Source organism: Cygnus atratus, chromosome 5, assembly GCF_013377495.2.
Source record: "Cygnus atratus isolate AKBS03 ecotype Queensland, Australia chromosome 5, CAtr_DNAZoo_HiC_assembly, whole genome shotgun sequence".
Lineage (NCBI taxonomy): Eukaryota > Metazoa > Chordata > Aves > Anseriformes > Anatidae > Cygnus > Cygnus atratus.
This window is the reverse complement of record NC_066366.1, coordinates 48,960,121-49,031,539: the sequence shown is the minus strand read 5'-3', so window position 1 is coordinate 49,031,539 and position 71,419 is coordinate 48,960,121. Positions and strand designations below refer to the sequence as shown.

Here is a 71,419-nt window from a genome sequence, read left to right as displayed (position 1 = left end):
AGCTATACATCTGCATGGCCTTCCACTGCCTCTTATGTACCAAGTCCTCCCTGCTGGCAGCCACACAGGAACTCTTTGCCGCAGTTTCCCCATCTGTACTTTGGGTCAAAAGCATTTCTTTGTTTGGTGAGAATTATATCACTGACTGCCAGAAATAACATTTAAGAACTAATACTTAAATCAGAACAAGCTTTAATACAAACAATCTTTTAAACATCCAAATAAAATTAGGCAGAAGTTTATATATACATACATATGTGATTAGCACGGGGTTAGAAGGTGACATGCATTGCCAGAGGCTTCATATTTTAGAGGAAATTCCAGTCTCCGGAGGGTTCTTTGCCATATGATACATAATTACTGTTACAGCCTGAGGGCAGTAAACATCCTCCACATGCTTCACGTGGATGTGGCAGAGAAATTTTTTTTTATCATCTGACATATGCAGGACAATAACAGAAGTTCTCAACCAACCAAGATGGAGAAGACAGAAGAGAAATATTACCAGCATAGATGTTGGATCTGTGTTTCTGCAGCACAGCTGTAACTCTAACTCTCTGAGTATCAATTAAAAATGCAGTGGGTCCAAATTACCCTCAAGCAAGGCACAGCCCAGGAAAATAACATTTCAGTCATGAGGTTTCAGTTCCAGCCTACTTCTGCCTTTCAAAATAATTCAACTTAAAAGTACTCACCAAGTTAACGTCACAGAGATTTTGTATTTCTCCCAAATGCCCAAAAATAAAGACAGCAGAACACAGGTTTGGGCCAAAGGCTCAGAACGGGTGTATTTGTTGATCCTTATGTAGCCTGATCAGAGTCAAGTAAAAGGACAACAAAACATGTACATACACCATCAGGACAGCTTAGGATGTCCTTTTTTTATTAGGAAAAAAAAAAATCAGCTGCATTGCTCAGCACTGCACGTTCCCAGAGTACTCAAGCCATACAGAAAACCTGAGAACAAAGATTTCAGTCAGACATATTATTATTGAGAAAGAATAATAGCAGAGATGGACCAACTGTTTATGCTCATCTGATCAATCACCAGTGGCTGAAAATTAATTTTCTTGTTTGCACTGGTTTTCATCCAATCTCTCTGTTTGTACCTGTACAGAGAGCTGTTACTGTTGAAAGAACAGAAAACTCAATAGTTTAAAGTACATTTTATTGGTTTTGCTAGTATCTGAATATTTGATAACTTCTAAAAAGACAACTTCAAAAATTAATCTGATGAGGCTGGAACTCTAGTTATTTCTTCTTGTGCTTGCTTCTTTATTGTCCAACTCCTCATGACTCAGAGGAAACACATAGAAAACAAACCCTTACTACTTCATCTAACGGTCTACAGTCAACAACTAAACTCGACTTAGGAACTTGGAATGAAGACATGAAGAAGTCAAAAAATCACCCCCCCAAAAAAACAGACAAAGTCTCAGGTTGCACAAGACCACATCCTCACCAGGCTTGGCTTCACAGCTGATCAAATAGACATGAAGCTGATACCATATCAGCCTACACTGCTGAGTTTCCCAGAAAGTCTTCACAGTGATTTATATCCTCATAAGGCTACAGGCAGGTTTGTTTGCCCAGAGAAGAAAACAACTACATCTGTTTTCTCTGCAGGAGGAACTGATTCAGTTTAAATCTTACACACACACAGAGCCTTTTCTTGAACCCAAGTGCACCTCTATGGGTGATTTTGAGTAAATGTTATAATCCATCAAGCTAATTAAGTAGAGGTATTTCCTAGTCTAGCTATGGCAAAAGTAGCTTATTAGTGGACCTTTTCTGCTTTATTTTCCAGGACTGCTGGTCATACAAGAAAAATCTGCCTTTCTCCATGAGGAGACAATTGTTCAGATAGTGACCAGAGTATTGAAATGCATCATTAATAGCAGTGTCTTTTTAGGATTAAGAGGAGCACAAGCTTTTGACTTTTGTAAAAGATTGTGTTAAGATTAGCACAGGAAGAAGACCCTGGAGGGAACTCTGAAAATGCAGTTAACGTCTCTGCAAAATTTTGTCTCAGATCTGTTAACTCAGAGCACCTACCCCAGTGTAACATGCAAAGTTAAAGGATACAACACATGCAGATTTCACCTTTCTAGCCTTCATCTTGTAAACCTAGGGTCAATCACAAGGAAATCAAATTTGATATTTTGACCCAAGGGCTAAATCCAAAGGGGAACAGATGAGTCAATTAGTCAGCACCAGACAGACTGCACAGTCGTGGGTAGGCTGTTGGGGGCTCCCCAGGTAATGCCACTGAGCAGTAGAAAGTGGAGCTGACTTCACTGGAAATGGGCAAATCAAGCAAAGAGCCGTCTGAACCTAGCCAACACGGAAGGTTAAGAAGAAGAATACGTAGTTATGTTTGGTCAAAAATGTCAGCTGTGAGCCCATTTCTGAGATTTGCTGTTTAAAGCCAGAAAGAAACAGGTCCCTCTAAGTGGTTAGATAATTTCATATCACCACTTTTGGCTGATTTGGAGTGAGGACTTGAACTCAATGACGCAAGCCCGCATGATCTCTTTTAAGTCTGTAGCTTTGCTACATGCCAAAGACACTTTAGGAAATTCTAGTCCCTAGAAAACAGAATTCTTTTTTTGCCAAATAATTTCCCTGCCTTATTAGCCCTTGAACCAAAGACTTACTTCAGTGGCCCAAGAGAGAAAAAGGAAGTATAACTCTTTGGCTTGCTGAGCAGACTCATTGCACAGGTGGATGAGGGGATGTCCCAGATCCTGATCCCTGCTCCAAGGCAAGGCAGAAAGCCAAAGCAGCACACAGCCAATAGAGCAGAGAGGTAAGAATTTGACTCTGTTTAAGAAGAGGAGGGGACTGGGTGTATGCTGTGGGCAAAGACTCCAGCCACAAGAGGATAAACGTTGGCAGAAATCTGTTCTGTAGTTGTATTTTGTATGTGCTCCAAGGATGCTGCCTCTGGTGGGTTGGCCTTGGCCAACAGTCAAACTCCCACCCAGCTGCTCACCCAGCTCTCTCCCCATACCCCAGTGGGAAGGAGGAGGAAATAGAGAGAGAAACAGAGACTAAAAAACAAGAACAATAAAGCTCATGGGATGAGATAAAAACAGGGGGATCACTTACCAGTTTAACTTCATATGTTGGCAGTTAAAATAGATATTTAATTACTGATTCAGGTAGCAAGAAACAAGGAGGTAGACTTTAAGCCAGCACCTTTTCTACTCACTGTCCCATTACCAACTTCTCTGCTGCACTCCAGGCTCTTGTCCCCACCTGGAGCAGTGCCAGGGATCTCTCTGCTGCTCTTTCCTTCTCCCATTTTTCCCCTGCCAGATCTGGCATGGGTTCTCCGCAGGCAGCTGTGGAGATCTGCTCCGGCACCAGAAGCGCCTCCTTGCCATCTTGGTGTCCTCTCTGCTGGTTCTCATTCTTTTTGTCCTCTACTCCTTTCTGTGGCATTTTCTGCCCTTTCTTAAATAAGTTATCACAGACCTGTGACCAGCTTGGCTGAAGGGCTCACCTGTGTCATACAGTGGGTCCAGTGTGGAGCCAGCTGGAACAATTTGTGTCCAACATGGCGGAAACCCAGACATCTACTCATGGAGCCACCTCTGCAGCCCCCACAGTACAAAACCCTTGCCACCTACACCCAATACACCACCACAGCAATCCTCTGAGCAATCTGTATGGGCTGCCATGAAGAAAATTAACTCCATCCCAGTACAGCCTGTCACTTAAACACAGCAGTTTTCCTGCGTAGCCCTAGCAAAAATAATTTTTTGAAGGCTTCTGCAGAACATCTTAGTAACAGAAACCTCCAAGGTTAAGAAGGAAATTAGCAAGGAGAGGAAAGAGAGATGCACCCCACTCCTTCAGGTTGGAGTTGGGCACCAAAATTCTGCCTCGCTCCTCTTGGGGTCTTGGCCCCCTATTGCTCTGTAGATGCAGTGCTTAGTTGTTAGTGGATGTTCGTATAAATACAAACAATATAAAATGCCAGACACTGCTGTTTGCTAGCCCAGCAGGGTAGGGGGTTCTTGAAGGTGAGGCACAAAGTTTGGGCAGTGTCTGCATTATATGAATAACCCTGATGTCCTATGGAAAGGTCAGCTTGTTACAGTATTTTCTGTCTTCTTTCTGGGGCTCGAAAAGCTTTGTAGTTATTAGCAAATCGAGTTCCCTTAAGAGGAAGGATGTGAATGTGCAAAATTCTAACTAAAAATGAAATTTAATTCTTCTTTGCAAGTGAGATGGAAAGCTATTACTTTCCGTGCTCCTGGAGGATACATTTCTGAAGAGGAGATAATTTTCTGAATTGTCTGAAAGGCTTGCAAATAAATTACTCAGTTTCAGGTTTCATTATAGTCTTGAGGTTCAGTAGGAAGTTGCTAAAATATTTGAGCAATGCTGATGAAACAGTTGAGTGAACCTAGAAGAATTCAGATTCTGAATGAAAGTCACAAACATTATTCTCATTCAGCTTTCACGAAACAAGCAAAATAATGGCAACGGCTTTTGCTTTGATATTATGGTCCACATTCAGAGGGAATGAACTGCGGCATCAATGAAGAGAGCAAGGCACATCTGACGAGCGATTTGCTGACCCGACTGCTGGGCTGAGTGGAAACCCTTTTAGAGTCAGCTGACAGATGATACTCAACACATGAGTACAAGGCTGTCTCTTATGGCCCTTCCCATTTAGTTTCCTTTGGAGGAATCCTACATGCAATGCAAAAGAAAGGACAAACGGGCCATTACAAAACAAGAACAAGAAAAGGGTTGCTCACCGTGTGGGCAAACACACATTCCCCCAGCTGTAATCTGGTGCTTCCCATCATTCAATCTTCTCTGCAAATGTGATCACCCACAGTGCCATTTTGCAGACAAGGAAATAGAGTCACTGAGGTTAAATCAGTTACAGATGGATCTTCAGTGCTGCCCAGCACTGTAGGGGTAAAGCCAGGAATAAAGAATTAGCATTCAGTGATCTGCTGACAGGGCCCAAATCTGCATTCATTAGTTGATAAGAAATCTCCATTATTTTCAACTATTAGAGCCTAAGGCTAATGGCTTACTACAGAAAATGTCAGATTTATGCCTCCTGGTGAGTCACATGAAATGGATGCACTGGGGTGGGTACAGGTTGTGATCTACAGATGTCGTGCCTGGCTTATTTGCAAGACCTGTCAGCTGAGATTTGCTGCTAGCTCCCCACAAGGCAGGCAGGCACACGCACCCAGTTCCTGCTGGTATTGCCAGGGCCCAGCACATGAGCTACTGGCTTCAGGAGCTGGTTTCAAAACATTGCAAATCTGAAGCAGTAGGCTATTTTTTCCCTTCTACATCTATTGCACCATTTATGTTTAGGTTCCAAAAATAACAACAGAAAACAGTGGCAACTTGTTGCTAGTGAGTAACTGCAGTTGTAAGGAGCACAAACCACTGAATTTACAGAGCAATAAGTACTTTCCATCTTCTGTTTCTGTGAGGAAGAAGACTTGCAGACTTGCATGAGGGAAAATTATCAAAAATAATTATCAGAAATAACTTCTGCTGCATTTAATTTTGGCACCAAATACAATTAAAAAAAAAAGTCAAAACATGCTCAGGCTGTCAACGTTCCCCAGAAGCCTTGGCACGAAGAGGAAAGCCATTTATTCAAGTGTAGCTCTCTACCTACTTTGTGTAGCACGTACTTTGCTTCACTAAGATCTAAAGATCTTTTAGACACCTAAAATAGAGCATATGAATCATGCAACTCTTGCTAGACTGCAGACTGGAGACGTGGACCAGCAGCACAAATCTCATCCCAACAGGCAATGGCTGCTCCAGCTTTGCCTTCAGGACATCACCTCTCAGCTGCACTGGCTAAACCTCTGCTTGGCTAAACCTCAAGACTGCTTTTCTCTTGGCCCAGAGAAGAGCCTTTTGCCAGTGCCTCTGTGCTCCAGGTGGCTCTTCCCCTTTTGTCCTAAACACCAGGAGCTCCCTCAGCTCCAGGTCTGACACAAGACCCAGTGTGCAGCTCCATCACCTGCCCTTTCCCAGCAGAGGTACCTGGCTCCAAACCCCCAGCCTCTGCCTACATCCGTAGTGCTCTATAGGAGCAGGACCAAGACTGAGGCCAGGAAACCCAGAGTGGATCACACCCACACTGCACAGACTTGGCCTTGCATCTCCTCTGGGGCCAAGTCGATGTTTTGTGGTCTTACATTATTGGGACAGGGAATGGTGTTTAATTCAAAATGTCTGAAACCATGGGATTTAAATACACCCTGTCAGCAGAGTGATAATTTTAGAGCAAATGTGTGTGAAATGTTTGCCATGCGGCACGGTGTAAGAGCATACAGGAGAGTTTGAGGAAGCAAGGCTTGCTGGAGCACATCAGAGGGCTGAGGAGGGAGCCAGATGCTGTGCAGCATTTTCCACCCTGCCTGCTATGGATGGTCTCGGGGGAATCATCTTCCCTTAGTCACACAGGCTGCCAGCTGGCATAGCCCAACCATGGCAGGGAGGAATTAAGTGATATGGATAATTACTATCCAGTGCTTAAGCTCACTACTGAATGCTGTTTTATTTAGCTATTTTATTTGGACACAGCGCCTCATACTCAAACACTTTCCCTGAAACAGACTGTATGTGTATCAGCAAAAGATGGACTAACCCTAAAAGTGTAGATAATCTTGTTACCCAAAGAGCCCAAAGCTCACAGGTATTTTTGCCCTTAATTTCTCCCTCCCTTAATTTCCTATCAGCAAAATTAGGGTAATAGGAAATCTTCGTCAGCTGGAGATGGGGCAATCAGTTCACTGGAGTCCACAGAGCATGGAGAGGGCAATAAGCACCAGGCAAAAGCTTGCCCGGAAGACAGTTCTGCTTTCAGAGGGAACTTGAAGAGATGACAGGAAATAAGGCTGCAAACCCTACTGTGAATAACAAGAGCAGCCTCCAGCTTATGAAGTGTGTCCTGTGCTCTGTGATGCTGTTTTTAACTCCAGTATGGATGCATAAACGGCATGAGGCAGTAACCTGAATTCAACCCATCACACTTCAGACGTAACTGAGTCAAACAAGGTAGGAGCTCTGCCACTCCTGAATTCTACTGTTAAAGAAAGGAATGAGGCCCACCTTTGTAAGATCCACTTAAAACCTCTGTTAGGTTAGTTACCTACAGTGGAAAAGGACTTATCTAGAACTAAAGGGTTGATTTTGCATCTAAAACGATCTTTTAAGGTTGTTTTCCTGAGAAGGGTCTTGTCTGAATGATGCAGAGCCAGGAGCATGCCAGACATGAATGTGCTGGCACATATGGTCCTACAAAAGAAACACATTTTGTCCAGGCAAGACATGAAAAGCAATCAGAGAACAGCAAATGAGTTTCTCACACAGCCCCATTTTCCATAATCTGAAAAGCAATTGCAGGCAAGCAGGGCATTTGCAAAACCCAGCACTTTCTCTGTGATATAAAAAAGAAGTTGCTGAATAGAGTTTGCAGAAAGTTTTGAGCAGGCCTTTACTTAAGAACAGGCCTACCTCAAAGCAGAGCTAAGTAGGTTGCTCTGTTGCAGGTCGTCACAGATTTCTTCACCTGGTGTCGCTTTTAAAAAGGCCAACAGAGGGTACTGCTATTAACAGTGCATAATATATGTGGATGTTCCCTGTCATCTTTTTGATGTTGTTCTTACTGAAAGATTTCTGGAAAACAACAGAAATCTTTTCAGAGGCCCTCTCTGCTGAACTGGGGCACTGAGCAGCTAATGGCTGAGAGAACAATCAGCAAGGTAGAACAGAGTTTTGGGTGCAGTGGATTTTTAGATTTTCCTTTTTCACTTTTTTTAATGCCCTCAGCAGATGTGATAGATTAATGAAATGATTTACAACAAGACGATGGGGGAAGAGGACTAAAACAGTTGCTTTAATTATCATAAATAATTCATCATTTTCTAGGAAAAATATCAAGCTACTAAATTTGTTCCTGAATATTCAGAAGTGTGTTTTAGGGTGCCTGGCGAAGGATCTGCTCACCTATTCAAAGATCAGCCGCAGAAATTGTCCTTGTCTGAAATCAGCGATGCAAGACCTTCATCACCAATGACCTCACAATTCAACAAAGACTGGATTGTTTTTCTAAAGACCATGAGTTAAATGTGGCCTTTCACTTTAAGTCATATATTTGATGAAAACACAAACATTAATATAAATTCCTTACTAAGGAGAGAAGCTGGCCTCATGGCTCTCTTACCAGATCCTCTAGACTGGATCCTGGCTCTCAAAGTAGTACCTTTGTGCAGCTCCAGCAACACAAGGAAGCCATAAACCTCTGCCAAGAAGCAGATACACATGTCTCTGCATGGAAAAATCTCCAGGTAATGTTGAGAAGTGAGATAAACTCTTAACGCTGCTAATGCCCAGGTTACAAGCCCTGTAGGGAAAAAATGCTTGCAGAAGAGCCCTTGGGGAAGATCTAACCAGCGTAAATGGGCTTCTGAGAGCAATCATGAGCCAGGCCAAGTCAGAGCAGCACTGAGGCTGCTCTCACACTTGCCAGAACTTCAACACTCTGAGAGTCACAAAAGCTGTGGTAGGCCACATTTATGCATGTTAGAGTTCTCTATCAAGTAATACTCAGCCTCAGCTGATGTCTGGGCCTTGGGTTTTCATCCTCCAAGTCAGACTGCTTCCTTACCTTTATAGATACAGCACTCATGGCGCTAGTGATGTACAGCACAGGAGAGGTGCTTCAGTAATGTGCAAAGCTGCCGAACGCCAGAAACTACCAAGACAAAAATACTGTGTGAAAGACCAGCAGCCTTCGGAAGTGTTGGAAGAAGGCTGCTTGCTGCAGTCTGCATCCAGCCCAATATTAGGGCTCAGACCAGCTGGTGTGCTGAGTACAAGGGCTGAAGCTGACCAGAACTTTTCCTTCAAAACGTTTTGAACAGACAGTATGTTTCAGCCAAATACTTCTCTGGGTAAATCTTGGCTGTTTTGAAATATTTTTTTTCCCTTGGAAAGACAAAATCTAGATAAACTTGGCTAAAGTGAAAAAAAAAAAAGACAGTTTCCAGAAGTTCAGTTGCTGAGAATGAAGAAAAAAAAAAAAAAAAGTGATTTTTATAAATTTTATTTTTAATTAGCATTTTTCATGAAGGGAGAGAGATTCTCACCATGCCTAAGTTGGCATACACTTATCCAGCAGCCTTCTGGTCCTGTTCTCCCCACTACAGCCCCTCTTTCTGTGACTAAGATTGTCACATAAACCTGTGGAGAGTAGAGACCAGTAAGAGACTAAGTGGGTGTTTCATCTGAGAAGACATGACAAAAAATAATACTGAAAATAGCAATAATAATGAGAAAATAAAGAAAAGCACTCACTGTGGTCAAAATTTCCTACATGCCTTTGTTATCAAGAGTCACCATGCTAAACTTTCCTAGGCTGTATATCTATTTGCAGCGAAAAACACCGCAGCTCCCCAGGTTCCTGGTGCATATATGCAACTTCCATTTCTGTAATTACCATTTTCAGGATCTGTGAAGGCATACTGGCACAGCTTTATCTCTCACAAGTGTAAGTACAAGGAAGATCTATTTTTTTTAACCAAGGATTCAAACAGTGAAACCTCCATGAAAGAGAAAGGATTTCAAAACTTGCAGCAGTTTAAAATATGCAGAAAGTTAAAAAGCGCCAATGGTGCTAAATATTATTCAGATGACAAAACTTAATCAGAGCAACTTACATGGTCTGGAAAACTATACTGTGAGTATAGAAGAGCGATACACTCAAATGCAACGTGACCTTTTTACCTACGTTTCACATGGATGAACGAACAGATAGCTTACGAAACATCACACAGATCTCATGATCTTTCAAGTGGTCAGGCTCTCTTTCAGCATGATCTACAATATCACATCCTGACTGAGGTCAGGTCCCCATGGGCATGCCCTCCCTTGCTCTCTCTTTAGTAAAGCCTCTTCCATCCAATACCAAACTGGGAGAGAAAAAGTGATGGCTTTCTCAGTGGCACCAGTGAAGAGGAAAAATGGTTGCTCATGACCTGGGTCCTGAAAACTTAAGCAAGATCAATCCCACAAGGCATGCCCTGTCCCTCAGGAGCAGAGCTGCTGCTGAAAGACATGCAGGGTAGCAGTTTGTTCCTGTTGCAAGCAGTATGAATTAGATTCATGATACTGGAGAGTCCCCCCCAGAGATACTGACGAAGGATAAAGCTCTAAAACAGTAACATTTAGTACTACCCTCCCCACAGAGCTCACTACACAAGGTCCAAGTGTAAAGCTTATCCCAGAACGTATCACTGATCAGTTTTTCCACAAGATTTTATCACCCTCACTTTCCAAAATCTGCATTTTTGATGGCGAAAGCCACAACAGAACAAAGAGTGGGGAAAAAAACAAAAGCATCCTTTTCTGCCACTTAGAATATAACTGTTTTTGAATGCGTTTTCACTTAATTCTTACACTCTGAATTCTGTACAACTAGCAGAATTACCTAGCTTAGCATTGGGAAGGTGCTGTATCAGGTTGCAAAGTGTTATCAAATCCAGTCAATAGTGACAGTGGGATGAAACTCGGCAGTTCCCAACTCACAGCAGCAACGTGTCAACTGGAAATAACCAGCAAAGATCAAAAAGTATTCAGGGTGTCGAGGTTCCAGTTAAAGATGTTGAGGCACAGCTGTGACATGGCCTACAAAGCTCTATACAGCCACTCAGAACACAACTGAAAAAAGGTACCTAGCAAGCAAAGTCTTGCAGGGCTTTGGGGCACTGAAACCGATTTCCTTTACTTTATCATGTGAGAATCAAGAGGCCATCCTGTGACTTGCGAGCCATGACACGCCACCCATCACTGCAAAACAGAAAAAAAAAAGAAAAAAATCAGAGCAACAAAAATCTGGCAATCTGTGTGTTTGAAAGCAATTGCTCGCATGTCAGAGGGGACGCACACTCAGGACAGACTTGGCAAAGCAGAAGTATTGCAATTACTGTTGTAGCCCCAAGACTACACACTTCTCAGTTACCACTATTACTGATAAACATTTTGACAGCTCTTCAGTATGATACCTTTCAAAGGTGAGACCATGAGCCCCTGTGATAAATATCAGATCACCCAGAGCTCACAGGAGCAGAGTCAGCAAGTTTGTAGACCTGCTTCTGGACTTGGTGACAGTGATGGCAAAGCAGAGAGATTCCAGCAGCTGATTTCCACAAGCACAAGAGAAGTCCCCTGGGAGACCTGTGCTGTGAACATTGCTCTAGCCTCCTTCCTCTTCTCTCCTCTTCTAGTGGAGGGAACAAGGTGGAATAGAGTTTAAAATAAAAACAAAAAACAATCAGGCAGATAAAACTGGATCGAGAGTGGAGGCTGCTGATGAGAATCTACCAATGGCAAAGAGATGCCTTAAAACTCTTTTAAAATACCTATTAAAGAGGAGGGGAGGAGACTAGCACAGAGAAGTAGAAGGAAGTTTGAGGTGTGAAAAGGTACGTCTGTGTATTTATGTAGATTATATTAGCAGGATCTAAAAAGAAAGAGCAGAAGCTGGAAATTCCTGCACACTTTTCAGAAGATCACACATTCCCCAACATTGTGCTGTGCACAAGGTTTTGACACCTTTGGCAACTCCAGCAGCAAAGAAGTTTGCCATAAGTACTGGAAACTGCTGAGGATCCAGTCAAACTGAAAGCAAATGACAGCTGGTTTTCTTATTAAACATTATGTAAAACTTAAACATATAGGTCTGCCATGTTAAATCCTCCTTCAGGTTCTTGGCTACATGTGTAAGCCTAAAGCAGCTTTTGCTGGAAGCAAATGAAGCTAGCAAATCTATCCTTCAACTACATCCAAAAGCTAAGGCACTAATGAGGCTCTAGCAGATGCTGCAATCGGCTTCAGCAATTGTCTGGATGCTTGGTCCCTCTTCTGCTCAGGACGGTTTTTTGGACATAGTGAATTGGGAAAAAGGCATCAGGAAAATCTCAAGGGACTTGTCTGCAGCAGTGTAAGCTTTCTGAAGGAAGAGCCCTGGTGCACAGGAGCCACAGCAAGGCAGAGGGGCTTCGGATGGCTCCCATTACCCAGGTCTAGAACAGACAGAGGGGGAAGGAGTAGTGATGCCAGGCACTTAGAGGGGTGAAAACAGCCCTGGGAAACCCACACCAGTGCATGGGAAGAAGGTACGGGGAACGTCCCAGCTCCTTCAGAGTAACAGGAAAACATGGAGAGGTCAAAGCCAGGCCACAAGGGAGGGAATAGTGATGGAGTTTCCACACATTCATAAGGAAAGTGAAGTCCCAGTCACCTACTGGAAGCAGCAGGGAGGAGAGCCCAGGCCCTTCTTGGTGAATAACCGTGAAGGGACAGGCCAACCTGTCCCAGACAACCTACAGGAAGCCTGCAGGGCCTCGAGTCATTCCCTCAAGAACAAGGAAGATCTCACCCCTAACTCCTCCTTTGCTACAACGTTTATTCAAAGTCATGAACACAGGTGGCAGAGGAAGAACAGAACCTCGCTCTCCTCATTTGAAATCCCCATCTTAAACCATAAGAGTAAGAATACTAATTTGCGTACTTTTCATCCATAGATCTCAAAATACTTTGCAGAAAGAAGATAAGCACTTATTCCCAGTTTACACACACAGGCACAAAGGAGAGGCAAGTGACTCTCCTAAGGTCACAGAGCAAGTGAGGAAACAGGAGGAAAGCTCTGTTTCAGGACCACCATGCCTCCTTCCTACTCAGCCAAGGAGGAGGTGAGAACCAAGGAACAGACACACATACCCCTTCCACTTCTACAGCATGTTTTCTTGCCCTTCTGCATATCGGAAGTAACCAAATATGGCAACAGCGGAGCCAAATTAAGCATAAATTGGTTTTGATATCAAGGATACACCTTTTACAGAGAACTCATATTACCACTTTGCTGAGCAAATATTTGGATGGAGTGAAACCAATTGGCAATTGTCATGTGTTATTTGCAAGTGAATACACCAGATCTTTCACTGCACTGAGAAAACAAATAATCAGACCCCAAAATTCATGTACTTTCCCTTTAGAAAGAGCCACATTGTGTTGTTACATCAGCAATTGAAATATGACAGGGTGCTTGTGTTTATACTCAGAGAAGTCATATACAGATTCCATCTGTTCAACATTTGGAGCAAATTTGCAGTGATTACTCAGGCTGAAAATTGCTTTGGAGTTTTGTCTGCTGTTGCTTCATTTGAAATAAATCACTGATGTGGTACCTCACTCCTGAGCACGCTGACATGCATGTCAAAGCGAGAAGACAGCAGCTGAACTTTGGCTGTTCTGATTTTCAAGACAGTCAGGTGTTGACACTCACAGGGTGTTTTACTTATAGGCTTTAGAGAAACCCAGGAAGAGCTGAAGCTGCTGCTGAAGTGAGGAATTAATTTCCTGAAGCTTTGTCTCTTCCAACGAAGACTCGTTCTGCGTCGAAAAGTCCCTCTCATGCCACGGGCTCTGGGGCCAGAGTTGCTGATAGCGAACATCTCTCAGCACCACGGAGCTGCAGCTGCACTGCCAAAAGTGGTTGCCCAGTGGTCTGATAAAAGTCTCGTTTAAACTGAGGTGCAGATGATTCCCAGCCACTTGTGCAGATCGGGTCCAGGCTTACGTCCAAGCTTTGATGCAATAACCTCTTTCTGAACCAGACATAGACAGGACTCTGGTTCTCAATAATCTCAAGGAGAATTAAGGAATTTTGGAGCTTGCTCCAGTTTTGCTGATTGGGCTCTAAATCACAGCGACAGCGAGACTGAATTTCCAAGTTGGTCCCTGATACAGCCAAAGAGGAAACCACAAAGGAGAAAAATGAACTTCAGTCATTCAAATGTAGTTGAACATACTCAGCTGCAACTTCAGGGAGAAATCAGAGGAAGAATTTAACTGATTGGATCCTGAGCCAGAAACAACTATTAAAATGCCAGATGTCCAACAGTAGTCACAAATAATAAGGGTTGAACTCTACATCATTATTATCCTATCCTTCAAAATCCTTGACTAATGGGAGGTTTTTTAGGTGAAGGTAGGCTGTTCTTCCACCGGCCTGCTTCCCTTATGGGATCAAGTGGAGTAAAGCAAGATGACGAGCTACCCCAGCTAACAAATTGGTAAGATGAGAGAGTGAAAGCATGTGTTGCTCTGAGAATCGAGCTAACTCTGTGGGTGGCAAAGAGATGGGAAATGGGTTGGAGGGAGTCGGTATGCATTACCAACCCTTGGTCCTCTGCAAAACTTGTTGACAATGGTACTGCAGCCAGGCAGCTTTGGAAGCTGAACAGCTTGGCTGGTAGAAAAACCTGTTCTCTGGCCACCCACGCCATGGAAACCAGCACGCAGTTGGCTTCAGATGGATGAAAGGTTATTGCTATGGATGAAACACGCTCAACAATTAAGGGTAAAGTGGCAAAGTTAGGCATCAGCTGAGCCCTAGCTAACACCCAATGACTGCAGCATGATCTGTGAGACGCTGACACCACGACACCATCTGTGCATGATTTATGCTGAACAGACTGCATATAGAAACAGATGGGAGGTGTCAGCTTTGATCAGAATTGTTATGCCGGTGATTCCGCAGCACATTATATAGCCCAGAGCCTTACTTTCCCACGTACTTTGATAAAGAGCAAGGGATTTCATAGGAGCTCCATGTTACTCAGGGAATTATTCTTGCTAAATCCTTACAGGGCTGAATCCTAAGGTTCTGCAGCTGTGATGGATCTCTGTTATTGTACCTGATCCTCAAGAAGGTCGGTCACTTTGTCAAGTCCTATGTTCCTAAAATAAGCTTCCACAATATCTTTTTTGGGGCTAGCTCTCAAGGCCAAATTGGAAACTTACTGAGACTGTGTTCAAGTTAGTTTGAAGCGAACCTCAGACACCACTGTTCTTTAGCACTGCCACACTTGCTATTTTAAGTCTCAACATTAGGGCATCATCCTTTGTCTTTTCTTGAATTCATGTAAAAGTTAGCATTAAGTTTTCGTGACTGTGGGAAAAGCTCATAAATGTGATTCAGATTCCAAATAACAAATGCCAGTTGGAAGGGACCTCTGGCCATTTGGGCTAGTCTCTCACTTGAAGGCCATTTCTAACACCGGCGCCGTTCGGCTGTGGCTTTGTATAGCTGAGGCTTGAAAATCTCCAAATTCAGAGATCGCACAGCCTCCCTGGGCAGCATGTTCACAAACTGAAATGCAGATATAAAAGAATCCAAACCAAGTACTTGACAAGCCTGACTTACGATTTTTGACATGAACACCTAACGTGGATACCTTTAAGAAGATTCTTCTAGTATAGATAACAGAACACAAGGCCAATTTTCTATGGACTTGTACTGAAATAACACAGTGGGAATCAGACTTCTACCATGCAAATTAAAGGACACAATGCTACCTTCTATAGCACCATTCAGTCAAATCCTGACCTGTCCAATACATTTTCTTAGGCCACACAGTTGTTAGGAGACACGCCAATAAATATTAGATCAAAATAGAAAAAAAGAGATTGCTACATAGGAAGACAACTGTTAAAATCTAAACTAAACAAAAACTTGAGTATTGTTTTTGTTCAAGTGCAGGGACTTTCTAATATTTCCAGTTCACTAAAAACCTGTTTCATTTGGAAAGCCGCTGTTATGAGAGACTGTCAGTCAGTTCTCAGAAGCCTGGCAGTTGTTTTGTTCTTACCTGATTATCCAGAAGCATTCTCCAAGCCGGAATGTGTTTAAAACTAATCTCATTTAAACAGCAGTTAACTCTGTCCTGAAATAAATGGGGCACAAAACTACTGTGAGAAACCACAGCAGTGGGTGGTAGAGCACAACGGCCCGTCATTGCTTCCCAAGTTTAAATGGGTGAAATTAAGGCACAAGTCTCACTGAGAACAGAAGCCCCTGTGTGCCCACACGCACTTACAAACCTGGGGTAGTTCTACCACAGCCAGTGACACCGAACACGGGTAACGTGAGTGCAAGAGTGGGAGAAGCCCTCTTGCCTTGCATCCACTGATCACGACGCATGGAACCAAACAGTCCTCATGGATAAAGTGTAACCTCCTGGACCTCATTTTCCAAATCTATAAGAATTAAAACCTCTGCACTTGTGTAAACCAGCATTCCCCAGCATCAAGGGACACAAGTCTGCTTCCCTCAGCAGGGCATTGAGGCTCACTGTATTTTTAAGCATTAACGTATGTGCCAGACCCTCAAAGCAGAGGTGAGAAAAATGACAAAATTATGGACCATGCTGCATGGAAAACTCTCGCCACCCTTCCCATGAAGCAGGGGAGTCCTGTCAGTGCTTCTCCAGGGCACGGGCAGCAGGACCACTGGTGAGTAGCTGCAGATCCTCACCTCCACTGGTAAAGCAGATGCACTCATCGTTGATTAGCTATGTAGCACCTGCCAGGTTCAAGAATAAAAGGCAGCAGATGGCACAGCAAGAGTCTTTACAGAAACAAAACAACAAATTTTTATTTTTTCCTGAAACTAACAAGGTTTCCTGAAACTATAACAAAATAGAGCCTTGCACAGCTCAGAGCAGACGCATTTTTTCTCAGATGCTGCAGTGGGAATTGCCTGCACTGTTGGGAGCTACAGACATGGGGCCGCACGCCATCCACTGCTCAGTGCCATGCTTGCAGGGTACCAGCGGACAAAGGTTTGTTCCAGGGGCTGTTTGCATTTACTATACAGAGAAGAGTGGATTAAGCAGCCACCAGGTTTAGGCTGAAGAAATCTTTCATAAACTCCCTCAGACCCGTTAGAAAAGTATTAACAATTCCCAAACTCTGTTGGCTTCCCACAGTCTGCGTTGCCTCACCAGACTGGCGTTATCAGAACTGATCCTGAAAATCGCCTGGCAGGTCACTCGCTTTGACCCACCAGGACAACATCCAATTTTGCACAGCAAAGACTCAGAGCCCCGGCTGGACCCAAGGTGTGCAGATGCAGCAGGAGCAGGGTTCTTTCAGGGAGAATGCTTGGTGGTGCTGGCTGGGAGCTTCTGTCTCCGTAGTCACCACAGAAAATGGTGTCCAGCTGGGGACAGAGCCATGGAAAGCAGCCACTGGCAAGAAGTTTCCCACGTGTTTAGAGGGAGGGAGGCTGTGGCATTTGGACAGTTGCCCTCCCTTTCTGCTGCTTCTGTGCATGGTGCCACAGCTGAATTTCTTTTCCTTCTGCACAGGTTGTGCTGATGGGCTTGGAGTAGAGTCACTGTTCAGTGCTCTCAAGATAGCTGGGTGTGCACACTTGTGGTAGCGCACCCAGCTTGTGATGGGGGAACAAGGCACCCGCCATTCCTCCAGCATCACCCAGTTCCCCCAGTTCAGCTTCACTGGTATATTGGAATACATATACATTGGTATACAGAAGTCACACAGTCCCTGGACACCTACACAACGATAGCCAGCATTAGATGGTGAGAGCTTTTTCCAGCCTCATCTGCACTTGTTGAGCATCTTGCAGTCGGGTCAGCAGAGCAGGAACCCGACAGGGAACATTCTCACACTTGGCCAAGTTTTGGACTAGAGGGGAAATGCTTTCATTTGTTAACTTTCCCTTAAAATAATGCGAACGATCTGTTCTGGGAACACCCACCCAGTGAAAATCCCTCCGGAGGCTGCCTGCCAAAGCCTGTGAAAATCCCTTCTGGGAGCCTTGTCCGCTATTTCAGACACAGCCTGTTCATAGGAACATAAATCTGCTGTCCTCACTGATGAAGATTATTCGAGCTGGATTTAACGTGCCTAGGCACATCTTTCTTAAGTTGGCTCAGACAACCACCTGCTACTTCACGTGCGCGTGTTGCTCGGTACGCGTCTCTCACTAGCACCGCGCCTCCTGTTGATAGTGGCTGCAGGGGCTGTGGTGCTCTTACCTCTTCCCTGCTGCCCAGCACAGCCCACGCGCATCGCTGGTGCTGACGAAGCAGCCGCTGCTCTCCAATCCCCCCTGAGTGCTTTACCTTGGGATTCTCTCCAGCTGCAGCATTATTCCAACTTGTCAAAGGCAGGGCAGAGAACACCTATCATTTAGGAAATAAAGTAAAAAACAGAGTATGGCATAACTCCCTAAAAACATAATAGGTATGACACCCATGGAAATAACATCTGTAGAAAGTTGTGAGTTTACAAGATGGTGGGTTCCATTTGCTAAACCTGTCTGGAAGTCCATATCAGCAAGAAAATGTCTCCTGTGTTTTACTAGAAGGCCAAAACCATCCAGGAGGAGAATTCCGGATTTTATAGGATGTCCTCTCCATTATTGCAATTGTATTGGGACAGCAGAAAGAAGGCATAAGCAGGAATAAACTCTTACTTCAGCACTTTTCCTGCTGGCACTTATTGAATTGTTTAAAACCAAAAGAAACCCCACATTTTTGGGACACCAAAACATTGGCACACAGAGACCTTTGTAAGACTTGGCATAAAACAACGCTGTTTTCATCCATACCCATGTAAGAGTGCTGCATATTGCCAGAGACTTAAAGCTCACTGCCATCTAAACACGCTGCTGGCACCAACTCCACCTGCTGGAAACAACCTAACACCCCAACCAATTTCACATTCTGTGACTATAGTTTCTTTATTAGGGAATTTAACTTTGCGAATAGCCTTGGTGATTTCGCAGTATGGCCCCAGAATCAACCAGTTCCTGGTGCTTTAATCTTAAATTGTAAATCTTTCTGAATGAACTTGATCATTGCTCTGGTGCAAGGGTTTAACTGTCAGTGCTGTTTATAATTCTTCCCTGTACCCATGTACATCAGAAAAAGTAGAAAAAATGGCAAAAATAGAAAGTTTATAAAAAAACAAAGAGCATAGGATAATTTTAAAGACAAGATCAATTCATACTGCCTTAATCTACCTAATTTGACATAAAGTAGGTGAAATAATTGCAACAAACAATTATTTGTATCTCTCAGGCCAAGGCTCCTGAATTACACTATAAGCGTTGAGGATTTGTTCACGTTCACATTCCCCTGCTAAGGGGAGATCAGATACCCACACTATCGTTACCTTATGGCAAGCACTAAGCACACAGAATTTCACATGGTCCTTCCAGTTTCAAATCCACCATTTACAAGACAGGAGGTTGAGCTGAAACAGGCTTTCCCAAGATATTCAGGTTCATTTGAAATTCTACCCAGTGGGAAAACTGCCCTGTCAACTGCTATTGCACTCAATTGTTAATTACCTTCACTGTTAACGTTTTGCATCTTACCTCCAGTGTAATTTCATTTCCAAGAGATGATGGGCTATTATCATCCCTTCGGCTGCCAAGCCAAGCACACTTTATTAGTAGAAGTGTCACAATGTGGATGTTTATCAGCTGAATAAATTATCACTTAACCTTTCCTTTAAGCTAGCCATATTTTTATCACTCTTGCTTTTCTGTTATTCCAATTGATAAAGAGGAAGAATGGATATGGCTGAAATCTAAACAAGTCAATAGCAGAGTCAAGCATGCCCTGCAGGATTCTTGATACTCAAGACCTCTGTCACTAACATTGCTTTCTTCTAAGTACAATCTGACATTTCTGCTTCTCTCCCAGTGCTATTTAACACCAGCACAACAAGCTGGTATATGATCAGAAGTCCAAGCACACTAGGGGCTAGATTCTGGATGAATATACGTTTTATAAAAAACAGTATTTTAAATATTGTTAAATAGCTAGGAAACAGATTGCTCTAGACGAACAAGAAGGTATTTGTGATTTAAAGGGTACTAAATGGTCATTATAAGCTTTGCTGCATATTATGGTCAAATCAAAATCAGTTATTTGTAGAAAAAATTCTTTGATTCACTAATCTGAGAATCAAATGCAACATCAGGGTTTTTTTGAATTACCCGGAGTGCTGAATGCCCAATTTTCTAGGCCTCCTATCACACATTTCCTGTTACCAAATGCATTCAACCATTGGAAGTATTAGGAAAAGAGCTAATTTTACTTTTTATTCTGAGCTTTTCAAAATAAACTAAATGAACATTCAATGCTCAAAGACAAAGCAGACACAGGAAAATTCATATAATGCTGTGTTAGTTCATGATTTTTTTTTTCCCCAAAATTATTCAGTGATTTGGTTTTGTTAGCATATTTTTTTTCTTCCCCAGTAGACAGATTAAGCTTGTACTTCCTGAAGACAACAGCAAAACACTTTCATTAGCGTTCTGTATGATTCACCGTCTTTCTCATGGCTATATACCGCTGCGGTAGCTATGATGATCTAACAACAGCAGAGGTAAAGCCTGATGGTAAAAGCAGAGTCTTATTTATGTATTTATAAATGCATGTATTTATATATTTACATAAATATTATATTTAAACAAATATTATACGTAAGCTATATACATACACACATACTCCTGCCCTGCCAGAAAAGGCCAGCATCTTGATCAGAATGAGTCATGCTCTACACATTGAATTTTTATCTTGTTCATACAATACCCACTAAATCTGCCTCAAACAACGTATGAGGGTACAAGAACAAGAACTCATAGAAAAGACTGAAGTATGTATTGTTGTACCTGAACATCAGATCAAGTTCCTTCATACCATGAAGAAGTGGTTTTGTAGTCCATTTTCCAAGTTACGTTTATCAACATTATATACTGGCTAAATAGAAAAGGTCTAAGTAATATTTCAAACAGCTGCTTTTTGCCAGGCAATACACTCAGTGAGTTTTAAGTTTATTTATGGACCAATCAGAAAGTATATGCTCACTTCTTCAAGAATTCCTGAAAAATCCCTCAAACAAACAATAAAGAACAGAAAGTGACACATTTGCATTTTCCCACTCCCATTTTCTGAGGTAACCGGCCTGATAATAAGCTGCCATTACATGTTAATAAAACACAGGTTACATAATTCACGATCCAGCAAGGACTTAGCAGGATAAAACCAGATACTAATGATGGTTTGTCTGGGATTAATGGTAAGCATTGGATTAGTTGAGGGCTTCTTGGTATCTGCATTTCCCATCTCTCAACAAAAACTCCAACTGCAAAGGGCTAGTGCCACCTTTAGATGAAAATTAGTATTAGATCTCTCAACAAAATTATCTTCCATTCCCTGGACAGTTTTTCAATGCCTTTCTGATTAGATATTTTGTCACACTTTCAGAATGATTAGGAAGATTTAATCAGGTAAGCTTTCTTCTTTCTCTGTCACCTTCCTTTCTCTTTTTGCCTCCTATTCAACTGTGATTTTTAAGCAATAAAGACAGGAGTCCTTCCCTCTTCTCAGTGCTCATATCTTACCTCATCTCTTTGGATTTATCCTTAGAAACTTATATGAAAGTGTCTTATTAATCATCATGACATTTGATTAAGGCCCATTTTGTAAGTTATTTCCACAAAGCTGTTAAGCTAACTTTGAATCTTTCTTTGACTTTTTTTCCTTTTCCAGTACTTTACTTTTTTTCCAGTCTAGCCTTATTTTACCTTGCTACAGCTAGCCAGAGATGTTAATATCTTCATCAGTCATCAGACTTGCAGCACCTAATTCCTCTATCAAGGAAGGACATCATTTTGAAAGATGGTATCCAAATGTGGTATGCTGGGTCTGGCTGGAATGGAGTTAACTTCCCTCATAGCAAACCATAGGGTGCCATGCTTGGAGTTTTGACTAAGATGTGTGTGTGCTCAGCTGTCGGCCAGCAACAACCCACCACATGAGGATCTGGGGAACCTCTGTCTCGAAATAGGCACATGGAAGCATGGAGCGTCTTATTTCTTAAGGCAAAATGGGATAGCGTTACCGACAATCAAGTCTACATTCATGTTTAGCATTAACAAAGAGTGGAGACTGCAAGCTAAATTCCCAGAGAGAAGCAAATGATAGCATTTGCTAATTGGCTTTGGTTTTCCATCTCTGTGTGGGTTTTATAATTACATGTAAGCTTCATTTGATTTCAAGGGCTCTGCATTTATTCCTAACAGTAGCACTTGCCAGTTTTTATTGGATGATTCCCTGGAGACCTTGCACTAGAAAAAAAAATGTGATCAACCAAACACTTCACTTTATATGTTCAGGCATATTTCTACAGCAAAATGAAACAGATGCCAATCTACCACACATACAGCCAAGTGACAACTTGAGAAAGACAGTCTGCAGTGAGTCAAATCAAAAGAAGGGACTTTTATTGATGATTTCCCAATGCAACCAATTAAGTCCACTCTCCGCACACTGTGCGGCCTTGTTTTTCAATTTTTTATGATTTCTTTTTTTTTTCCTAACAATTTCCCTTACCCAAGGGGTAAATGGACAAGCTTTTGCTTTCAGCTGAGGAAATGCTCTGACATCAATGCCCCTGTATGCCATTGAAGGTTTTAAAGCTTCTGATTTCAGAGCCAAGGAAAGTTTGACTTTTTTTGGTCACTTTTTTTCCCCTCTCTTCAATCCCCTACCATTTTAAAAGGAAATCGAGGCTCATTAAAAAAAGTTTTATACACATCAACACATAATTGAGGTGCAATCAGCTCACTAATACTACACGAGCCATCACATAATAACGTATCAGGAAAAGGGCTCACACTCTCATTGAACGTACTCACCAAACTTAATTTTAATTCCCTACTGTGGCAGTAGGAATCAGGGACAACAGTTATACTCCAACCTTACTGTAACTCACACATGTTGGTCCCCAGCAAATGATCTACACTTTCACTCTAAGGTTTGAAAACTTGCTCCATCAGAAGGAATACCTGATTAGAAATTGTTGTAGCAAAAAGAAGGCAAGCAAAGAAATTGTGAGAAAAAAGTCCATTCAGATACTAACCACAACATGGAATAAAAATACACTTGTATCCCATCACTATAACCACCAGGCTGATTTTCACAATCTTTCTTCTTCTTGTAATCAGCATAAACAATTATGTTTATGTTGCAACACGAAATGGGTGATTTGTACAGGCCATTTACAATGGCCATGACTAGATGATTTAATACACTCTAAAAATTCATTGTTTCTCCATATTTTCTCTCCCTGTCTGACTGCTATTCTTCCCCTTTCTTCTTGGGAACACTAGGGCTGATGTATCTACTTGACTAACAGAAAAGATAAAGGAGGAATTTTGTTCGGACCAGGATGCATGTATACCAGCATAGGCAGCACCATCCCACACTTCAGCCTCCCTGCAGGATGAAGTCCCCCCTGCACATTTTCTGGCTTTCCAGCAGCCAGATTAATGCCTTCCACCCCCATAAACACACTCTTCCCTCTATCCCCAACCCCAGGAAAATATTAGGTCTTTGTCCAACAGGTTTAATAATGGCTCATATACCAAACATATGACAATACCAAAGAAAAGCGTCAGTATCATGAAAGATGCAAGAGATGCACAGCTAACATACTTCCACATTTAAGAATAAAAAAAGTAATGCAATTCTAACCAGTCAGCGAGGCACACCATAATACAGAGAACTCCCACCAGCCCAAAGATCTGGTCATACAGAAATGCAGGTAGATCCCTCACATCCAAGGCTCTGAACAAAAGATGAAAAGGAGATTTTTCTTTTGCAACTCCTATCAGAAACCCTGTGTCTACCAACCTTGGGTGTTCACTCCAGGCTTCCAGCCCTTTGTCCTAGTCAGGACCCAGCTGATCTCCGCCAGAACCTCTCCATATGCCTCCACCCCGGAGCACACAGTGCCCTGCGGTGCTCAGCTCAACAAGAGCAAGTAGAAGTCACGCCTGACACAGTAAAGATGTTTGTTCCACATATGGTTGCAGCTCACGCTTTGTTAGTATCTGTTCCTAAATGACAAGTTTCTCTGTTGCTCTTGATGTTAGTTGGCTCCTGCCTGCCTAACCATACCGCAAGTAACACAGCTAAATTAAGAGCAGTTTGTTTTCAAGAAATTCCATGTTCCATCCGATTTATTTATCTGGGTAAAAATCATATACCACATACACCTCTTGAAGGTTTCATACCAAATATGCTGCTTGATGGGAGCCATAACGTTGCTAAACATAAACTGCAGATGCTATTTTAGACATGGACACACGCCTCTAATTCAGCACCTCACTCAGGTCAGTGGGCCTTGAGAGGGTTTCCTCCACAGGGCTGAGGGGACACAGAGGCCTAGCTCAAGGAGCTTGTCTTAATTTGATTTATTGCCAGTTAACACCTTCTGACCACTGACCTGAGTATTGGGAAAAGTCAAATCAAAGAGCATACTCACATAAACAGCTCTTCCTTCCTCTTCTCTTACAACCAGGGCCATTTGCACTCAGCCCTTCCCAGCTCACCCTGTGAGGTGCAGGGCAGCGCAGCTGGTCACGGTGGTGTGGCAGCGGATTCACCCACAACTCTTTCCTTCCTCCTGCTTTTCCATTGCCTCTCTGCATCTGCGTGTCCTCACCTTTGGTTTCTCAGAGCCGGTGGCTGCCACCAGCATGGGACAGGGAATGGCTGCCACCCACTGGGCACCCCACTCAAAGCCACTGAAACCCCATGCACTGCCAGGTCTCTGCCAGAGCCCAGCTGCTGGAGCAGGACAAGCTGCTCTGCATCTCACAGCTGAAAATTGTTACAGCTAAACTCCTACTATTACTGGTAGTACTACTAATAATAATCAATATTAAAAAGGGAATCTCAACCTACCCTTGCTCTTACATCACTGGATAAGTCAAAATACTGAAGTAATGTTGAAGCAGAATAGCACTTCAGCAGTCTTTGACACAAGAGTGTGGAAAATCCTCTAATTATTCCCGATTTGTTTCTCTTCTAGATTTGGGATATTATAGGGATATTATATTTTCTCCTGCAAATTTCCATTTGTTTTAGCATACATACCAAAAACGGGTTGCTATTGCTATGAAAATTATTTCAGTCCAATTCCTTTTTGTGGATTCTTTTGTTTGTTTTACACAAACTGCTAAGGAATTCATGCTTTCAAAACATACATATTGAAAGCAAATCAACATTTTCCACAGGAAGTTTCAAATATCTGTATAAAGGGGAGTTAAAAAGGAAAAATTACACCCTTTTAAGTGAGGTATCAGAAGTGAAAGTTTTTAAGCTACTTGAAGACTGTAAAGGAAGACAGTTTGTTCTAACACGGAATGCAATTTCAACCACAAAAATATCATTTCTTCAGATTACGCGCCTTCTAGAAAATAGACTTTATTCTGGTCACAGAGACACATACATCTTGCTTTTCCAAAGAAGCTTCTTTATGAATACATGGAGATACATCACTCATGCACTGCTTTGTCTTTCAAGGCTCCAGTCTCAGTCCACAGCTGGAACAGCGCACACACCCAAGCCTACGAGCACAGGCTTTGCATTGCAGTGCTGTACGTACCACAGTGCAGAGGTGGAAAAGAAGCCTGTACCTGGTGAAACAGACACAACAGACAAGACACCACAACCACGTTACATACAGCCGAATGAGTCGATGACTGGTGTTCAGTAACACTAGCCATATTACATTTTGTTTCAGGTCAGCTATAGAGTGGGTATTGGAACTGTCCTTTCAGAAAGTAACTAATAGGACATACAGAAAGATACCAAAAGAACACATTTGTTCTTCACGTTGCATGAAATCATAGCCAGAATAAAAGTCAAAGAAAACTCAGTATTTTGTTTAGGCATTGCACAGTTTCAGCTGATTGCACCACATTAACTTCACTTTAGGTAACTGGTGATATAAAGGTCTAGTCATTTGAACTGTTAAAACCAGCAGCTAACTGTTTTGTGCTATTGTAGCACATATTTACTTAATCTCACTTTTAAAAAACTGATAAGTACTAGAAAGGTTGCACAGATCATGCCAACAAAGCTTCAGGAATATTAAATCAATCTGCCTTTAAAGTTGAGCTTCTAAAAATAACCTCACTATACAAATCACTTGTCTCCTTAAAGATCTTTAAATAATACTCATTATGCTGACATGCACATCTACCTTCAGTAAGCTGAAATTAAGTTCCAGCATATAGTTTTTCATTATGTACAGACAGAAATTTAAAAAAAAATGTTAACAGAAAAGGTGTATGAATGTCTTCAAACAAACACAAAATAATTGCCAGTATTTTATTTGAAGCAGTGACTTGAACATGCAGTCATTTGTATTGGAATTTCTTTTTAAATATAGGAAAGGAGAGATGTTTGCACAGAAATTCTCTAATTTCATCTGACTGCAGCAAGAGAAATTACTTTTCATCTCCAACTACAATGTCTTCTACAACATTCTTTAGCGATGTGGCTAATAGTAACTAGCAAAGAGAATTCTGAAATAAATTATTTCTACAGCTACTGGATATGACAGAGTACTCAAAAATCTGTAACATCCTTGATGTTTTATCATTCAAGACAGAGAATGAAAATTCCACATTATTGCCAGGAATGCAGTGTTCTGAAAAGACTGTTGGTTTTAGCAATTCTGAATGTCATTTCATCAGAAGTAAGATAGAATAGTTTTTTTTTCCCTCAGTTATGTTTTTCTAGGAGTAAAATTCATGGTTCAAACATGGCACAACACAATCTTTCACGACTTCTATGGAAGAGATTTTCTGACTAGATCATTGGGATGTTTATTTCATGATTTACACTAGTTTTATCAGACAAGGTTAAGGAATAAGCAGCAATGCAGAGTCATACGACCTCCATTAGCCTAAGAGATCCCATTGGAGTGAAGAATTCAAATCCAGTACAGCCACGTCACATACAGGCATTCACACATCCCTGAAGAACAGCAACTTCTCTCTCATTCAGCAGTCAGTACCCTACAAGTTTAGGGAGATAACCACAAGCCCTCCGAGCTATCGAGTCTATACATCCTAATTTACATCTGATTTCAGAACTGCCATTTCCACAAGCTGAAAAGCCTAGTAAAGCAGAAACAACAAAGCATCATTTGTTGAGTAAAAAACTTTACAGAAGTCTTGGGTAGCTGCTCAGCTTCCTGCAAATATCCACTGAGGTGCCTGACAAAATCAGAATATATGGGCTTGTAAACTGGGATATAAAAAAAAATAAAGCATACTGCTTTAATATACTCTTCTCTCAACTTAGTCCCTCTACTATACAAAAGCATTTAAGACCACCACCCATCCATTGTATCCCACCAGTGAACACACACTCCTAAAGGGGGAGAAATGTGCAAAGATCGCAGGAGACCTGGTGCAAGAAACCCAGTGGATACAGAGCAAAGATCTCAGGTTCTCATGTTCTGAAACACACTCTCCAGTTTCTATAGGTAGCATAGGAACACTAGGCTCCTATTCAACTAAATGACATACCTGTGTTAGTAAAAGAGTAATTTCTCTTCTCCCAAGCACTGTAGCAGATCAAAGAGTAGAAGACTTGTACAAATGCAACACAGAAAACTCTCTGTGCTGGAGGAGATAATTACACTGTTACAAACATAAATCACAAATAGAGTAAATCTGATGATCCAGAAAATAATTCTTTTGCACATTCTACATAAGCATAATTAGACAATCAAACTGGAATCTGCCCATCTTCAGCAGTTCCCTCTTTTCCCTCATGTCTTCCTTGAAGCACACCATTCTGCTGGTGCAGACTTGTCCAACCATACTAGACATTAAAGATGCCTTGCTCAGCAGTTCTTACCTGTTCACGCAGAGTCATGGGCTAGTCACCACCTTCAGGGCTATGAATTAGCTAGGCAATGACAAAAGAGATCTTGGAATCACAGACAAGCAGCTCACTTGACAGTTTTCCAAATAACATAACCAGCACTGTACTTTAGAGTTCTCATCAGTGACAGAAAGGAAATCAAAGCTCTGTGCTGTAAGATGTGTGCTGCAGTGATAATAGGAGAGAGATTTTACATTTGCACAAACATAAGTATACAGCAGACTTCCAAAGTGCAATACCCATGTATCTACCCTTTTAGAGTTTCAATACACAGAAAATACAGCAGAACACTTCCAAGAAGAAATTAATGTTTACAGAAGCATACATTAAAGAAATCAGTATTGTTTTTAACAAATTTAGAAAGCTGAAGGATTTTCAAAAAAGGCTGATCATCATCATGAAAAGTCACTCAATATGAGGAATTTTTTTCAGTATTTTTCAGTACTTAGGAACTCAACTATACATGAAATCTGGAATTAAGGGGAATTTTTAATCACACTGCAAGTGATTGAACAACCTAATGAATTACTAAGTGACAGAATGCTATTATCAAGAGTTAATGAAAAAAGCATCTGCAGCAGATACGGGAGTAAATATCTTAGTCCAACAAATCACACAGTTGCTTAATCAAAAATTGACTGACTAATGCTTTGATCAGTGACAGTGAATGGAGCGTCACATATATTAAACATTCATGAATGGACAAGAAATTAGTGCCTTGTAACTTCTCATTGTTGGTGCCAACCCAGTATCAGTTGGTAATGCGTAGGTTGCCAAGAACACCCAGGATTTGCCTTCAGTGCTCTTTATCATTTGTATTCACCAATATCAGGCATCATTCCAGCTTCTCTGACCATAAGACTGTACAAAAATCAGATTTGCAACCTGATGCCCCTAATCCTGCCCTTACCTATAATCTAAACTATAAATCAAATTAAGCCAAACCACCCAGCTCAGTACATTTCACAAACCATTTGCAGCCATCAAACCTGGACCTGCAGACCCTGCATTTTAATTCATGAATAAGTCTAACTCTTTCTGACGTTGGTTATAATTCTAACCTAATCTTATCTTGAAGGAAAACATATACACCATTCTTGTCTCCTGACCTGACAGGCTCGCAGAAACTGAAAGATCTGCCAGTAAAAGTCTCTCCTCCCAAATCTTAAACCCATGCCTAATTTATAGATAAGAATTGGCAAGATATTCATAACCCTCTCAAGGAAAGCAGAACATCATCTCCCTTGAAAAGTCATTAGTTTTGGACATTCTTCCTTACCTTCTACACTGTCTAGGGCTCTTTGTTCACTCCATCTATAACCTACTTCCAAACCAAGAACACCAAGGCAGATATTGTTCCCCAGTCTCAAGGAGATGCTTAGTTTCTTTAAGCTGCTCAACTTTAAGGAAAAACTATTCCCCCAGTAGCTAGGAGGCTTATTTCAAAACCATTTCAAAATTGTTAGAGCACACGTTCTGACAGCCAAAGAAAAATTCCATTCACAGATCAAAGAAATAACTATATAATTTGGAAGCTATTTCTTTCTTAAAAAACAATTGGCTGAATAGTCTTGCAAATGTAGGAGTAAAATTACCAGAAGTGTGAAGCACTCAAGTTGTGTACTGTTAGATATACGATTATTAACTCTTGTATATACAGCTTACATGGTGCTGCCTCTAGCTGTTTCTGATATCATACACACAAGCATTAAAGAAATAAGTTTGAATTTTGTGTTAAAAACAATTATGTAAATTACTCATTTCTGTATAAGAGCTTAAAGGCACTTTTATATATAATTAGCAGCAAGACCACTAGTCAAATATTCAATCTTTCTGATGGCTGCCTCGAACACAAAGCTGACCATTTGCTTCACTATATAGTCTAATACCTCAATTACCAATGCAGTCAGATTTATTTATTTTTTTAAGCTAGCTTTTTACAGCGATTCCTCATAGACATAGAACTTGCAATTAGTACCACAGATCTTGACTGAGCAAAGACAACGCACAATATTAAAGGAAATAAGGTCATTAATTTATGATGGCATTATGTAAAAAGCAATCAAATTATAATTAAGTTGTTAAAACAGTGCAAACGGGCTGCACAGAATGAACAAACAAGTATAGTTTCAGAGCATGAGGCTGCCATTCTGATATTTTACAGTTATTGGGTTGGGGAGGTATGGACTATACATGATTTCTACTTTTTCCAGTATAGCATTTTGTTTTCTTTGCTCTGACCAAGAACCAGAAGAATTTAACACAAGCTGACATTTCAGCAGTCCCCTCCTCCCAGGGACAAAGCAGTAGCCTATGGGCACATCGTAACTCAGAGCACATTTCAAAAACATCGAGAACTAATGAAAACAGTACCAGAAGTAATTAAAATGCCATTTCATACAAGAACAAAAGTAGTATTTTGACACTTCTGGAAGAGAAATGAGAACTATGAAAAGTCGCTACGAATTTCTTTGATAAACACGATGTTAACTGCTGAAGTCATCGATTCACAAACACAAAAGCTGAACTGAAGAACTGTTGCCATCAACTCCCCAGGAAGCAGATTAGGATCATGGCTTGCAAAACCAGAGTGGTTTTTGACTCTAACAAACTAAATTTAGACCCAGTTACATAAAAAATACTAATAGCCTTAACACTTTTAATCAGCATAAGAGGTTTAGAGATACACAAATGATTTAAAGTCTGTTGACTAGTTTTACACTGCATTTGCAATATTGTGCATTAGTAAAATCAGGGAGATTATGAAAGAAATACTGAAGCATAACAAAATTACATAAAACATGAAAAGCTGGCTATACAGAGTGACTCCAAACTTTGATACTAACAGAAATTTTACCAGGATACATCAAAACCAGAATTTCTCTATAGATTCCTGCAGCACAGAGGCTAGCCTAAGCAGGTAATGCAATGCAAGTACCTACTAGGTTCACAAAGTAGACTGGACTCTCTTGAAATGCACTATTAACTCTTGTGATCCTACACAGGGCAAAAAATGAAATGCCTATTATCTCTGTGCCGTTGCACACTGCCAATCGATCCGTGGCTAGCACAACAGCACAAAGTGATCTGGCGGACTTTCAAGTGCCAAGCCTGGCATGGTGACGGGCAATATGCTCTGCCAGCTGTGGCAAAATGGCAAAAAAAAAAATAATTCCCCACTGATTTTTACGAAATTGTTCATTATTATGGCTTGCATAGCACCTGCCAATAATGTATCAAGTATTGATCACATCATGCTCGGGGTTCCCCTTCCCCCAGCAGCTTAACACATTCCTTGGAAACAGGAGAAGATGCCAATATTGTCCTAATAAAAATAATTACTTGGATAAACTACAATCGTTGCCCCAGGCATGTGATAAAATTGCAAAATAGGTGGCAATATTGTCATATGTCCTACCTCCCACTTTTTTGAGAGAATCTACATCACGAAGACATTTTCAGGTTCACATCCTGAAGCATCTGTAACAGACCAGTTAGCTAGACTGTTTTTTTTTTTTTTTAAACTTGAATAGCTTTTTGTACAATGTCATCAGAAAGTGACCCTTAAAAGCTTGTTTCTACCCCTGCATCCTAACCAATAGAGAAATGAAACAGGTGACAATTACTGAGTGCTAGGGACGACCAAGTTCTACCTACATTCAATTTCTTTCAAAAATCCTTCAAAATCCTTTGTGCAATTTTTCTAAACCATTTGAGTATTACTAAAGATAACAAGAAATTACCCACCCTTCTTCAGAATTATTTCTGAGAAACACTGCAAGTAACACTGAGATGAGCATGCTATAGAGCTTATCTGGTTGGTTTAGAAGGGGGAAAGAAGAGATCAACTTTGAAGCAATTACTGTGAAATATTTTTCAAGGAAAGTATTATTGCTGATACCTGACTAGGAACTCCTGCAGCTGATTGTTCTTCCTACTAAACTAGAGACATCATGAGAGGAAGCAGCAGTTTCTGCAGATTAGAATAACTGCAATGGCATTCCATAAAACTACAACTTTAAACAAACCCTAATAAAAAAATAGCTTTCAGCTATCAAACATTTTTTCTTAGCAGGAACTCATTTTCAGTGACTTAAGGTGGCTCTCACTAGATCATGTTTTTGTTCTGATTTACATAGCTATAAACCAGTCAAGGATGGCATTGTGCTGGGTGCCACAATTTTATGGTTTAGAACTGGTGAGACAACTACTCCAGGCTCCTCGCAGAAAGGCCAACTGAGTTAAATGACAACTCTGAGAAGGTACCGACGAAGACATCATCCACGAGAAACTGAACGCTCCAAGAGCTCTCACTTAATATCTGTGTTTTAAAGTTGTCTTTGTAATTGACACCTGAAATATTTCTATAAAACTGATTAGCCACAAAGAGAATAATTGTGGTCGTATCTAAAAAAACATCCTTTCCACATTGGAGATGGAATAGTTACTTTGCTGCAAAAGTTATGCCATCGCTATTTGACAATAAATATAAGGCTTTCTTTACTTCATCTTAAGTATCAGCGAGGGCACCATAGCCACATTACCACATGAGAAACCCTCCCCTTTGATTTCCTTCTGTAATTCTCCAAAGCCAATTTTAGGGTACTGATGTCAACCTTGGGCTGTGTTGCACAGAAACGTGTTTTTTGTTGTTGTTTTGTTTTTGTGTTTTAACTGAAACTACCATCTTTCCAAATTTGTTTAGAACTCCCTCGGAAATACCTTTTGGAGAGGTTTGCAGCACTTCAGAAAACCTGCACTGAAAATGAGTAATATCTGAGAAAACAAGTATACTATTGAAATCAACTATGTGCTCATTATTAAAATTTGTGAATACCAGCCTGCAGTGACAGACTATACTTTTTGGCAGATGCTTAGCTCATTATCATTCAGCTGCTGAACCACAGATCCAGCTTGCATCACCTAAGAGGATTATACAACAACAGGCAGGTTATTACTGCTTACAGCTCAAATGCTGAACTAGCTTCTTCATAACGTTTTGAGCTTCTACGGATCCTTCTTTTCAAGGAAAGGAAAACAGATCCATGGCTTATTGGAAGTTCCACTCAGAAATGCTGTAATTTATTTTACTTTGTATCACAGTGGTAATATATAACCTATCAAGGAGAATATAATTTATAGCGCACTGCATGAAACAATATAGTTCTCTCATACCTCCCATATTTATCAAACTTTCACATTCTATCTACAGGTAAGAAAAAATACTTGTCAATTAACAGATATTTAGAATATTGCTTCTCTATTTTCCTTCTATATTAAGCAAGTATTTCAGAGCTCAAAAGTATGTCATTTTTTTAAGACTAGTACTGCTCACATTGACTTAGCTATCTATCTTGTTCTGTATTTACAGCAAAAAAGGCATGCGACAGCAAGTTGCTTTTACCAAGTGAATATTACTGACGCATGTTTTGCTCCTTGAGTCATAACAATCAGAAGGTCTCAGAGGATAAGTTCTAAAACTATTTGAAATATTTTTAAAAATAAAGTGTTTTAAAAAATAAATTTCAACGCATATGGAACTACCATCAGTTCCTTACACAGTTTTCAGAGCAAGACCTAAAATCCTGTTTACTGGATAGCCGACCTGTTGATCATCTTCATCACCACCGCCTTTTTAAAGCTACAAAAACATGTAACAGCCATGAAACAGAATACTGTGCATTTTTTTCAGATCATTACAATAAAATTTCTTTTGCTGAAGTCTCTGAAAGTTTTAGTGGTTGCAGCGTTTTCCCCCAGCAACACACTCCACTTTCCCAACTGAAATACTAATACGTGGCGTGCCTTATTATAGCAATCTTGATTCTGCAAAATGTGTTTTGGGATAGAACCATCTACAACAATTACATGGGGGGAGGGAATGGGGTTGTAGGGCATCTCCTTGCTTGTTTATTCCAAAATAAGCAGTGCTTGACTGCAATTAAAAGGTGGTACAGGAACAGGAAGAAGAGCATATAAAAGTTAAGATTTACCCACAAATACTACATAATTTAATGGTGGGGTACAACAAGTGTCAGGCTTTCCTGTGTGTCAGCACAGCTTTGGAATCTGAATTATTCAAGACCCTTGGAAGGAAGTATTTTTTAAATGGTCATAAGTACCAAAGCTAGGTTTGACTTGAAGTTAATATTCTTGCCCTCGAGCACAAGAGAGAAACGTAAGGAATAGTACTCCCTATTAAATTGTAGCTGTTATGGAGAAAATGCAGAAGTCAAAAACAAAGCTTACAGCCCATAGCAGCACCAACATTTTTTGGATGTGAGCGGAAATGAATCTCATTTCAGATACAAGCAAGAACCAGACTGGTAACTGAAAATTAGACAGAGAAGTTCAATTCTTGTTTAAAACAAATAACAGTTTAAAACAACAAAATAATAATAATCTATCAGAAAGCTGACAGCAGACTAGGTAGCATTCACATGAATTTGTTCTGGTTCCACAGTGCTAACAAGTAAGGAATGTGTAGCCAAGGCACACACCTGCCTCACAGCGTGGCTGCAGCCTGTGATGTTACTACAGATGTCCTGTACTCCACTTCCTCCCTCTCACCAGCCCACAAATCCAGCCTTCCTGTCCCAGAGCTCAGACAACTACTGTTGCCCTGCGCATCAGCTTCCTAGGTCTCATTTCATGCCAGACTATTTCAAGCAGAATAGACTAATGAAGTAAAATTAGCTGCTTTGTTCATACTTGAGCTTTATTCTTTAGTGATGACACTACTTTGTCCTTTAACAGGACACACGGGGATTTAGTAATTGATAACATGAACATTTGTTAAACTTAACTGAATTTGAAACAATAAGTTATGAAAAAAAGATAGAAAGTTTCGTGATCGTGCTGTCTTGTCTTTGCCTCTTTCTTAAGAACAGCATATTTTTAATTTGATTTCCTAAAGGCTTTAAAATTTTATTTCGATATTCCATACCGCCCTTATGTGATCTCTGCCCTCCCCAAGCCTCCAAGTTAAAAGTTCTAAGGCCAATACAATTATGTAAAAGGGAATGCACTTTATAAAAGTTCATTAGTATCAACAACAGTAATACAATAGTATTCACCAGCAAGCACCCAGTATCATATAGATTTACACAGTACTGCGCCAAAACAGCTACAAAACCAGAGCATTTCTAAGAAGTTCTGGTTGTCAATGTAATAGAAAATAAACCTTTTTTTATATGCTGTTGCCAAAGAAGCGTTGAGCTGTTTAGTCATTAGTAGCCAAGATTTTTGCATGTAACAAAACACATTCTCATTTTGCATTACATTTTCCAGTGTTTTACGTTTTTTGTATCTAGTTCTAGCAGCTTAGTTGATTCTTTTTTTTAATTTGTTTTGTTAAGCATGGACTTCAATTTCAAGTTACTATTTTAAACAGTATAAATCATCTGTAGATCAGACAAACTATTAGTCAAAAATGAATTGCAAGGTAAATTCTTACCATTAATAGCCCACGGGGCTATTTTTTTTTTTGCCACTTTGTCAAAAGATTTTATTTAAACATATACACAGAGAGCACATATGACTGCCGTTTTATGTAAAAACAAGTAGGCAACCCTCCACTGCCAAAACTGGTGGTTCACAGATGGGAGAAAATGGAATTAAAGGAACTCTCAAGAGGCCATTTGTATGCATAAATTAATTTCTGAGAAATTAAGCCACAAAAATTGTACTCATCTTCACCTAAAAAGTAAGGACAATTTCCAGCATCAACAGCTACAATAAATCCCGTTGTCAAAACGTGCAATAGTATGAAACGTGGCACAAAAGCATTAAATACATCCCATGAACTCAGATCTCCAGATAAAGGATCTTCTTGAACTTGGTTCACGGCACTCTGAACAAACAGCGATGCATAGATAAAGACTTTAGTCTTTGAAAGTATTAAAATCAGAACTCAAAAGATTTTATACTTGGCATAACTCTGCAAAGCGAGAAATTACAAATTCAATAAGTTTGTACAGAAGTTACTCTGAAGCACACAATCACTAGATTTTAAGCTGCCTCACAATTTTCTCCAGTCTTCTTAATGTACCTGTTCAAAGCAATTTTTTGATCCTGCAGATTAATACTTCATATAGAATATGAAATGCTGTACTGGAACAAACAAGTAAGAGCAGACAGCAACAACATTAAGATACGGCCAGATGAACACTGGGGGAACATTTAGGTAGTCAACTTTAAGTGGGCTATTAAAAACGTAACTAAACTCCATTTAAAACAAATAAAAAAAAAAGGACTCAAGCCTCTTCCAAAAAGGACAAAAACCACTTCCATATTTAATCTTATTTTAGAATAGAAGAATGACTTTGTACTCTTTGGCAGGGAATCTATCAAACCATAACACGTCCTGTCAATGTGAACCTTTCCTGAGAAACAGTTCATAGCCATAAATTCATTTATAATGTGTTACGTAGGAGATGGCAAGTCATAACAGTTTGAGAGTCAGGAACATGGAATGTACCAACAAGTTTATGAAGAGTGACAGTAGCAGTTATTTACATGTTCAGGATAGTTAACTGTTCTTTATGAATTACTTCTCCCTTGTATAAATTAGAAAACTACAAAAAGTCAAAACAGAGAATTCCTCATCATCTTTACAAGTTCAAGTAAAAACACCTTTGCAGAACCTCCTTTAGACAATAGCATATTGCTTGTATAAAAGGTCTCTTATTCTATAGAAGTCTTGACAGAGACAGCCTTCCAATCCAATGCGCCCTGTTTCAGTCTGAAACAAAAGACATGTTTCAGTTTATTATCTTTACACTAACAAGACATTTAATTTTCATTTAGAATATTATTTACCAAAGAGTTTAAGACACAGAACACCTACCCTGCGAACAGCCACCAGATTGTTGCAGACAAGCACTCCTCCTACAAATTCAGCTTGTATACCTTCTCGCAAGAGAACTTGCTTGAAGTCAGATAGTCTTGGCTCATTCATAAACACAGACTGGTGTCCAAGAACCTTTAAACAACACACAAAATTTTAATACTCCTGCTACTTGTTGTCTTCCATTTTTCCAAATATCTCCCCAGCATTGCGTTGGCAACAGCATGGCCTATGGACAGGCTGGGGGACTATGAACGAGAAGGTTCTGTTTCCGTCTACTTGCAGCAAGATGTTTCCAGGACAGGAAAGCATAGAAATTACCTGTCAAGTAAAAAAAGGATTTCTTTCTGCATTCACATATTGCAGACAAAACTGCCTTTGAAGGTATCTTCCATGACGTGTTACGACCAGGGACAGAGATGCAGTAAGCTGCACTGCTGATCACTACAGATCCATGACAACTGTCACCGAAGTATGAAGAGACTTTAGAGTTGTCTCCACATTTATCTAGCTCGTGAAACAGACTACATTTAGGGTTGTACAACAGTATCTTAAGATGTAATTCTAGGATTAGGAGTTATTTTAAATCATTCACTGAAAAATGAAACAACATCTATTCACATAAGCAATTATTTTCATTTCAGAGTAAAGAATAAGGTAAAGAAAAGATTAAATTAATGAACTCAGATCACTACTAGAGGCAGAGGTATATGAATTTCCAAGACACATATTTCTACTTAAGTATATGAAGTAATTCCTATAGCATCAACAAAACAGAACAAGACCTAAGAGTGACTAAATAACCGATTTACAAATCCACAAGTACTAACTACAAATACGAAACATTACGATCTCATTCACAAATAGTTGGTAACTGTATGCTAGGCACTATTTGTGAATGCAACAGATCATCCTTGCTGAAAAGCTTAAAATCTGAAGGAACAGTAGCAGGCTTAACTAAGAGAAAACCAAACATGAAACACGAGTTTCAGTTAGACTTTCATTTGAATAAGATCACAGTTATTAACCTCTAAGTACTAGAAAGAAATCAGGGAAGTTCCTATACCTCATGAGGTGGCAGAGGTTCCAAAGTAGGAATGATCTCACTCTCCTCACACATCTCCTTATCATCGTCACCAAAGAGGCTTTTCATGGCCTTTTGTTGTGCAATGACACTAGAGTCCGAAGAAGGCATATCCACTTGCATCTCTAAGTCTTCATCTTCCCTCAGCTCTCCCTCTTCCAAAATAACTCCAGTATCCACTTTTGAAACTCGCATGTCCAGGACACCATCTATCCAAGCCAACTCAGCATCCTTGGCTTTACAGAACTGAAGGGAGCTGACAAGAGAATCTTTTAACCTGACCTGGGTTGCACAAAGATAAAAGTACTGTTGGTTTGATGGAAAACACACAGTTCTTACTTCAACTTTCCAAAATTAGCAGTTTCCCTTTCACCATCTTTCTGCACAGGTTTGACTCATAGTCTTTTGGAGAGAGAAAGAAATTGGTATCTCTAAGGCAAGACATTCAATACTTAAAAAACAGTTTGTATAAACTTGGTATCAGCAGTCAACTTAAAAAAAAAAAAAAAAAGCAAAGAACAATACCTTTGTTTTTCTTGATTAAAATAAGAAACTTATATGACTGCAAACAAGTCAAATTTATGGCAGGAACAATCATTGCCTTTTAAAACACCAGAATTTTTTTGTGGCCAAGGGATTCTTCAGTTGGCCTTAGTAAATGTATGGAAAATTTACACAGCTATATTCAGGTTACTAAGCTGCAGCTCCAAACTTCAACCTTCTTTAAAAAAAAATGATAATTGATATTTTATTGCAAGAGGGGATGTTGTAAATATCACACTAAGTGACCAAAACATTACCCTGATTTCTCTGGCACATTCCAGGACTCAAACTCATTAAAACCCTACTCTGAAAGACTGCTATCCACATGAGATTGTGCAGGATCACAATAGCAGAATCCAGGCTGCAACTGTACAAATGAAATTGCAACTAATTAACTATCTGCAACACAATTCACCCAAAAGACATTAGGTTTCCAACATTCCGCTCCCATTTATTTTCTAACTCAATGTCTCCAATGTACTTCATTGGTTCAGACAGCTTCCAATTGAAAACAAAAAATTTAAATCTTTGAAGACTGAACTACCCCCTTATAAAATAAAACTGAAACAAAATATGGAGCTATTAAATTTTTATGCAGATAAATATTTTGTGAAAAATCAGAAATCTCATTTCTTTCACACTAGCAATCCTCACAGCTTTAAAAAAAAAAAAAAAAAAAAAAAGAAAACACTGCTGTTTTAAGAATCTCCAAACATTAATTTTGAGCAACTGGAGCTTTCTGCTTCCACGGGTAACAGATTTTTCTCTGTAATGTAGCAAAAACACCTCTTTCAACAATTCTACTGATGTTTTTCTATTAACTTTAAAAGGACAGAAGGCATACAAGACTTAATACCTAAACTGCACGTGAGATGCTTTCCCCTGAACAACTTCAAAATTACCATCAGGACCATATGAAATTTTCATATGCTTCACACAGATTATCCAAGTTTTCTCATTTTGAGTTTAACGATGAAAACTAAATGCAATGTATTAAAGAAAGTGCAACATTTTACCATTACCTCACTTTTTTTTTTTTTGTGAGGAGAAAAGAGGTGGTGGTAAGCAGAGGTACCTTTTAAATAATTTCTTTAACATTAACTTGCTCCTGACTGCACTTGTTTATTCCCAAGTACTATTTGGGTACTCATACTTTTTTTTTTCTTCTTTGCTTTTTTTTTTCTTCTTTGCTAAGTCTCCTCTTGAGATTAGAGAAAGAATTCTGAGTTGCAAGCAGTTGTAGCGTACAGTGGCACCTTAAATAAAGGCACAATGAGTCCACTAAGACTAAAGCAAACTGATGTTCTCATGGACATAAACTTTGCTTTCTGCACTACAGGCAAAAGTGGACTGATCTCACACTCAAGTTTTGTTTTAAGCACTTAGGAGTAAAATTCATTTGAGCATGAGGAGAACGCCTACCCATAAGACAGAAAAAAGCTGCCAGTGTCAAAATCAAGTGTACAGATATGTAGCTTTTTGCGTCTCCTCTCCCAAAAAAAAGAGGGCCAAATAAGAAAGCCTGCCAGTACAGCTTTATTACAGTTGACAATACTTACACAAATAACAAAATCCTGTAGCTTACCTGATAAATATGAGTTTCACTGGTTGCATCTACAGTTTCATGTAGTTTTGGCATGTAAACTTTAATGTCTTTTCCACCGAAAGCTCTGCAACATTCTGCAAGGTCCTGGCTGGCTTCAGGTGGTCCATGGACAATGATCAATTGTCTTGGTTTCATTTGGTTAATAATTTTTTTAATTGAGTCTCCATCTGAGCGTCCTTCATAGTCAATGTATGTAACCCTAGCTCTAGTTTGAATTAAAAAAAAGAATAACAGATTTTAAGTTTAAAGAAAATATTTTGAAGCACTCAAAGTTTGATCAAAAACTTTGATTTAAAAAATGAAAAATACTTTTAAAATATTCTACATCAAAAAAGCTGTCAGCACAAGCTGTTTTATGGATCAGTAAAATAAAGAATTGCCAAATATCAGCACATACATATATGTAACACTATAAATTCCCAAAATTCACTTACATAGTTATCAAAACATGACTTAAGAGTACGTGAATAAGTTCAATCCTTGTTAGCAAACTGTACATACACACTTGCTTATCTGTGCTGACAAACTGTTGTATCATTTGCTCTTCCTTTTACACTTCTCCTCACATACGAACCAAAGTGCATATTTCTTAAGAGTAAGAGCTGTAAGATTCTGTACCATGCTCCCAGAAAGACTAGTAAAAAGCTAATTGTGATTACTCTGGAGAAGAAAAGAGAATCCTATCCCACTTTCTTAATTCCAAACTAGCCTTTTACCCAATTTGCACAATACCGTGCCACTATTCTAATAGCATGGACTAAGGCTCATAAAGCTGAAGACTCACTGGATACGTACACAGCTGCATACAATTCAGTACACAACATTTTTCAATAATGAATTTTGCGGAGCTGCCCACAACACACTCCTTCCCTACAAGCAACAATATCAGCACACACTTAGTAGCTCCAAAGAATCCTCTAGCATCAGAGACTTTGGAGGACAGACTCAGGAGACACATGTAGTACTGGACTTCTCCCATTATCCCTTCATATCAAAACAGGTAATAAGCAGAATTCAAAGCAAAACAGAGTATGAAATTTAGGTACTATTAACAGCTGATACCACATTGGCATACATTTCCTATTAGCACTTCTACAAAAGACCCTCTTGTTGCATGAGAAATAAACGTAGCCACTGCCTCCTGTCACAATGTAAAAACCCCAATCACTTCAAATATTTTGTTTTTAATCTTCTCAGTTAGGAAAAAAAAAAAAAAAAAAGCATGAATTTTAGCTGGAACAAATAGTTCTGGAAAGAAGGCAAAACAGCTGAATGCTGGTTACAATGCATTGGCCTTCTGAACAGTACCCTCCCTAGCTATGAAGTTACCAAAAATCAGAACAAACCACTCACTTAATTTCCATGGATTCTGTTGCTGAAATACATTTGGTGGGAACATCTGATAAATCCTGGTCCATAGGCTCCTCTCCATTTGTCAAACCAGACTCTAATTTGCTTTTTTCTTCTTCCGTTGCCTGAAGTTCTGGAACCAGAAAATCTTCAGGTCTAAAGGATGAAAGGCATTTTGTTTTTAATAGTCTTATAGTAACTGCAAAGCCCTACATAGTATAGAAACAAGTAATCCTCATTATAACTACTGACTTCTTTTAGAATCGTTAGTGCTAACAGATTTATTACACTTGCCTTCAATATTTTCACATGTGAACAGAGCTCATTTGGAAAATATCACCTTCATTACTCAAAAAAAACACCCGTTTGATACCTTCCAGAACATTAGCAAGTTGAGGGTTTCTAGCATGTAGTCCTCACACAAGTAGTACAAATACTGCTAGATTTTCCTAGGTTGAAAGATGCTCCTTCCTGTCACAGTAAATTTACGAAAATTATGTGTCATTTAAAGTAGAAAAAATGTCAGGTTCAAAAAAATTTAATCTTCTCTCATAAAAATAAAAGCAAAAAAAAAAAAGTTGTGAGAACACAACCTAAGAGATGTAAGCTCATGCCAAGAATCAGTGCTCTGCAGCGTCAATCCTTATCAGAAGCTTCCTGTGTAACTTAGCACAAACTGTTTTACAGAAGCCATTCAAATGTTACTGTGTTTAGGACAGCGTATAACAGTGTAGCAATGGAGAGAACACTGGTTTTTATTTTTATTACTTCTATTTTTGAACTATTTCATAGCTGTTACATGTTACTAGGCACTATCACTGCTTTCTCTACATACTTGATAATCTCGCCATATTCATCCCATTTAATTCTTTCTTCAGGGGCTGGAAACATTGGATAAGATTTCTTTGCTTGTTTGAAGAAGCTTCCTTTCCGGCTACCTTCACCCTTCATCATCAAATCATGTTTGGTCTTATGTACAGTTGGCTGATCAATATCTTCTTCGGCATCACTCTCATCACTGGAATCGATATCTGCCCTGAAATGACATTCCAAGAAGAACAGCATTTTCTTTTTAATTCAGGTTTAGAATTACATAAACACATTGACTAAGGTCAAGGACAGTTTATGCATCCGAGAAGTTGTTCACAAACAGCAGATGAAACAGATCTATCTTAACGACAGATTAAAGACAACCATTTCTGACTCCTCAATGCCCTCAGACAAGCCTACCAAAACCACGATTTTCATTTATCCCTGTAAACAGTTGATGCATCAAGCTGATCACACAAATATCAACTCTAACAATAACAGCAGAATGCAACAGCCCACATACTTACTCTTTAGACTGTTCTAACTTTTTAGCCGCTTCTTTCTTTAGTTTCTCCTTTTCTAGGTATTCTTCAAGTTCTTTTCCTTCCAACTTGACACGTCTTCTCAACTTACAGATAGAATAAAAATTGACATTACTGTGAGTAGCTGACATGATTTTAGTATTTCTCCTACACGCTGCTGGTAAGATAACATTTATATTTAAGTACCAAGGGCCAATGCAACTTGTTTGTCACATACAGAACAAGAATATGTAAACGTGTGGCACCTTAGCATGGCAACATCATGATAATGTTATCAATTAGCAGAGACTACTTTAACAGAAAAGCATTTCTAAGGTACGAAAATCAATTAGCTTTATAAAAATTCCTTAAAACATCTTCAGGAAACATCTCTCTTCAATAACTGAATGCAAATACTCTATAATGAGCAGGGTTTTTTTGACCTTTGTGTAACTAACAAAAAGAGAACCTTGCAAAATGCTATACTAGTAGTCAATGCAACACCAAGTTTTGTTTCTTGTTTTCCACAGAGCAAATTAGAATATAGGTTGCATTGGATAACGCAGAAATCTAGAAATAATACTAATACTGTAACTGAACATTTCCAATCCAATCTAAACTAAAAGCAGGGTGCATCATCAGGATTGAAGTTATCACTGCGACCACAGGGGACTCCTGTAAATTGCCAGCATTTACCAGAGAGTAGACACAGGTATACTACTTGAAAATAATTTGAAAACATGACTAACAATTAATTGTATTCTTTTAATTCCTAAATCTCACTTATCTTTTTAATTCTGGTGAGATATACTACACTGATTTGACTCGATTCTCCCCTCATCCCAAACCGAAGTCATTTCCAGCAAGAATAATAATACATAGCATACTGTGATCCGCATCTAAACCGTAAACAGATTTGTTTTTAATAATAAAAAAGACATAAGAAATGTTGTTTAACGATAAATATTTAAAAGCAACTTCATGCTCATCTCTGTGAAGTATTAATTCTACCACACCACTGAAAAACAATTTGCATTTCCTAATGTAAGATTTATTTGTATGTAAATTTATCCTTAACGTGTTATATATGCAATATACTTATTTCAGATTTTCTTCCACCACTAGAAGCATTTTCAGCAGTCAAAAAAAACACTAAATTCAGTTTTGCTTATACTCCGCCAGATGGCCCACAACAAAAACTTTTAGATAAATGGACAAATTCTTACCTCAATATCTATGACTTTCTCAGAAGGATTATCAATCAGGAATCGTGCTAATGTTCCAGGTGTAGTGCGGTAAGTTAAAATTATAGAGTTTTTGGAATCCTGGCACCACTGAATGAAAAGATCTCTTGAAAACCCACACTCTAAATCAGGTTGACTGGCAAGAACAACTTTTGGACTAGGCACTCGAGCCAGATCAGAAAGACTATGACATAAGGAGAGATGGCGGAATTGGAAAGGATTGTTTCGCTTGTCTTCAAAGCACCTCATCAACTTATCGCTCATCCATTCAACCTAAAATATGTATTAAGAAAAAATTATTAACAGGAAAAAATGTAAAAATGTACAAACCTGACAGTAAGTACAGGGTTGAAATATGTGTGATTACATCAAGGTTTCTCAGTGTGTATAGAAATAATGCTGAATGTAAACACCACAGAAACGAGTACTTTTTAATAGCTATACTCTATACAGACAAGTCTTGTAATTAAAAAGAAAGTAGAAACGAGTATCAAGAAGCACAGCGGTAGCCATGGCTAGACACTGTCACTTGATCAAAACATTTGAGAGAGAAATACCAACTCTAGAATAAGGTAACACCCAGTCTTTGGCTTTCTTTTTAAATACTGTTGGGAAAAAAAAGCTCTTGAATATACATCCTGTTATCCTCTTCACAACTGCATTTTAAAATGAAAACAAACCAAACCTGTGATTTAGAGAACTCCACTACATTGTAGCTGACATTATTCAGAAGTGCTAGAGAGTAGACTCCTAATCCTGCATCTTTTGTTCTCCAGATCTGATCAAGAAGTTGAGCAAGTTCCAGAACTCTGCCTGCTGTATCCACAGCTATTAATACATTTCCATCACCTCGTAACGTCTCCAAAACATTAGCTAAAAAGAATTAAAACAAAACAAAAAAAATGCTTACACTTTAAACCACAAGTAGGGTGTTTGTGGGGTGGTGTTTTGTTTTCTTCCCCTCCTGTATCACACTGACAGTCATTAGTTAAAAGCAAATTGAACTCTGAAATAAATTGAACTTCAAGACAGAATCAAAACTACGTTTCCAATTAAATTAAAAGGAGTTGGACTTTTCTTGGTAGCTCTGAAGATCCCACTGCCTTGATATTACTTTTTAAAATAAATAAATACAATCTGTAGAATGGAGCTTAAAAAAAAAAAAGATTGCATTACTGAAGGTCATTCAAAAATTCCTTAAGAAATCAAATGATACTGGATAAAATACACCATTTTCAGTTTTATATAGGATACAATTCTTTGTTTTTAGGAAAATGTTTTACCTACAGGATCAGTACCATCAAGAAAGACTAATTCAAAATTTGTTAAGTTTTAATAAAGATTCTTAATTCAGGTACTGGTGAGCTTCTTACAGGAAAACAATTTACAGTGGTAATAAAACCTGTTACTGCTATCTTGAACCCCAAAACAGAATACATACTCAGTAGCTGCTCATCCCGTTGCTTCCTCCTGGGTTGTACATAAGTAGCATTAAATGAATCTGTAATAAGCAATGAAGGCCTGCTCAACATTTCCAAAGAACATCCATTCAGATGGCTGAGGAAAAAAGGCCAAAACTCACTTTCTGCATTTCCATTTCACAAGACAAAATAAGACAGCTAGCTTCCAGATTTTTAAGTGTACAGAAGTCAAACTCCTCAACAATAGAAAACTATTGTATCACATATAAACAAATCAAAGAGCTTCTTAAAGAAAAGACTTTAGACCAAGAATAAGAGGATGTTTAAAAAGATTCAAAGTCCTAATGTACAAGTAATTTTGAGGCGGTTGACACACAGCATAAATTACATTTAATACCTACAATTGATTATTAGTAAGAACAAAGGCAGTTTCTATTAGTTTCATTTTTCTACCTTCTTCTCTTCTCATTCCCCAAAAGCCTCTTTCGTATAACTTTAATTATACCTGGAACAGACCTAAATTAGAGCCTGCAACAGGTTCCCCAGAGATGTGGTCAGAGCACCCAGCCTGCCAGGGTTCAAGAAGTATCTGGACAATGCTCTTCAAAATGTGGTTTAATTTTTGGAAGGTCCTGTGTGGAGCCAGGAGTTGGACTCAGTCATTTTTGTGCATCCCTTCCAACTCGGGATATTCTATGATTCTATGTTTCAATTATTAAATTTGGCTTGATGCATAATACAAAACATATTAATGAATATTAATGTGAAAAAATATCTTATTTCAATGTTTATTTTCTTGTCTTTCTTTCAAATCAATTCATCTGAACGCATGTGAAATTAGTGGTCTTATGTATGGAAAAGCACTGTTACTTCCACACCTATTTATTACACAAAATGATGCACACCTAACACATCCAAGAAATAGCTACATTGAACTTACATCTCCCTCTTGTGGTTAAAATCAACTGCATAAACAATTTCTTCCTCTCCATCTTTGACAATCTTCCAAATTGTGCCTCCTATCATGTGACCAGCTGGCAATGGTGTGATTGACAGACCATGTCCTTTGCCTACAAAAAAGAACCATCTTTTAAAAACCTCTCAATATTTTAGGTACATCACATGTACTAAAATCCATTACTCTAAATAAAAAGTAAAAAAATAACTCCAAAACTGTTACCTGGAAAAAAAATCAAATGAAGTGTGAAAATCAGTAGCATCTCTCTCCTTGCCATCTAACCAGTAACTTCATGATGTTACACTTCTTGCAATTCATTTCTACTCTGTCTCCAGAAAAAGAAACTAAAGTGAAGAGCACTTCTTCACGCCGCCTCCCACCAGTACTCAGTGGCATTGCCAAGCTGCTATAACTACAGACCTAAACAGCAGCAAGTTACATAACAAATACATCCCAGGAAAGCAAGTAAGCTGGTGAAAGGCACACCCCTCTCTGCTGCAACACAAAATACTTACTGTATCATTCACTGTCTAAGTGCTTAGGAGAAAAAATGTAAGCTACAAAAAACAGAAATTTGCCAGAACAACAAACATGCAAGTGAAAGAATTCCAAGGAAAGATGTCTATGTGCTACAGTCAGGGATGACTGATCTTTTCAGTGCTACAAGCCGCTTTTCTTACTTTTTTAAATGCATGGCTGCTTCTTGTCACTCACGCTAGCCTTGATCTTTGTCAGAGTAAAACTAGAGCAACCATGACCGTTATTCATTGTCTTTGATCCATGACACCACCTAGAACTGCACGACTGCACAACTTTAATAATGATTAGAACATGCATTATCTTCTTAGATGCATCCATCAAAACTTCAAGTCACTTCCATTAAATATGAAAAAAGTAAGGTGTTTTCATACAGTTTTTCACTAAAACGCTTACCAGATGTAAAAGTTGGTAGCACAGATATATCCTTGCTACAAATACCTTGAAAAAGCATCAGCAGCCTTTCAAGAATGGAAAAGAAAAATGGACATGGGATGCCAAATTACAGGGCAAGAATTTCAGCAAGCAGCATTGAGGAGTTGGGAGATACAGCATCTCAAAGACAAGCTGCCGGTGATCAGCTTATGTATGTCTGTGCAAGAACAGCGTTTCCATTTCATTCTGATCTTCGAATTCAGCAACAGTGAAAAGATGCTGATTATCTGCACGCCACAGTTCCTAGCAATAAGCTACACTGAGTATCATTCAGAGTCTGCAAAGACCTCGTTAAACCATTCACATGCTAAAACTTAGTATCTGCACGTTATTTGTTCTCTGGAAAACTTGCTTTTGTGTTACTGGTTACTGAGGAGCTCTGAGGTATGAGTAACTATTTTTTAGAGATGTGAATAAACACCAAGAAAAGTTACAAAAAAAAAAAAAAGGAGAAACTAGTGCCTAAATATGCTTTGGCATAGCCGCCTCCTCATTAAATGGAAGTTCTACCCACTACCATATACAATTACTAATGCCATGTGTTCAGCTGATATAGACTGGCATGGTGTTACTGAATTCAGACCTGCAAAAATGCTTAACTTTCATAGACATACCCCTTTTAAAAAGTTACCTTAACTGTTAATGAAAGTAACAGAGTCACTAGAAGCAGTTTATCAAAACTGTTCCTTACAGAACAACTTTACCTTTCAAGTTCACAATCTGAGAAAACTTGAGCTGTTGTATCTTATCAAAGGCTGCATCTACATCATCCAACGTAAAGAGTGTGAAATCTTCAGTATTATGGCGGGACTAAAACAAATAAGAAGCAAAGAATGTTCAAAAACTTGAGCCATCTACCTTACCAACGACGTTGTGTATTGAAGTATGAACTTAAATATACCTGATAGAGGTCATACATAAACATCTGTCCCATTTTATATACAGGAATAGTTGCATAAATGGCACAATTCAACCCCATTTTTCCAACTGCATATGGGAGAGCACCAAGGTGTAGAGGGTCAGGATGAGAAAGGAGAACAGCATCAACCTGGTGTACATGTCTACAAAGGAAAGACAACAGAAGTTGGTGAAAAGAGTTCTGAATGGTATTATACACTTCTGACCATGACTATTTTGAGAACAACTGCGCAGTCTGAATGCCAAACAAGAAAATTCAAATCCTTCCAGGTTTAAAAAACTTAATTAAAAGTTGGAGATATTTCCAAACATTCTCAAGTAATATTAGAACTTAAATACGCAAGTGAGTTCTGAAAACGTAACTTCAAGGCCTGGGTCATGTATGAACTTTAAAAAGTTTCACATTAAATTCTTGATTAAAAAGACCTTAACATTTACTCTGACACCAGAAAGTTCATTAACTGAAGAGTCGAAAGTTTTTTTGGTGCAGGCAGGTTTATATATCTAAAAACCTAAAGCAGACTACAACTTTTCTTCACATGAGAAGAAGCAAGTAACAGAATCCAAGAGTCAATAATCTTTATATTGATAAGAATCAAATCAAAATGTTTTGTTGTGTTTTCTTTTTTTTTTCAAATTGAAACAGTCAAGTTATAATTCAAGAAAAGTGGTACATAAATTTTGATTTTACTTTAAAAAGTCATAACTAAAAGCACAGGATGTTTTGTGTTTCACAGAATTCTTATGTTTCAATCTTTTACCAGCAATCAACTTATGCATCAGGAAAGCTCCTCACTGTAAACATGTGAGAGTTCAGTATTAAAGTCTGGACAAGTTGATTTCTTGACAGGGCTGGGATACTAACAGAAGCCGTTTTCCAGACTGACAGTTCGTTAAACTTGAAATACGAGGCAAGAGTTGAACCACTTTATCTTCAGCCTCTATACAATAAGGCCTCTTTCATTTAAAACTTAGTTAAACATCCTAAATTATTTTAGAGCCAAGGTCAGCTTCCCATAAACTTGATACAGAGCAGAGTGTATGTTAAAACACAAAACAAAACATCCAAACCAAAACAAACTGAATAGTTTGAGAACTACAGTTAATTGAGGTTACTCGTTAGACTAAAAAAAATTTACTAGAGATGTTTAGTAGTATCCTTTAGTAGCACCCTTCACATAAGGCATATTTTGAGCAAGTAAGAACAACTTTGGATGTAACATCACCATATAGATACCAATGACTGGCATTTTGAAAACTTTCAGAAAAAGACAAGACCTATTTAAAGCGTGTAAGCTACTTACTTCCTTAGGGAGTCAATAATGTCCATAGAAAAGTTTTCATCCCAGCCACAGTCCAAAAGAAAACGGAATTCATCTACTTGCAATAGATAGCACAGGGCAGATTCCTCCTGCACCCCTGAAAGCGTGGTCAGCTTGATAATCGATGTCATTTTTCTGTCCAAGTGTTTGATTTCAGAAGGAACTAATCTGAATTGGAGAAGAAAACATTTTATTAAGTAATCCAAAGGAGAAGTGTATTTATTTAGATCTCCCTCCCTTTCCTTAGATTTCTCTCTCTTAAGTTCTGAGAACACACACGAAAATGGTGGTGAATATTGTTCAATAAAGTTGCTAGATGCCAACCCCTAACTTTCAGATATCAACTTTTGATCCTTACGGGTCTTTTGTTGTTAGAGAGAGCTTCGAAGTTTATTAGAAATATATCTTAAAAATAAAATAAGCGATCACTAGAAGCAGCGCAGGGACCAGCACCGCACCTCCGGGGCTGCGGCCCCCCAAGGTGTGAGGGGACCCCGCACCGGGGCCGCGCCTCGCCGCCGGGGCTCACCGGGGAAGAAGAGGAGGAAGAAGAGGAAGAGGAGGAGAAGGAGCCCGGCTCGGAGCACTGGAGCCCTTGGCCACCCGGCAGCGGGCCGAGCCCGCCGCTCCCGGCGAGGGGACACCCCGCAGCGGTGCCCCCCGCGCCGCCGCCGCTACCTCGAGGCTCCAGCCGCCCTCAGGCCCCGCGGGGCGCGCCCCCACCTCCACCTCCCGCCCCGGCGCCGCCGGCCGCCATCTTGTGAGGGGCGGGGACAAGGGGGAGGGAAGGTGGAAGGGGAACGGGCGGCACCACCGCCGGGCCGATGGGGGGTGGAGGGGGCTCCCCCCGCTCCCCGTGCTGCCGGTGGGCTCTCCCGGCGTGCTCGCGCCGCCCGTTGCCCTTGGTGCGGCCGCTGCGCGGGGCCCGGCGGCGGTGAGGAGCGGTAATGGCGGGCGGGCCGTGAGGGGAAGGGGGCGGGGGGGTCGTCGTAGTCTTGTCTCCCCTCCCCTCCCCAGGGCCGTGGAACGGGTCATAAATTTCTTCGGTGTCTCATAAAAGGTCCAGCGAGGCTGGGAGTTTGTGGTGTGGGGAGGCCGGCGAAATTCGCGCAATGTGTTTTTACAAACGACCCGTTTTCTTCACCTGTCAGTTCCCATATGTCCGGTTAATGGTAATAAAGCGCGCATCTGTAGGATTCTGTGTTATAAATGCACTTCTGATGGTCTGCAGAGCAGCAAACTTCTGTGTGATTAGATTTAAATTGATGGGTTAAATGCGACTGTTTCACCGGTAATATTTGAGAAGAGGTGTTCCTCTCCCATTTTAGGATAAAATCCTATTTGCTAGGGCCAAGAGTTGGTTAGGATTATTTCTAAGAAACTTCTGTATGTATCAGAGAACGAAATGTATCCCATAGAAAGTGTTTCATGGCCCACATATCTATTGTTCTATGGTGGGATCCTAGTAAGTGTAATTAAATATTCCAGGTATGCAACAGCGTCCATTTACAGATTTATTAGCAGCTCTTAACCTGTTACTCTTTTCTTTCTAGCAGCCATGGTGAATTTCGCCCAAGTTGTGCGTGATCACTGGGTTCACATCCTCGTTCCCTTAGGATTCGTGATTGGATGCTATTTGGACAGAATGAACGATGAAAAACTGTCAACCTTCCGAAACAAGAGCTTATTATATAGAAGGTCTGCTTTAGTTATGCCTTTTAAATACATACATTCAGTTATTTTGCCAAGTAGACTTAAAGTGCTTCTCTGTTTGTTGTTAGAGTCTTAAGTATAGTATATATAGTAGAGTCTAAAGAAACTTAGTAGAAGGATGCACTACATGAGATCAAAATAAAAAGTAAACACACAGATGAATAACAAACTTACGGTGTTAGGAAAAAGTCATCTTAAAAGAATAAAACTTAACAATTTGCTTCCATTTTACTTTGCCATTCACAGTGTGGTTATCGTGGCATGGCATTAACTAAATCTTAGTATAGCATTGTTAGTGGCTAGCACTGTTGTTCTTAAATACCACTAATAAAAAGAAATCTTGAAGGATTGTAGTAAAAATACCACTTCAAACTTAACTGTGAAACGTATTTCCAAGGAAAATATCTAAAAGGGTTTGGGGGGGATTTATAGGCCAGGAGAAAACGTGTGGGAGTGTGTATGTAACATGCATTTAACGTTATTTTGTTAACTGGGGGAAGCAGAGTTATAAAGTGCATAAAGAACTAACTAGCAAGTTAGGGAAGTATTTTCTCTGGGTATGAATTTACCTACTCTCCAGGTCCTTGAAGATTCTACAGGTGGAAGAATGAGTATCTTGCATCTTAATGTTTGTCAATTTAAAATGGAAAATGATCTTTTTCAGCTCCTAATTAGTTTTTAGTTAACTAATTATTGATCTGAAATCAAGTAATTGGAAAAACAAGGTATATACACTTTAGTAGAAAAATCTTTGCCTGTCCAAAGCTTGTTAATTAGTAACTGCTGGCCAGTTCTTAGTCATGAAATATGGAAACCATTATTTTGTCTCTGAAACTTCAGTGGGAAACAGTCATTGAATTTTAATTTTCAGTGGATAATAGGAAGCTTCTGTCCTAAATTTAAAATTATCACAGAACTTATTAACTCAATGCTCGTGTAAATTTGTAATTAAAAGTAATCATTTTTTAAATTAACACAAATGTTTATGTTGGCAATCTGTATCTTCACTTAAAGGTATGATTATATACAGTAATCAGTTTGAGCTTGCTGGCAAATTTCTCAGGGAGAATTTAGATAACTTAATGCAGTGCATCATCTGTATCAGTTTAATTTTACATTACACCATGGGGTTAAGCAAATAACAGAAATAAAAATCATGCTGCATAGCATGGACTCATCATAGGAATGTTACCAGTTTGCAGGTGGATTTTTTTTTAAACTCTGGTGTCACCTAGATTAGTTCTGAGTAAGAAAGTAAGATGATACAGTTTGTGCCACTGTTACATGAGCACTTCGCAATTGCTGGTGACATTTAGCTGTTATTTCTGCATATTACAAAAACCTCTAAAAATTTAAGATAACTTTCAAAATCAAGGTATTCTAGAATAATTTATATATATAATAGTAATTATTCTACAAAAATCATCCTAATTGTAGTCTCTTTTCTGTTTTTCTTCCCACACAGAGAGTTGAAGCCTGGTGAAGAAACAACATGGAAATAAAGACTGTTGATGAAATGAGAAATATTTTCACTTGATTAATTATCTTATCTCGAGCATTGAAAGAATACAATTACAGTTTTCATCTTAAGACTATATAAAGCTACAGAAAAGAACACCTGCAATCCATCACTGCTAGTTTAATTTCCAGTCGTACTTTTTGGAAGATGATTTAATTATATGACTAATTTGCGTCCAGGAAGTCCATAACTGTTGAGAAACTTTTGTCGTTGTAAGTCATACTCTGGAAAAAGAGGATGTAATAAAGAAAAAAAAACTATGCAAAAGTCAGTTACGGTGTTATTAATCTGTACGGTGTGGAAGTTTATAGCTAATTTATGAGGTGGACTTCAAGAGGATACTTTAAAATGGCCCAAAAGGCAGTTGGTAGGGATTTTTTGTTGTTGTTTTACAGCTGTTTTTGTTGTGTTTTGTTTGTGGTTTTTTTTTTTTTTTGAACGTGGAGGACTTTCCTTCCCCGTGGCCGCCCAGGCTGGCTGGGCGGAGCGCCGAGGGAGCTGCCCTTGCTGCGCTGTTTCCAGCCTGGGCCCCACGCGGCGCTCAGGCCTGGCTGAGCAGGAAGCCGAGGGCGTCCCTCGGTTCGCGTCGTTACCTCGGGAAGGAGCCAGGCGTTAATCAGCCAGGCGCTAATCAGCGCACCCCCCTCCCCGCCGGCAGGGGGCCCGCGCGGCGCCCGGCGAGGCGAGCTTTGGTTGGCTGCGGGGGGCACGGGAGGCGGCGGCCGTTGGCAGTAAACATGGAGGCGATCTTCCACGAGCGGGTGAGTGAGGGGCTGGGGGGGCTCCAACGGTGGGGGGCGGCGCGGCCGGGCCGGGGGTGCCCTCCCTGAGGAGCCGAGGTGGGGCGGCGGCCGGACCTCACCTCCCCGCGCTGCCTCTGGAGCCCCCATAGCCCTGGGGCAGGCCGTGAGGGTGTTCCCCCGGCAGGGCAGCCTTCCTCTGGCAGCGCGGAGCTGCGGCTTCTCACCCCCTCCTCCTCCTCTTCCTCCTCCGCGGTGCCCTGTGGGGAAAGGAGCTGCCGCCAGGGCTCGGAGAGAGGCAGGGCTGGGCCTCAGCACCTCCTCGCCCCGTGCACGTCTCGGGGGCTTTAGGAACGGGCCTGGGGTGTGCTCAGGTGCACGCCGTTGTGTCTTGAAGAGAGCCTCCAGTGTAGACGAGCAGTGACAAGCAGAACGGTTTTTGGTTTCTTGGTTGCTTCTCGACTGAACCTGCCTCGGTTTAGGTTGTGTAATGAGCGAGGAAATGGAGTGCTGGTAAGGAAATCCTAACTCGGATACTGGGCTTCTGGGTGCCAGGCAGCTTCCTGTTTTGGAGGACGTGCTTCTGGAAGCTACCGTGATTTAGCAGAGTTCCCGAATAGGAGCTGTTTGTGCCTCAGTGTGAAACTTAGTTGTTTTTCATGTAATTTGCTAATGCTTTTATTGTCTTAAGGGTAGTACTAGTCTCTGTATATTGTTCTCATGGATACTTGTTGGTTTACTTAATGAATAAAGTAAGCCAACTTCTAAAATTTCTTTCCTAGAATCAGTAGAACCTGAAGAATGTTCTTTCAGGCTGGGTTTGGGTGACAAAATTTGCCAGACACCATGATGTTAAACAGCTGCTGTTCAGGGGATACGTGTTGGATTTCAGCTGTTACACCCTGTGCTACAGTGACCTTGAGTCCCAGTCGAGGTTTGACAATGAGCTGAAAACACGCGCACCTTCCTTTTGTCTTGCCTGGCCTGTTGCATGACGAAATGGTAACTGAAACTTCAAGTTCTCACGAGTAAAATTGCTTTGTAGTTTTGGAATTAAAAACTGCTGAAATCAAAGTGATGGAGCATGCTAGATTCCAAGTTATAAACTGTCGTTCACAGCTGCTGCTGGTTTTGGCTGTGGGTTTTCTGGTTGTTTTTGTGTCTCACGTGAATGTGGAATGTAAGTGCTTATTAGTAAGTTGGTTATGCAGTTAGCAAAGTGCCTGTGTGCCTGTTTTAAATTAGACTACCAAATACATACATTTGTTGTTGTTATTATAGGGGAACTTTACCTGAACCTTTGTCTTTTTTCTTAGGGGGTATTTTTTTTTCCATCAAGCACACAATTTCATGTCCTGTCAAAATACTTAAAATGCTGAATGTACACATGCACACCCCACTTGAATTTGCACGCTAAAGATATTTCAATTTTAAAAAAAGGATGAGAAAATATGGCATTTATAAAGGAAATCGATACACTTTCAACTAAATGAAGACCTAAGCAATGTGGCACTTGTAACAGGGGAGTGACAGTGCAAAAAATGTAGGAATACTCTGGATTTAAGGAGCCCTCAGTGTAAAAGTTGGCCCTGTCTTTGATAGCATTCAAGTGGTTGAAAACACTGGAAGCAGGACAGCAGTTTATATCAGAGTAGGTTTCAACAGGGGGATTTCAGATTATGGAAGGATACAGAACTCTCTGCATGAAAGCAATGAAAGTAACGTCTCTTACAAACTGTAAGATCAATTTTCTCTTCTGCACTTATACGGATTGTGCATACAAACATTGTTTTCACTTTGAAGATAAAACTCTTTCTATACAAGTACAGAAAGGCCCTGAAAGTGACATGTTTTAAGCCTGCAATAAAACTCCATTTCAAAGGTATCCTATAGATACTGGTTTGTTTCTAATGGTTTCGTACAGCTCTGGTGAAGAAGCCTGTGATTCTTGAGCAGGTTCCCCTGCTTTAGTTTTATCACATGGCCAGCAACAGGGCTCTGGTCCCAATAGGACCAGAGCTGCTGTGTCTTGAGTTTCTTGTTGTGGGGAGAAGATGAGCTGGAGGAGCTGCGGAGGACGACGCTTCTAAATTCCATTGTACCCTGGCTGTACAGCTGCTCCAGCTTTGACTCACTGCTCAGATTTTGTAATGTGGAATAAAGGGAACTTTCCAGGTTCCTGCTGTAAGGGAGACCACGAGAGATTCACGCATGTGACTTGTATATTGCTTTCATGGCTGTTTAAAGAGTATTCCTCTAAGGCAGGCTCTTGTATTCTTAGTTTCTGTGGGTTTGGCAGGGTGGGGGGCTGGTTTTCATTCTTTGAGGTTTTTTGTTTTAATACATTTGTTTTAATGCATAATCTTATAAATAAAACTGAGCATTGATTAAAACAAAGAGTAAAGATGCATTTTAAAACTGATGTTAATCTTGTCTTTCTCTCACAGTTTATTTCTTAAAGAAAGATTGCTTTTGATGGGAAACTATAATTTCTCTCTTTTAACAAGACAGTATTTTATCTGCACGTATGAAGTGGTAGAGCCTAACATGCATTCATTCAGATTTGGTTTTAATCTGTGCAACAAAATGATGACTGTTTATAATTTATTCATTTTTTAACTTGGGTTGACAGTCTAAAAATTCTGTATTAATTTTTGTGATCTCCAGTATGCTGGATGTTTTGTGTTTAAATAGTTTATCCAAAAATATTTTCAGCGTTGAATATGCTAAATTCTTTTTTTTTTTCTTGCTGTCTCATCATTGTGAGCAAGATTTTACAACCAGTAGGTACTAGCTTCTCTTACCTAGTTCCTGTTTGTAAATTGCATATGGAAAATGAGATTTCCTACTCTTCCAACACTTTATCACTTTCAGAGCAGTAAATGAGTTGGTTACAACCTGAACTGGGTGAGTAACCTGAAAGAAAGGAAACAAATTCTGTAGATGTATACTTTTAAATCTCTTTGAAGTCTTAATGGTCTGCATTTCTTTAACCACATGTGGAGAGCAGATTGCTGATAGCTGCACCTGGTGCTCATGAGAAGTTTAACAAAGAGCAAGAGTCTCTGTTGCTGAGAATATTTGTTACTGGGAATTAGGAGGAAAAAAAAAAAGCTTCCTCTGTCATACCGTGGTAGTTTAGAAGAGGGCAGAATCCATTATCCTGCTGGTTGCAAAGTACTTGTGTGACTTGGTCAGGCCATAGGCAATTTTACAGTATTTTCCAAAAACACTTTTACTTGGAATTTATTTTCTTCTAGGAAATACAGTAGTGGCTTTACCCCGTCGTATTTGTGTGGGGTGAGGATGGGGGGTGTATTCTACAGGTTGCACTGTAATACATCTAAAGAAAATACGATGGTGGGGGGAGTGGAGGGAAAGTTTGAGAGATTTGAATCATTGAATGTTTTTTCAGACCAAAACATTAACATGCTTTTGTCATTGCTTTGGTGTTTCTTTCTTTTCCAATGTTAGCAAGAAGGCTCATTGTGTGCTCAGCACTGCCTGAATAATTTGCTACAAGGAGAGTATTTTAGCCCTGTTGAGTTATCTTCCATTGCACAGCAGTTGGATGAGGAAGAAAGAATGAGAATGGCAGAGGGAGGAGTGTCTAGTGAAGAATATAGAACATTTTTACAGGTAAAGTCTTTGTAATTTGAGGTTTGACATTTGCCTGAAATTTAATATTGTGTAGCACAGGCTTGCTATTTTTTGTAGTTATAGAAGGTTCATTTCTTTTGCTGATGTTTCTTAAGTTTATAGATATTTCCACTCAAGTATTTCAGATTTGTCATTTTTAATTGTTACTAGTATAGCTTTACAGTAATCCTTAAAAAAAAGGGGGGGGGCGGCAGCTACATTATCATCATCTTACAGGTGGGAAGGTCAGGCACGGCAAGGACAAGAATTTTGCCGTATGTTTTTGTAAACTAGTGGCAGAGATGGGAACAATCTTCCATGCCTGTCTGTCCTTTAAGCACTAAGCATTTCTAATTTAAATGTTTGAGGTTTTAATTAATAAGCATATTTGGGCATTGTAATCAGCCTTACTGAGTAGGAAATAATTAGTTTACATATTTGCAGTTATTTTTTCTTGAAGTTGAATTCTTTCTGACCACCGCGTTTCTCTTTTCTCCCTCCCAATCTCATGCTGAGCAGCAGCCTTCTGTAAATATGGATGATAGTGGATTCTTCTCAATTCAAGTAAGCATTGTTCTATACTGACAGATTTTTTTCTTTATGCAATATATGTGATTTCGCAGATGGCAGTGGTTACAGGGTTATCGCAGTGATCTGCAGAATGGAAGAAGCTGACATACCTCCATTCCAGTTTTTACAGCACTCTCCAGTGCTTTTGTTTTGTTTTAAGGAGTGTAATGGAGAAGTACGTAATAGGAAATACTTAAACCAGAACACCAAAAAAAGGTGTTGAATACTGAACTGGGGCTTGTGTCTGGAATCGAGCTGTTAGCTAAGCTTTGCACCTTTGGCTGTCTCTATAGCTTTGAGAGGTGCTTGCCAGAATCCCTTGAGAGCAGAGCCTCTGTCTTCCTTATTGTCTGATGTAGGGCAGGACTGTATTTCTACTCTGTGAAAAATGATTAACAGTTCAGCATTTCTTGTATTCTTGATGGTGTTGCTGCAGTACTGAAGCTGGAAAAAACCCTTCCGTATATTCTACCTTTTTTGTCCTGTCATTGCTTTGCTCACTTGCTACATAACTCGCTGGCTGAAAGGCAGATGAATTGTTGATTTAAAATTTTTTACAGCATTATTACAAATAGCATTAAAGAGTTCTTGTAAAAGAGTTCATTTAACTTGTATTTTCAAATCTGCTGATTACCTTTCAAAATGACTTTGAAATAATCTAAAATATTAACAGAATACCAATTTTGATGTCTTAAGATATGGGAAAAGCTTATAAGCTATACCAATGCCCAGGATTTTGTTATATTTCTGTTCCTTTCCCATATAGTAAAAGCAAAGTTTAAAGTCTTTAGATTGATCAGAAAGCTTTGATAGACAGCTCTTTAAAATGAATTGGGATAGTCAACCTAAAAACACTAGCAGTAACTCTGTGGTAATGAGCCTGAGTTGGTGCTGTGACCTTCCAGTGATGCGAATTTCAAGTTGTTACTGTGGAGAAAGATGACGTTGCACTGAGTGGAGAGGGAGGGCAGAGCAGTACATTGAGAGCAGAGAGATGACGATATTAGTATTTGTGGGAGGTGAAATTACAGCTTTGACTGGGGGAGTAAGTTTATTAACATGTCTTAGTTAAATCATAGCTTTGTTACTCCCTCTATGGTAGGCGTGTTATATTAGCGTGTAAATTCATGACAGTTGCAATTTGTATAATGTGATTCCTAGTTTTCCTAGCAATGTTTTGAAATCAAAACTCTGAGAAAAATACAAGTGTTGACAGTGGCTAAAATAGTTGCAGTTGCTCAAATTAGATTTGATTGGTTTAACTCATTAAAAAGTGTTGTTTTTTGACAGGTCATAAGCAATGCCTTGAAAGTTTGGGGTTTAGAACTAATCCTCTTCAACAGCCCAGAGTATCAGAGGCTTGGGATCGATCCTATGTAAGACTCTTTTATTATTATTTTTAGCACCCTGCTTCCATTTTATGGAAAAATACTGACAATCAGTGATTTAGTTCTGTCATTAAAATTACTGTTTCAAGCTCTGTTGTATCCTGATGTGTTTTTTTTCTACTCTGCCTTTGATTTTTTTTTTCTTTTGCTGGTGGGTATGAGCACCTCTCCTGTGTGCCTTTATGACATCTTAGTATCTGTGGCATCACAGGGATGAGATTTCAGTAATATGGATGTGATAAAAAGGACAACTTTATAAATATTGTAAGTTACAAAAGCAGTATGAATATTCTGTAATGTCAGCAATTGTATTACTGAAATTTTATTATGCAAGTTTAAATTAGTGGTAGCAAAAGACTTATACATTAATATGCGCTCCAATATTATTTAATTTTATCTATACCTTTTTGTTTTTCTTTTTACAGAAATGAAAAATCATTTATTTGTAATTATAAGGAACACTGGTTTACAGTTCGAAAGTTAGGAAAACAGGTGACACTGTCTTTTTTTATTTAAAAATTGACTTCAGAGTGGGGGTGGAAAAAACGGTTGCAAGTAGACCATGTGTTGGCCTTTTGCAGGCTTTTGCTGCAATTTGCTTTAATGTAATAGTAATAACAAAAGATTTTAGTGAATGTTTGTTATATCACAAAAATGCCAGGCAGCTTTTCGTGAATGTTAGCCTGGGGAAAGATCCTAGGGTCTATTCCCCAGTGAACCTGCCCTATAAGAAGCTGCAGCTGAGATAGAGTCTCTGTGACCTCTCAAGTTCTTTTCTTGCTTTTCTGCATGAAGAATAGCAGAAAAATGTTTGTATGGAAGAGGGAGAAATCTTAGATAAAGATTAGGATTCCTGTAAATGCAAGCTTATTTAATGGACTACATTATCAACATTGTAAAAATGAGTTGCCAATAGCCCTTTGTATGTTTAAATGGACAATAGATAGAAGTAAAAATTCAAAGTTGCACTGTATTAATGAATATTTATAATCCTTAGTATTTAAGGGTATCCAAAGGATAAGGTTGGGGAAGGTAGAATCACAGCTTTTCACTGTTTTTGAAAACTATCTGAAGCAGTTGTATGATAAGCAGGAAATAACTATTAAAAGCAAGGGGTGGCCAAACACCTGCGTGGTACATACATCATAACTCAAGTCACATGCAGGTCTCCTGTAACGCCAGTGCAGTCGTTTTTCAGTAGCCAAAAATTGTTATGGATCATGCTGCATAAGCTTCTGCACAACATGAATTAGTTGGTTTGGTGTGGTGGGCTTTGTTTTTGTTTTTGTCATAAACTGTTCATGAAGTAAGCTCTTAAATTCTAACATAGTGGGTGGGAGTCACTCTGCCAATTCAGTTTTCCAAGTGCTGGCTACATATGTTGTCATCCAGTTTAAAAGAAATGCAATTAGTCCTGTGAGTAAGCAAACTACTGTTCTGGTTTAGTTGTAAAGTATAGCTGATAATTGTTTAAAGGCGTTTTTTGTGTATTTGAAATTGAAAAGGCTGAATGGTCCCTCAAAGCTATGGGAATGTTCCCTAGCATAAATACAACCACATCAGCTGGAACTTTTTTGATACCATTCTAGCTTAAAACTTCTTTAGTTGGAGGAGGGATGTATTTTGCTTGCACCTGCAGCTTGTAGCTACACAAAGCAATTCAAGGTTGTGTTATCTAGAGAGTAATGAGAAGGGAGAGACAAAATAGATAGACTTAGGGCTTTGACCTTCTTTTCTATTACAGTTAAAGCAAAATTAGTTCACCAGACCTTTCTCCTCCATACTGTGTTAAGAGTTTATCAGTAATCTGTCTGTCATGTATGTTTACATAACCTTTTAATTCTTACCCCACTCCTACACCGGTGGTTTTCTTACCTTATTCCAGTGGGAAGGGGTTTTTAGACTGAGAATTCAATTGATTTGATGACAGATGGTAGATAATCACCTGAAACAGAGGTGACTTACAGTATGGGCCTGACTGCAAGTGTATGACTGCATATACAGAAGTTTAGGTAGACAAATGCCTTTTTTTGAGAATGGAGATGGAATTCTTCTGCTGTCTGAAATTGTGCTCTCTAGTTCAGATTGAATAATATTGAATGGGTATGGTATAAAAAAGTTCTTCAAATTGATTGCAATATATATGTGATTTTAAAGACAGAGTATTTTACTATACCTATTTAGTATGTTTGTCCCTAGTGGAAGTGTTATCACCGACTAGTTGTCTTCAGGGAACTGGAAATATCTTGTGTATATTTCTCGAGTGTCAACTATTGTAATATTATATTATTGACGTATTATATTTGAGTTCACTTTTCTTAATTTTTAAATTTAAAAATTATCCAGATGTAAACCATAGTTTTCAGTATTATCAACTATTAAAGGCATCATGTTTAATTAATATAATGGGAAGAGTTCAACTTGTTTCCTGCATCTACTAATGTATTAAGATAGAGTATTAATTGATGAAAGATTTCTTCCTTCATCAATCTCTTAGCAGTTTTAAAACTAGGATTAAGGAGTATTTTAGATTTATGTCTAAAATGATTCTTCTGCTGTTATATCTAGATTTTTGTTTTAATGTGTTTCCTGGTACCAGTGTCGAGTAATGGGAGAGAACATGCAATAATTTCCACGCTTCAGATCTCCTGTTAGCTGAAGAGTATTTGAAGGGAGACTTTTAGCAGTATAGGTATTGTGCTTCAAAAGACTATTAATTTGATGATTTATTTTACTAGACTGAGTTGGATATTCCATCATAGAAAATGACCACATTGTACAGAAATGGATTACAGAGTAATCTTTATGCTAATTTGTTCTCTCAAACCTTTTTTTCTTAATTACAGTGGTTTAACTTGAACTCTCTCTTGATGGGTCCAGAACTAATATCAGATACATATCTTGCACTTTTCTTGGCTCAATTACAACAGGAAGGTAATAGTAACTTGCAGATGTTAAATTTCATTAACTAAAAGTAGGTAATAATCATTATTTATTAGAACTTTATGAATTCAGTTAATTACCCTTAGTTTTGTTACTGAAATAGTGAAATAACCCAAGTCCTTATAATGAAAGGTAGAGCCTTACATTTTAATAAATTGCACATTGTATTCCATATAAATGTGCATTTTAGAGTATTGATGTGTGCACCTTAATGCTGTAGACTTACAATTTATTTTTCTCAGGTTATTCCATATTTGTAGTAAAAGGTGACCTGCCAGACTGTGAGGCTGATCAGCTATTGCAGATGATTCGGGTACAGCAGGTGCAGAGACCAAAACTAATTGGGGAAGAGACAGCACAGTCAAGAGAACAGAGGTAAGGTATAAAGATTTCATTTTAATAATGCTCAGTGTGATTTGTTTCTATGATAAATGTCTACATGGAGACAACCCTCTTAAGATGTAATTAGAAGTACCTTTAGTTCAATGTTTTCTGCTATTGCACACTATGAAACCAAATTAGTGGAGTAACAAACAGTGCATTTTTAAGTGTGCAAAAAATGCCGTAATAATTTGCATTTTTTTTGCCTTTGTTACCCAGTCTAGAAGTTTTCTAGAAGTTAGAAGTGATTGTAATCAACTCCTCCATGTAACACATGGAACTCCCTTAATTCAGCAGAGTGCATGCAAGTGTTAAGAGTACATGTAGCAAAGTAGAATAATTGCAAAATCATTGCTGAAAGCAGTGCAAGTATTTCACCAATTCTAAAGTGTTCTCAGTACATTCGGACTACTGTCCAGATTGGGCTTGAGCCATGAAGTGACGGAAATGCAAATATTCTGAAGAATAAAAATAGCTTTTCTGAACATCATTGTATTAACTGATGACAGATGATTTAATCGTACAATAGTATATTGAGGCCTCAGCCAGGGTTGGGAATTTAACTGGTAACCACTCTGATTTTTATCAGAAAGTAGTGTGACTGAATTGAATTCGCAGGTTTTGTGGTTTTACTTGACTGGCAGTAGTATATGTTGTATGATAGTACCTTATGCTGAAGCAGTCTGTCATCAAGTGTTAATGCAAACTTTTTAATAGGAAATACAGATAAAACTTACTGGGTTTCTTCCTGTAGCTGTATTCACGTAAGTCTTAATGAATAGTCAGTGCTTTACCGAAGTGTGTTTTACAGTTGTGAACTTAAGAGTAAGCAAAGAGGCTAAAACCAAAATGCCTCTGCAGGCAGTATGAATAGATAAGAGCAGGTTACCCATAGAAGTTGTACGTGACTGGCCCTGGATGTTCAAAGCCGGGTCAGATGGGGCTTTGAGCGACCTGACCTAGTGGAAAATGTCCCTGCCCATGGCAGGGCATTGGAACTAGATGATCTTTAAGGTCCCTTCCAGTCCAAATATTTCTGTGATGATTGATTTTTCCAACTATAGTAGAGTAGGTTAGCCAACCTTACCAAACTGTCGTTAATGGTAATTGATCTACAAGAGCACATAATGTACTATTTAAAATAATTTTATCCCATTTTCATTGTGAATAAATTGCATACTGATTTCCAAAAAAAAAAAAAAAAAAAAGCATAAGCTGTTTTCAAAGGAACAAGTTCATTATTATTTCTTCCACTTCATAAAGGTAAACTATGGTGTTGTGAATTGATGGAATACAAACAGTAAACTACTTGGCAGTGATGTGAAAAGTATGTATAGTCTACAGAGGATCTTTGACTGTAGTATAGTCATTAAAGATTACTAAGGAAGAGACCACATGCACTATTATCTGCTGGTGTAGCTATCTTACTAGCAATGGGTTCAAATAAAAATATTCCTGGCTTTTATAGCACTACTACTTTTGAAGTTTTTCCTATTAAGCAGATTCTCATCAACGTATATACATAGGTTCAGGGTTTCAGTATCTTCATTTTACAGCCAAAGGCTATGATTGCAGTTTTTTCATGTTTGTTTTGTATAGAACTGAGAAAATATGTGTAACAGATTAGCACAATAGATTTTTTTCCAAAGTTTAAAAATAAGTAGTTAAATCAGCACAAAATATTTACGTTAAATCAGCACAAAATATTTACTTTAAATCTCAAAGTATGATTACTGTCTGAATGCCTTAAATGTATTGACTTCACAGGCTACCCAGAAGTGATGTGGACCAAGCAATAGAAGTTAACCATCCTTTTGATGGAACAAGCATGTTAGATGAAGATGAGGAGAATTTTCAAAGAGCCCTGGCTCTAAGTAGGCAGGAAATTGATATGGAAGATGAAGAGGCTGATCTTCGTAGAGCCATTCAACTCAGCATGCAAGGTGCAGTGCTCGTTTAAATTTCACTTAGCATTCATGTTGCTTATGCTTTAGCAGCTACTGAAATCAGCTTCAGTCAGCCGCTCTTTCAGTATGCTTCAGGCTCTCTGAATAGACTGGCTTTGAGGCCTGGAAGGATAATCCAGACTTTCTTGTAGCATCTTGCTTCCTGCTTTTAGAAAAGTTGCAACTTTCATGTTAGCATTGATCATTAGGAGGCAAGAACAAATTGGCAAAGGGTGGTAGGAGGAAAGGAAAACAGTCCTAAGGAGAGAGTGTGGCAGTGAAGTTAGCTTAGGTGCTTATTTCACTAACAAGTCACTTTGAGGAGGGTGGGGTGTGTTGGTTTTTTTTTTGGGGGGGGGGGGCTTTTTTTTTAGCTCTGGTTTTTGCAAACTTCATTTTGCTGTGATTAGTAGGATATGTCTTGTTCTGATTTTTAGGTTGTCGTCGAAGTGAGTGCTTGAACTCATTATCAACGAATGTTCCTCAGTCACCACACACCAGTCAGACAGACTCCCTTTCTTCAGAAGAACTGCGAAGGAGAAGACAAGCATATTTTGAAAAGTAAAGTAGCTGATAGAAAACTAAAACTGCATTTGGGAAGTAAATGTCTTATTGTTCAGTGCTTTTGGGCTCTGGGTGGGTTTCTGACTGAGGTCCAGCTTAACTTTTGTCTCTTAACAGGCTTTCATATCATACCAGAATTTTGCTCTTCCAGGATGGTTCCTATAGAGAAATTAAGCCTGTAAATAGAGCAACTATTAGGAGTGCAATATCAATCTTGAGAAGGGAAGCAAATGAATGCGTTACAGTATTTTCACACGAAATCCTGTAAATAACTTGCATAGTCATTTTTTGGAAGGAAAATGTTCTTGCTCTAAGACTTTGCTTCTGGTAGTGATGTCTCTACTGAGCGTCACATGGAAGTCATCTAGGTAATGCTTCACTTTTGTGTTCTTAACACATTCTTGTGGTATTGTTGTAGCTTTTCCTTGTCTCTATTTTGTAGTGATGAAGGAAATTAAGACCAGGGAGAAATGCTATAGATAAGAGAAGTTAGATTTTGCATGAGAGGATAAAGCACGAATTCTGGGAAAAGTGCAATTTAGAATATAATGTTGGGAGAACAGAAGTCTGAAGGCTAGCAGGGGGAAACAATTTGAGATTTCAAGTATGGGTGTGTTATTCTACCAAACAGCAGCTTATACTACTTCTCATTCTTGGCCTTCCTTACAATGAGATATAGGATTCAGGATTCATACTATCAAGTCTGATATTAACTTTATTTTCTTATAAATTTATAATTATTTCAGGCAGCAACAACAGCTGCCGCAGCAAGATCAGACCCTGAACCTACAAGATAAGCCAGCTATAAGCTCAAGCACTCTGGAAGCCGACCCAGGTATTGTTTTTTAAACGTATTTCCAACTCTGAAATATTTATAAGGTTTTTTTCACCTTTGTGTTATGCACTGCTTCCTAATTTTCCTTGCCTGCCTGCTTTCTCACCCCAGCAGCTGTTCTGACTATGCATCACACCTGTTGCTCTTTTTTGGTGGTAAAGGAAAGGATCGCTTTCTTTGAAAAGCCTATTCTGCTGTGAATGTCAATATCCTGTTTCAGAGTGAATTATCAGACAATTTGAGTTCTGGCTTTGCTTATTGTTGCTTAGTTTGGCTGGGGCATAATTCAAGAAACTAATCTGTGGTGGGATCTGTATGTAAGCTTTGTCGCTATTAAGTACTGGTGATCCAAAATTTGTGTGCATGACTTGATTCAAATTAACTACTGTGCATGGAAACCTAAGTGTAAAATGTTCAATTATAGTTTTAATTAAATGTTTTTTTAAAAAAAGAAAAAAAATAGTTTCAGGAGGGAGGGGGGAACAGGATAGATACGAACAGAAGGAACAAAAAACCATTTAACTGCTGTTGAGAACTGCCTCTGCATTTCTTACAATTTATATGCATATAATTTCGTTTTCTTTAGGGGGTGATATGAGTGAAGAAGACATGCTTCAAGCAGCCATGAACATGTCTCTGGAATCTGTTAGAAACCCCTTGAATACTGAAGAGAAGAAATGACATCACAATTTTCCCATCCTCTATTGTCAAAACACTAAGTCTCCATTATAATCTTACTGTGTGGATGTTGCACGAGCAGGGTTCATTTCAGAGTTTTGGAAGCAGGAATGAAAGGGGGCTGGAGCTCAGAATTTAGAGGGAATCTGCAAATGTCAAAAAGTTTGCACTAATTTAGAAAACTGTAGCACTCCTGCTACAGAATATCTGTTCACAAGAGTAGCTTGTTAAAATTACTTAAACTACTGGTGTGGCTGAAGGTAGATATGTAGCAGTTGTAAGTTGCATTTAAAAAGCAAATTTAAATTGTTTTGAAGAATTATCTAGAGAACACAAAAGAAGACAAATGTTGTCAGCTGATGTCCTTCAATACTAATACTAAAATAGATAATAAATTATGTTCATAAATTAGTAATTATAAGAAAACACTTGAGATGGGAAAAGAATTAAATTATGTTTATCTTAGATAACTTGTCATTCAGAATGAGTCATAAACTTGATGTCAACTTTTTGGTCCTGCTGTCCACTTTTGAAATGACCCATTCTGCAGGAGAAACCTGAATCCATAAACTTCATGCTTGGCAATTCAACAGAAAATCTCCAGTGTATTGTAGATTATAATGTTACTTCTGAATGTTCAGTGACTTGTGACCTTCTAATGCTTTGTGGTTTTCCTTTCCTTTCATTTCCAAGTTTAAAGTAGGGTTTTTGCTTTGCCATTTTGTCTTTTTGGCAGATATATTGCCATTACTTTTTTTTTAATTTGCTTAGTTAGTTTTTCTTATGCTCCTTCTGTTTACGCCACTGTTTTTACAGTAAAAATATAATGGGTTAAACAGGTTTTCTCTTTTATCTCTCCTGGAGTTTTTCCTCTCTGAGCTCAACCATTTCTTCTGGCCTTTTAGTATAAAAGAGCTGTTAACTGGGTCTAGGAGAAAGGACATGGGGAAGATCTGGGTGCCATAAAAACTAGTGCCACATATCCAGCGTGCATTCCTGCAGTCTGAAGTGACCCCTGTGCAAGTAGCTCTTTTAAGAATGAATATTTATGTCTGTGTGGGTGTTCTTTCCAAAATACTTCTCGAGTGTCTGTCAGAATGTTGCAGCTTTTTCAGGAATGGCCTTTATTCATGCACCTTAAAATTTTTTATCATGCTGTTTCTGATGCTGAGAAACTGGGGAGCAAAGGATGGGGGATAGTTCATTCTATTGGTTGTAACACATCTGCTTTGATACCCAGTATGAGTGTGTAATAGGGTGACCAAACTTGACTTTCAACTTAGTGCAACAATTCAGATAAGTTTTGTTTTCCTAAATGGTGCTTGAAATACAAATTCTGTTTACATATAAATTATATGGAAGTGTTGTAGGTACAGTATGTAAGCTGTATACCACTTAATGCATTAACAGTTAGCACAGGCATTTTAAGAATAATCTTTTGAAGATAAACCCCAAATTCTTTATCAAAATACTCTGATGTTATATCATTACACAATAGTAACAATTAAGTTAGTGTGGACCGAATGGTGGTTAGATGGAAATTTACATTCAGCGTCAAGTAGTACTGTACATGAAAGGGCTCTTACCTCTCAGTAAAGTTCTGTTTACAGCAATGGTTTCTTGATAGGTTAGAATATTATATTAAACATAAATGGGCAGAATTCTGTTTTCTGTATGCTAAATTTCCAACAATGTCACCATAACCACTGGTATGTGTAAGATGATGTGAATTTTGACATGAGACAGCAGTACTTTTTTGAAGTTGATTTAAAATCTTGCTTTTTAAGGAATCCTGTCATGCACGTAATCAATCTTTGTAATGTATTAAAGTAATACAGCCAAACAGTGGCTTTAAAATGTTACATGTATGCAAATGCCATTTTGAAATGCTATATTTTTCAGAATGTAGATTTCTGATTGAAATTTATATGAAACTGAAAACAGAAAAGGAGTCTGTAAAGCACTGAATTATTTCTTTGCTTGTTTGCAAATTATCCACAGCTTTACCTTTCCTTCCTTTGTTGTGCCATAAACTGATTCTGAAATAAGACTCTCCATTTAATAAGTAGGTGTAGGCTGGCAAAGCTTGTTAAGACTTACTTGATACCAGTTCTTGGAACTTGAGCCTTTTATCCTCTGTAAGAATATCATAAATATTTCTGTAGCTATATGGTATAGCAGTCATATTAAAAAATAATAATCCAGGCCCCTTGAAATGTATTAACTGTAACCTGTGACAACTACATGTTTTTGTAATCACTAAAGCATGGAGGTTTGGATTTGAACTTTCATGTTACTTTGTAAGTTCCTTCACCCAAGTGTTTTAATATGTGAGGAATATAAAGTAACAGTGCCTGAAAAGCACAAATGTGTGAGTCAGATTACAGGGCTAACCATGTTCCTTTCTGTGGAGAAACGGCATCACTGTACAAACACCAGTCTGACATTCAGAGGAATGTCAAGTTTGGTAAAGTAGGCATAGCTGCCTAGTCATGCAGTTCAGAGGTAACAATTTAAGCTGTGTGTTAATTGCACCAAAGGAAAAGACTAATGCTAATTCTTGACAGAGCATGTTTTATGACCCAGATCTAAAGTTCAAGTTGTGTGGACCTGCCAACAAGCTGTCAATAAAAACAAAAAAGTCTGATCTCACTTTCTTGGTGTTCATTCTTTTAATGATAAACACTTCTCAACATGTCTAAACTGTGCTCATAAATACGATATTTACTAATTTAGAACCTATTCCTATTGAAGCTGAAAGAATGTTTTTCACTATGTTGTAGCTTTAGGCCAAAGTCTTATTGTAAAAAACAAATTGACTTGTCAATATGATTTGTAGTTGTGATATGATATTTAAGGGAACTTCATACTTCATTCATCCAACAGACGTTTACTGTTCTCCTCACAGTCTGACATAATTTGTGGTTTTCTGCCTGTGGAGATCAAAGGTATAGTGGGAATGAGTGCTACTTGCTAGATATCTTCCACAATTCGTTCTGTAAGTATAATTCTGTAAACTGCTTTCATGGTTTTGTAATGAAAGTAAGAGGAAAAAGTGGTGTAATGCAGTCATGCCTGAATGCAGTTCTTGTTAGGCATGGTATTATACATATGAACTATATAAATTGTCATTTTTTTTCTGGGCTTGGAACTAATCTGATATGCAGCTGGCTTACTCTCCTCCTACATTTGGGCTCTGTGCCATTTGAACATCTTCAACAAAACATAAGCAGCAAGTATAAATGTAATTTTCAGCTAGCATGTGCTGCTTCTGTTATTTTTCATACTTCATTAATTCGCAGGCTTCACGCTGCAAGGCATATATAGATTTCTCAGCTGGAGTACTACCAACACAAAGTTAAGTCTCCAATGTGTTTTAATATTGGACTATTTCATTTATCACGAATTTATAAAATGGTGAGTGGTGGGCATAATAGCTGTGCTTAAAATAACTTCTGCACAAACAAGTAGTATTATTTCCCTATCTCAAACAAATAGTGTTGTTTCCAAGCTGATTTTTTTAATTACAAAGTCAACAGGACTCTTTAAAAAAAAAAAAAATGAACAGGAAAATGTTGCAGTTATTTCGAGAAGTCTTGAGATTTTTCTATTATTTAGTAACTGTTTCAAACATGCTGATGAAAATGTACAAATGGGTCTTAGTGGGAAATATTACGGGGAGTGGAGTTAGGGAGCACCAGAACTCATTTGTAAGTATTATTATTGCACAATTATTGTTACCACCACGTGCTTTAAATTTGGCTTTAAAGGATTCCAAAAAAGAAGCTAAGAAAAGGAAAGACTAAGTAGAAACTTTTTTAGGGAATTGTGAAATGGTTGTTCATGTTACAAGCCAGTACTATACTATATTAAATAAGCTTAACTTCTGGGAAATCTTCATAGCTACTCATAAAACATTATTTTAAAAAAATAAACTCCAAGAGATAATGTATTCTCACCACATGCACATGATCAGTTGTTTGAGTTAAAACCATATTGATGGTCTTCATATTAATACATTTACACTGTATAAACAGTCCAAATATTTAATTATTTATATTCAAATGAGTAGTTTTCTTGTATCCAACTTTTTATCTTGAAAGCAAAGCATTTTGCAATAAACTTTATTTTTTAACCTGCATACACACTTTTTGCCTTATTTGCATTTGGGGAATTGAGGGAATGCTTCAGTATTTAATGTACTTTTCCTTGTCCAGTTCTAGTTTTTCAGAATATGTTAAAGTCCGTCTGTCTTTTCACCTGCTTTCACAAAATGAAAATGCTTTTATATTATTTACTTGAAGAAAAGTAAATAAGTGTTGCACTTTTTTTTCCCCTGGTACAGCCACTGTAAATTCGGAAGGGGAAACTTATAAAAAGGTTTTACAAGAGGTGTAATTATTTAGATGTTACTGGGCCAGAAAGGAGGAAAGCTTTGATAGTCTCTATGCAAATATTGATAAAATTCTATCTTTTGCTAGATGAACCCCCCTTATGTACAAAACAGTGTGGAATTAGGATTTCCTAAAGGAATAATTTTGTTCCTCTCCTGCATGACAGTTGTATATCAGAATTCATTTTCAGTAGTAGATTTTTCATCTTGAGACTACTTTCAGTATCAGGATTTTGGCATTAGATTTCTATACAATTTTTTTTTGTATATAAAGTATATGATACTAAAAACCTTTTAAAATAGAAAGCTTAAATGCTTTGTCATTGTTTTGAATGGAAAATGGTAGTGCTGTTTAACATTTTGAAGATTCTGCTTAAATAGATACAACTATGTAAGGTTGTATTTGATATAACTTTTTTAAAAATAAATACAGTTACAGTGTAATGTTTCTCTCTTGACCTCAGCATTTGCATATGGATGGGGCACAGAAGCATTAAACATTAAAATCTCATCTTTGATATCAGTGGGCTTTGGATCAGGTATTGTATATATGTTAGCAGTTGGCTAGTTTTTTCCTGCTAATAACTTGCTAATAGCTCATCACTGATTCTTTTTCATCTGTTACTTCAAAATTTATGCACAGAACACCTCTGTTAGCAAGAAAGTTGGCGTTGGTTACAGTTATGCTGTATTTTTAAAAGTTGAATGCTCTCTAATTTTAAAATAAGTGAATGCTGTTTTTCTACAAGAATATGCTTTATTTTCAGGGCATGCCACATTGTTTCTGCAAGCCAGTCAATCAAAGATACTGGGTGATTTCCACCCAGTACTGCTATCAAAAGGAGATGGAGCCAGTCAGCTAAAATATG

General features: G+C 38.9%; 3 protein-coding genes across 14 annotated transcripts; 2 read left to right on the top strand and 1 right to left on the bottom strand.

Moving 5' to 3' along the window:
• Positions 1–35,119: 35,119 nt before the first annotated feature.
• Positions 35,120–50,021, bottom strand: CPSF2 (cleavage and polyadenylation specific factor 2). 3 transcript variants are annotated; one of them, XM_050710724.1, is made up of 15 exons: positions 49,965–50,021; positions 49,224–49,409; positions 47,903–48,062; positions 47,706–47,811; positions 46,012–46,141; positions 45,092–45,207; positions 44,336–44,523; positions 43,633–43,923; positions 42,413–42,513; positions 41,911–42,111; positions 41,079–41,231; positions 39,705–39,930; positions 37,559–37,858; positions 36,493–36,627; positions 35,120–36,387 (listed from the first exon to the last, which is right to left on the bottom strand). In XM_050710724.1, the coding sequence occupies exons 2-15, from the start codon at positions 49,370–49,372 to the stop codon at positions 36,295–36,297; spliced, it is 2,349 nt and encodes a 782-aa protein (XP_050566681.1). In that variant the 5' UTR covers positions 49,373–49,409; positions 49,965–50,021; the 3' UTR covers positions 35,120–36,294. The 3 variants fall into 3 exon arrangements, with proteins under 3 accessions (XP_050566681.1, XP_050566682.1, XP_035395362.1); XM_050710725.1 differs by having other exon boundaries at positions 49,920–50,013; XM_035539469.2 differs by having other exon boundaries at positions 49,771–50,002.
• Positions 50,022–50,028: 7 nt separating this feature from the next.
• On the top strand, positions 50,029–52,744 carry NDUFB1 (NADH:ubiquinone oxidoreductase subunit B1). 5 transcript variants are annotated; one of them, XM_035539468.2, is made up of 3 exons: positions 50,029–50,175; positions 50,795–50,939; positions 52,420–52,744. In XM_035539468.2, exons 2-3 carry the CDS (start codon positions 50,800–50,802, stop codon positions 52,454–52,456), a joined length of 177 nt encoding a protein of 58 aa, XP_035395361.1. In that variant the 5' UTR covers positions 50,029–50,175; positions 50,795–50,799; the 3' UTR covers positions 52,457–52,744. The 5 variants fall into 5 exon arrangements, with proteins under 5 accessions (XP_035395361.1, XP_035395360.1, XP_035395359.1 ...); XM_035539467.2 differs by having other exon boundaries at positions 50,030–50,185; positions 50,798–50,939; XM_035539466.2 differs by having other exon boundaries at positions 50,050–50,185.
• A 200-nt stretch (positions 52,745–52,944) lies between these two features.
• ATXN3 (ataxin 3) lies at positions 52,945–68,809 on the top strand. Of its 6 annotated transcripts, XM_050710727.1 has the most exons (12): positions 53,471–53,726; positions 53,996–54,215; positions 56,688–56,852; positions 57,372–57,416; positions 58,713–58,798; positions 59,236–59,302; positions 61,657–61,744; positions 61,996–62,128; positions 63,902–64,077; positions 64,518–64,641; positions 65,391–65,479; positions 66,066–68,809. In XM_050710727.1, exons 2-12 carry the CDS (start codon positions 54,213–54,215, stop codon positions 66,158–66,160), a joined length of 1,071 nt encoding a protein of 356 aa, XP_050566684.1. In that variant the 5' UTR covers positions 53,471–53,726; positions 53,996–54,212; the 3' UTR covers positions 66,161–68,809. The 6 variants fall into 6 exon arrangements, with proteins under 6 accessions (XP_050566683.1, XP_050566686.1, XP_035395238.1 ...); XM_050710726.1 differs by lacking the exons at positions 53,471–53,726; positions 53,996–54,215 and adding an exon at positions 52,945–53,234 and having other exon boundaries at positions 62,014–62,128; XM_035539345.2 differs by lacking the exons at positions 53,471–53,726; positions 53,996–54,215 and adding an exon at positions 52,950–53,234.
• The last annotated feature ends 2,610 nt before the right edge of the window (positions 68,810–71,419 follow it).

Excerpts from the sequence above, each read along its gene's own strand:
- CPSF2 (XM_050710724.1), bottom strand. The coding sequence starts at position 49,372 with ATGACATCGATTATCAAGCTGACCACGCTTTCAGGGGTGCAGGAGGAA. Across the intron at positions 42,112-42,412 it reads AAGTTAGAACAGTCTAAAGA|GGCAGATATCGATTCCAGTG; the intron begins GTAAGTATGTGG and ends ATGTCATTTCAG. Across the intron at positions 37,859-39,704 it reads GTGAAACTCATATTTATCAG|GTCAGGTTAAAAGATTCTCT; the intron begins GTAAGCTACAGG and ends TGTGCAACCCAG.
- NDUFB1 (XM_035539468.2), top strand. The coding sequence starts at position 50,800 with ATGGTGAATTTCGCCCAAGTTGTGCGTGATCACTGGGTTCACATCCTC. Across the intron at positions 50,940-52,419 it reads AAGAGCTTATTATATAGAAG|AGAGTTGAAGCCTGGTGAAG; the intron begins GTCTGCTTTAGT and ends CTTCCCACACAG.
- ATXN3 (XM_035539345.2), top strand. The coding sequence starts at position 53,211 with ATGGAGGCGATCTTCCACGAGCGG. Across the intron at positions 57,417-58,712 it reads GTGGATTCTTCTCAATTCAA|GTCATAAGCAATGCCTTGAA; the intron begins GTAAGCATTGTT and ends GTTTTTTGACAG. Across the intron at positions 64,078-64,517 it reads CATTCAACTCAGCATGCAAG|GTTGTCGTCGAAGTGAGTGC; the intron begins GTGCAGTGCTCG and ends TCTGATTTTTAG.